Here is a 72,089-nt window from a genome sequence, read left to right as displayed (position 1 = left end):
CACAAACCAGTTGTTCATTAGAGGATCAGTAGGAACTTGAGAAATAAGACGTATTCTCGGAGGTAAAACAGATATTTGACCCAGCCGTTATTACGAACAACTTGTGAAAGGTCGACTTGCTAGTTATGGTTAAATCATGTGGACATAATATATCTACAGTGAGGGGAGTGCAACTATGGCGTTAATGGAGTAACCAATTAGTTAACGAATGGAGATTAATTTGGTCTAATGAGTTTAGCCAATTAATCTCGGATCGTTGGAGCACATGATTTGTAGGTCCGCGAGGTCCCCCTACTAGTTCGTAACGGACTAGATCTAGAATAGCATTATAAGTTAATTTAAATCGTTCAAATTAGAATTAAAAGAATTAGTAATTATATGAGATATAATTACATGTTTAATTTTAGAATTAAATGGAATAGGAGAATTTATATATTTAAATATGATTTAAATATATAAAGATGGATATGTGTTAGAATTAATTTAATATTTGATATTAAATTAATTAAGTTTTATTTTTAATATAATTAATTTATGAAATAATTAAATTTTTTTCATTTTTAAAAATCAAAATAGATTTTATAAAATCAAATTTTGAATTTTTAGATAAAATTGGAAAATTGGAAAATAAAACAACACAAAATGGAAAAGTTTTTCCATTATCCATCACCTAAGTAGCTCACTCAAATGCCATATCTATGGCCTTGTGTTCTCCAAGCATGAGCTGCAACTCATGCAACTCTTCTCTTTGCAGTTTATTTGCAATATAATGAAGAGAATGGAGTGAAAATCGGGCATGCAATCTATAGAGATTTTGAGAGAAAAATTGGTTTGAAGAAAGAAGTTCTTCAGCTGTTTTCTACAGTGAGCTTTTTTCCTTCTACCCTTGATTCAAACTTGTTTTGAATCCCACAACTCAATCTAGAGTACCAAGAGAATAGTGAAGAAGATCTTGAGGTGGTCTACAACAAGATTTGGAGAAAATAGCAGCTGGTGAAGGAGCTTTGAAGAAGTTCTATAAGAGGTATGTCTTGAAACTCATTTTTTCTACAAAAGCATGCTTTATATTTTGTCAAAATTAGTGAATTTGAGTGCTTAGATGATTCTTGTGCTTCCACTGATGTTTATACAATTCTACAATTGGTATAATAGCATCAAATAAGCATTCAATTCGGTTTAATTTTGGTTTGGTGGGTGTTTTATATGGAAATATGAAACTGGTGCACTGATATGATTTTCTGAGTTTTAGCTTTTTAATTCTCTTTAATTTCTCATTTAAATTTGTAATTGGCTCTTTTTTCATGAGCTCTAATGTGTTCCCAAGAGTTTGTAATTTATTTGGAGTCATTAGAGTTAAAACTAAGTTGTAAATCGAAGAAACAAGCGAAGAGGTCGAGTTGCAGTTCCAGAAAATCAGCCTCTAATCTTATCGTCGTTGAGCTTTAGTAGCTAAACGTTCATTGAGCTTCATGCATTAGACGATGTGAAGAAAAGCTAGACGATCGTATAACAATGGCATTGGTCATTGTGATGTTGAACGCCAAACGACCGTGTACCTATGGGAACTAAACGATGCGTTCAATTTGCTATGTGATAGCATTAAGTGATCGTTTAGCTTTGGTGTGGGAACTAAACGATACGTTGAATTTACTATAGGATGGTACTTCATTTAGCAATGATGCACGCTAAGCGATGCGATGAAGTGCTACACAATAGAGCTGAACGGTCGTTTAGAAGTGGAGTTAAGCGATCGTGTAGACGAAGAGCTAAGCGATGTGTTGAATTTTCTATGCGATGGAACTAAACAATCGCTTACTTACAATGCTGAATGACATGATGATGTTCTATATGATGGAGCTAAGCGATTGTTTAGCTACGACATATACTAAATAATGACATGAAGCGCTAGACGATGGTGTTAAGCGATTGTTTAGTTCTATACGATAGAACTAAGCGATAGCTATACGATAGTTAAGCGATGCGATGAAGAGCTACATGATAGCCTGAGCAATCGCTTACCATGATCACTTACTTTTGTGTGGCAGTTGGGCGATGCATTGAATGCTATGCGATGTTTCATGGGTGAGACGATGGAGCTAAATGATCGTGTAGTAAATTGTCCATGCTAAACGATGGACCTGCGCAATAGTGTTAGACACTAAGCGATCGTGTAGCTTCCTTCGACACTAGACGATGACACTATGCAATAGAAGGAAAATACTACACAATCGTGTAGCATTTACTAAACAATCAGGAAAAATACAAGACGATGGTCATCATTGCTAAACGATAAGACAACGAGATATTGAACATGAATGAGGGCTACCGGTTCGATCAGTTCTCTTGTGGTCTGGTCCGGTTTAGCTTTGAATGGTTCTTGGCTGGTTTGGTTCAGGCGTTTCGGGTTCGGTTCAAGCTACTTGAGTTTGTTTTGGAGTGGTTCGAGCTGTCCGGGAGCGGTTCGGAAGCTATTTTGTAATAATTAGGTTTTGTTTGCTTGTTTTTTTGCCAAAACTAAAAACCATATCAGTCTGTGTTTAACTATTTATGCATTTGATGTATGTTATAATTTAATAAATCTTGTATGTGCATATAGTATTCCATTTAGATTTATAATCCCACCCTAGGAAGCATGTAACATGCATTGAAAGTATGTTATACTTGTTATAATATATAGTATGAATGTCAGGATTTCTCGTATTTAATATAAATTTTATATTAAATGTTGAATGCCTCATGTATGTTATGGATGTTTAGCATGTCTAAAGTTTTATAAGTTGTTATAAAATTGGGCTAGACATTTAAAATCCATAAACAACAGTTGCATGCTCACGTAGGTTGACCACCTGTTTTAATTGTTAAAACTTATAAAACCTAGGTTACAAACTCAACCGGCATATAATTCTGTCTAAGGCTGGGGGTACTTAAGTTGACGATTTACGGAACACCTCCTACCTAGGGATTATGGCTGAATTATTGAGCGTTGGTAACCGGTTTTATGAGCTTACGTGAGTGATGTGAGGTAATAAAATGGTTTATCACCTAGACATCGTAGGTTAAAATCCAATTATAAGAGTTATACTTGGATAAACCACATAGACTTAGGGTTATTTTCTTAACCGAAAAGAACCTAAGTATAAATCTACCCAAAATCGTAAACTTTAGTGAGAGATTAACAATATATTTGATATATAGCTATAACCTCTCACGTCCTCAAGAGTTCACACCGTGAGATCCATGCTCGGCTTCTTGTCGATTTTACCTCGACTGCTCCATACGGAAAGTGTTTGCATGGGTCAATAAAAGGGTGAATGAGGGAAGTGGTTCATAGTAAGTGGGTGAAAGAAATGTGTCAACATTGTCCTATGGTCTCCTCCATTAGTTTAAATCGTGAGATTCCTATGTTATGTCTGCTGTCGTTTTTATGTGGCAATAGCTAGTCGTTAACCGCGACGATCCTTTCGGAGGATTGTAACATAGGATTCGGAAAAACTCAGGCTTTAGTAAAATGAATATGGTCTTATAGTTCCATCTTGGATGTTGTCTTCTATTTCAGAGGCAAATTCATATCGTCTTATAGGATCTGAAAATAGTGGGTCACACTTACAAGAATTACTAAGTTGTTAGTAAAGATCTTGACCGAAAACGATAACTAAATGATTATAGGAATAAGAATTATTCTGAGGATAGTGTTTGGTCAAAATTTTTTGTTTTAGTGAAGGAGTATCTGATTGCCTCACGGTAGCACATATTCTGACTCATTAAAATATCGTTGCAAATAAATAATGGTTATGGGTACATTATTACTTTTTGCTAAAAATTTGATTTTGGATTTAGCAATTTGCTAATTAGAATTTCTTTGAATTTTATAAGCATGTCGAATTCTAGAATATTCACTTCCGAAATTATTAACAGTAAAATCAAATCAACAAACAAATTACTAGCGGTTGATTACACCAACTGAGTTTTAATAGAGGATTGTCCTCCATCTCCCAATTCATCTAAAATTATGAATTATGTAGATGAGAATGTTGAATTCGAACAACAAGATAAATATGATTTACTTGTTTTCGAAGTATGTTTAGTGGAAAATGATAAAATCTGGATAATTAATTCAGGTTCCGCTAATCATGTATGTACTATCTCACAGGAAACAGGTTCCTGGAGACAGTTGACAGAAAGTGAAACAGTCTTGAAGGTAGGGACTGGAGAGATTATTTCAGCCAAAGCAGTGGGAGATATGAAGTTATTTATAGGAGATAAGTATATTTATTTGAAAAATGTATATTATATTCCTTCTATGAAAAGGAATCTAATATCCGTCTCCTATTTTCTAGAACAAAATTATAAAGTTTTCGAAAATGGTGAAGTGTTCATTAAAATGGGAAATAAACAGATTTACGATGCAAAATTAGAAAATAACTTGTACATATTAAAACCAACTGAGGTCAAAGTTCTTTTGAACATAGAGATGTTTAAAACTGTCGGGACTCATAAGAAGAGGAAGATTTCTCCAAATGCCTATCTTTGGCACTTGAGATTGGGTCACATAAATCTCAACAGGATTGAGAGATTGATTAAGAACCGTCATCTAAACAAGTTGGAAGACAGTTCATTACCACCATGTGAGTCCTGTCTTAAGGGTAAAATGACAAAAAGATCTTTTTCTGGAAAAGGTCTTAGAGCCAAAGAACCCCTAGAGCTGATTCACTCAAACCTTTGTGGACCTCTAAATGTTAGAGCAAGAGAATGGTATGAATATTTTATCAGTTTTATAGATGATTATTCAAGGTATGGGTATGTTTACCTAATGTGCCAAAAGTCTGAAACCTTTGAAAATTTCAAAGAGTATAAGGCTGAGGTTGAGAACCAATTAGGTAAAAAGATTAAAACACTTCGATCGGATCGAGGTAGTAAGTATATGGACATAGAATTCCAAAACTATTTAATAGAACATGGAATTTAGTCTCAACTCACAGCCCTTGGCACACCTCAGCAGAATGGTGTGGTAGAGAGGAGAAACAGAACCTTGTTGGATGATGCGTAAAATTATGATGCGATGGTGTGAGTATGCAATGATGTATGTTATGTGATGGTCGTACAAGTTTTCCTAACAAAGCCTAAGTATAAGCCTTCTTAGGTTCTTGGTAAGTCCAGGGTTAAGCACAGAGACTACTAAATAGATATGCGACAGACTCTTTGATTCTCTTGCAGTGGTGAAAAAGAAGTGGATGGTGTTTTGATTTAGATTTCCCTATGCGACGGAGTTAAGCGCAGAGTGATGACAACGTAAAGTTACAATAAGTATGCGATGAAGGGGTTGAGAAGGGGTTTAGCTAACATTTTTCAAGATTGTGCACAAGTTATGCAATCATGCTATACACAAATATCAGTACTACATTTCTCAAAGCATAATGCCATAATTCTATTTCTAGGACGCATGCGATGTATATGCAAAACAGCCGATAGAACTTATGTCTAAGTTTCTACTCTTGCTTATGCGATCTAATCCGACTCTCTCAAGCCTAGATTCTATCTTTAGACTACTCTCTCAAGTATGTCCAAATGATGAATGACGCACACATATGTCTAAGTTTCTAGGGCGCATGTGATATGTAAATAGCATATAGAACTTATGTCTAAGTTTATACTCTCGCTTATGCGATCTAATCCGACTCTCTTAAGCCTAGATTCTATCTTTAGACTACTCTCTCAAGTACGTCTAAAGGGTGACTGATGCATATATAAGACAAGATGATCGCATAAAATGTATATCTTAAGTCATGCTAGCTTAGTACTTCTCAACCCATTCAGAAATTTAGCTACTCATGCATGGTGTGGAGAGATTAAACATGGATTGAAATGAAGTTTCCATTTTCTGCAAATAAAGTACTGAATACAAAATAACAAATGGATTTGAGAGGTAACAAGCCCGGTAAGCAATGTCTTGCTTCCCGTGGCCTTTTACACTACTCTTTATCACTTTAACTCTATTCTAGAGTTGGATTTTTGCTCTTGCAAGGGTTGGCCTTCTCTCCTTTGTATTGCTTTCTAGCAGTCTCTCGATCTGTTCAGAAGCGATTTCTCTCGGCTTCACCTCATCTCCTTGCTCTCTCCATCCTCTATGTATATGTATATGTATGTGCATGGATCCCTCTCTCTCTGGTGACATTCGGTATTTATAAATTTCAAGGTGAAGCAGCTTTTCATACTAATGATTGCAATGATGGGCAACATTAATTTCCCTACTCTGTTGTGCCGTTTAAAAGTCCTCGAAAGTTCAATGTACTTGCTACAGTATGGCTTTTAGTGGCTTGTCAATTGAATTTGGAATCAACCGTAATCAGCTTTACGTCCCATCATAATTTATTGTGTTGTCACCTTGATGCGAGGTCTTTATGCGATCACTTTTTTCGAAACTTCTGACGATCGCATGACTTACGATCGCAACTTTAAGCGCGCTGTCACATTGTGCCTTTAGATCGTAATTTCATATGCGCCATCACACTGTTCCTATACAAAATAGGTAAATTAACTTCTTTTAAGCGATGAGCACTCGCGATCGCAATTCCTTTTAGTTTGGCGCTTTCAGACATGATATTGCCTATTTTACCATCGCTTTCTCTCATTGTTTTACTAATTTGAGTTGTAATAACCTTATTTCTACTAGTTATCATTGGATATGGTTCGTTCCATGATGAGTTACGCTCAGTTTTCAAATTCTTTTTGGGGACACATAGTTAAAACTGTGATGTATATTTTGAACATGGTTCTCTCGAAAAGTGTTTTTGCAACATCTTACGAGCTCTGGAGAGGATGTAGAGGAAATCTATATTACTTCAGGATTTAGGGTTGTCCAGTACATGTGTTCGTGCAAAATCCTAAAAATTTGGAACACCGTTCAAAATTGTGTCTATTTGTAGGCTACCCAAAGGAAACAAAAGGTGGTCTCTTTTATGATCCCTAGGAAGATAAAGTGTTTGTATCGACAAATGCAACCTTCCTAGAATAAGATTATATAAAGAACCATCAACCTCGCAGTAAGTTAGTAATAGAAGAAATGTAGTTCAACCTGAAGGGGTAAAAATCATCGGTTGTAAGTGGATCTACAAGAGAAAACAAGACCAAGCTGGTAAGGTACAGACCTACAAAGATAGACTTGTGGCAAAGGGGTTTACCCAAAGAAAGGGGTTAGATTTTGAAGAAACCTTATCTCCAGTTGCTATGATAAACTCTATTAGAATACTCTTATCCATAGCCACATTTTATGATTATGAAATATGGCAAATAGATGTCAAGACAACTTTTCTAAATGGCTATCATGAAGAGAGTACCTATATGTCTCAACCATAAGGGTTCATACAGCAGGGTCAAGAGCAAAAGGTTTGTAAGCTTAATCGATCCATTTATGGATTAAAACAAGCTTCTAGATCCTAGAATATGAGATTTGACGCCGTGATCAAATCTTATGGCTTTAAACAAAATATTGACGAATATTGTGTATACAAGAAAATCGTCAACAAAACTATCACTTTTCCGGTGTTGTATATTGATGATATTCTACTAATTGGGAATTATGTAGAATATCCAATTGACGTTAAGAGATGGTTGGCTTCACAATTCCAAATGAAAGATTTGGGAGAAGCACAGTATGTTCTTGGAGTCCAAATAGTTTGGAATCGCAAAAACAGAACATTGGCTTTATCTCAAGCATCTTATATAGACAAGATATTGTCTAGGTATAAAATGCAAAATTCCGAGAAAGGATCTTTACCTTTCAGACATGGAATTCACTTGTCTGATGAGTAGAGTCCTAAAACACCTCAAGAGGTTGAGGATCTTACTCAAATTCGATATGCATATGTAATTGGGAGTTTGATGTATGTAATGCTTTGTACTCGTCTCGATATATGTTATGCCATTACAATTGTCAGTAGATTTTAGTCCAATCCTGGTCATGACCATTGGACTGCTGTTAAAAACATTCTCAAATATCTGCGGAGAACAAGAGATTATATGCTTGTGTATGATCCTAAGGATCTGATCCTTACTGGATACACTGATTCTGACTTTCAGACCGATATTGATTCGAGGAAATCAACTTCGGGGTTAGTATTCTCTCTTAACGGAGGAGTAGTTATATGGAGAAGTATCAAGCAGAGTTGTATTACGAACTCGACAATGGAAACTGAGTATGTAGCTCCAAACGAATCAACAAAATTAACATAGCTAATCCATTTACGAAGGCCCTCTCGGCTAAAGTGTTTGAGGGTCACCTAGTAGGACTAGGTCTACGAGTTTTATATCATTAGGGCATGTGGGAGAATTGATGAGTATTGTGATGCCCTAGTTTATTGTATTTGTACATTTTATTCTCTACATGTAAACTAAACATTGTATATATTTATATATATTGATCCACTGGAGTTTTAGTCCAAGTTGGAGTATTGTTGGGTTTTATGTCCTAAAAACTCGCAGTTTGTAAAATGATAAACATTTTCTATAATCAATATATTTGTTATTGATTTCATAAATTGTATGAAAACCTAAATCCAATAAACGAAGACCCATGACTATTATTTGAGTACTTGAACTTTATATGGAGACATAAAAGTGGATCAGGTTCAAGTAAATAGTCAAAATGATCTATGGTACATGAATAAGGTTGGGTACCTTATTTTGGTAACACCACTGGATGTGGTCTACTCTGTAGTTGTTACAAAGATTTGTAAAGTGCTCCATAAGATGTGACCCTAATTCTTACATATTATGACATGAGGAATGGGGGCGTCCTATGCAATGAGTTTGCATAAGATCAGGACCAAGAAATAAGTCACTCTTACTTTATAACGTTGTGTACTATTTAAGACTGACTATTTTACCTGTATAATATAGGTTAACTCGTTCTTAATCCTAAGCTAGCTATGAACTCCTGTTTGTTCGGGATTATCCTTTGATCTGTAAATGGTGAGAGTAGTCCAATAACACTGCTTAATAAGCTTACCATTTTGGGGATAAGACCGGATGAATAACTGGGGACATAGCCTTGCAAGATAGAGTTCACGCCTACCCGATTTAGGGATAGAAGAAAGGTTGTTCTCTCAAGTACTGAATCTAGGTCTTGAACAAGGGGTCCCACCCTCTCACTAGGTTGAGAGAGTTTGGTTTAGTGATTGGATCACAGACCAGTTGTTCATTAGAGGATCAGTAGAGGCTTGAGGAATAAGATGCAATCTCGAGGGTAAAACGGATATTTGACCCAGTCGTTATTACAAACAACTAGTGAAGGGTCGACTTGATGATTATGGTTAAATCATGTGGATAATATATCTACAATGAGGGGAGTACAACTATGGGCGTTAATGGAGTAACCCATTAGTTAACGAATGGAGATTAATTTTTTCTAATGAGTTTAGCAATTAATCTCGGATCGTTAGAGCCCATGATCTTTAGGTCCGCGAGGTTCCCCTACTAGCTCGTAATAGACTAGCCTTAGAATAGCGTGATAAGTTAATCTAAATCGCTCAAATTATAATTAAGGGAATTAGTAATTATATGAGATATAATTACATGCTTAATTTTAGAACTAAACGAAATAGGAGAATTTATATATTTAAATATGATTTAAATATATAAAGATGGATATGTGTTAGAATTAATTTAATATTTGATATTAAATTAATTAAGTTTTATTTAAATAATTAATTTATGAAATTAATTAAATTTTCATTTTTAAAATCAAAATAGATTTTATAAAATCAAATTTTGATTTTTAGATAAAATTGGAAAATTGGAAAATAAAACGCACAAAATGGAAAAAGAAGTTTTTCCATTACCCATCACCTAAGTAGCTCACTCAAATGCCATTATCTTGGCTTTGTCTTCTCCAAGCATGAGTTACAACTCATATAACTCTTCTCTTTGCATGTTGATTTGCAATATAATGAAGAGAATGGAGTGAAAATCGGGCATGCAATCTATAGAGATTTTGAGAGAAAAATTGGTTTGAAGAAAGAAGTTCTTCAGCTGTTTTCTGTAGTGAGCTTTTCTCCTTCTACCCTTGATTCAAACTTGTTTTGAGTCCCACAACTCAATCTAGAGTACCAAGAGAATAGTGGGGAAGATCTGAAGGTGGTATACAACAAGATTTGGAGAAAATAACAACTGGTGAAAGAGCTTTGAAGAAGTTCTACAAGAGGTATGTCTTGAAACTCATTTTTCTACAAAAGCATGCTTTATATTTTGCCAAAATTAGATGATCCTTGTACTTCCACTGCTATTGATACAATCCTACATCATTGTATTGCAATCATATTCTCCTGTGTATAAATCATATTTATATATTCCTATGTATTGCAATGAAAATTTGTTTATTTGAATCATATTCTCCTGTGGATTATAGATTTCGAAGTCTCTAATCATATGACTAGTTCCTCTTGTTTATTTGAATCATATTCTCCTGTGTATTGCAATGAAAAATTTGCATTGTCGATGGTAGCTTCACCTCCATTGCAGGAAAAGAAACTATCCCTTTGACTATAAAACTTACTTTACGTTATGTCCTTCATGTTCCAAAATTAGTTTGTAATTTGTTTTTGTTAGTAAAATCTTTAAGGATGTTAACTGTCATGATATTTTTTATGAAGCTCATTTTATATTTCAAGATCAGAACTCCAGGGGATGAATAGACATGTTAGGATGATTAATGGTCTCTAAATTTTAATGACGTTTCTGAAGGAACTCTTATCAAAGAGTACCTCTGAGTGGAAGCAAGATCGTTCCAAACTCATTGTGATAGAAATACTGCATTCATAATCAAACATACTAGTTATGCATATACAACAAATTACGACATGCTTTGAACTTTAAACAACAAAGGAACGAGATACGTACCAGTTGAAGAACTCTTTTTCGCCTAAAATCTCGCTCTCATCAAAGGATTGCACCTCTCACTGTCGCTGTGCAAGCTAAACTAATCGACCACCAAATCTCGTTGTTGTCTACCCACGAATAGACTCCTCACGAAAAGGGCAACAATGGAGAACACAACCACTCGAAAACCTCGGTATTCTCGGAGTGAGAATCCAGGAAGTGTGGGCTCTGTTGGATTTGGTAGAGGGAAGGAGGAAGGAATGGTCGTTTACCACAACCAAGCAAGTGGGAGATATCAGTAGTCTATTCCATAGACGGATGCTTAATCGTTTAGGTAGAGGTACACGATCGTGTTGTAAACTGGGTTGATCGTATAGATGGTTGTTTAGTAAAATGCTCGGTCACACGATCGCTTAGAAAAAGCTAGACGATCGTTTAGGTGATTTTATGCGATCGTTTAGGAAAAACGCACGTGTACATGATCGTTTAACAAACTTTGAGCTGTCGTGTATGCTCTTGGTTTGCTAGGCGATGGGCAGTATACTCAATCGGTCAACGAATTTCTGATAACTTGCAAAATGAAAACCATTTTCATTTTATCATTCAGTTATGAAAACTGAATGCAACCTCCCACTAACTCATTTAGTTACGGAGAAAAAACCGGCAACAATTATCCCATAATTGTTTAATTAAAAATAAATATAATCATATTATATTTATAACCTATAGTTTAATATCACATCAAATGAAACATATAAACCATAGTCCTTTTCTCCTTCACTAGATATAAATCATATTTATATCTTTTTCCTCCAATTAATGTATATCATACATTATGTCAACTATATCATATATAATTGACTGGTTCAATCATATCATATATAATTGAACCCCCTCTTGTCAATTTGAACACTTTAAACTGACCCAAAAATTGATTCTCAACTTGAATCCATTGAGTTACCAAGGGGACCTTATGAATCTATGGCTCGAAGTTCCAACGGTACGTGAATAGCTGACTAAACTCTTAAGATCCACCATCCGTTAACTGTCAGGCATTCCACTAAAGACCGACAATTGCACTCTTCTCACAACAGATATATTTCTGTGTCCATCGGATATAACCAATCAATAGTGCGATAACCGTTCACAGATGCTAGTAAGTACAGCTGGGCCAATTTACCATTTTGCCCCTGTAGTTACATCTAACTTCTTAAGCACCATTGATCCCTCTAATGAAAAATACAACATAGTCCTACTATGTGTGGATATCTCTCGGGATATGAGAAGGTGTGTGGCACCACATCGTTCAAGCCTCAGAATCAGCCCTAAAGGGAGCAATTTGTCTCCTTACTCTTCATTCGGGGAAGGAGTGAATTCCATCTTGTGTAGCTAAGTTCCTAGCTCCCAAATCAGACAAATTCCCAAAGTGGTAGGTTTGAGTTGGCGATCTGGCTACTCACAACCATGCAAATCAAAGGACTGCTCTCAAAGGATAAAGTTCCTAACTCACTCAGGATTGAGGTCATGTTACCTATGGTCATCCTAGTGAAATGAAGTCTCTATTATGAACGGCATTATATAACGAGACTATAATACTTCGTGGTCCGGTCTTATACAAGCTTCTTTATATAGGATACCCCCGCTCGCATGTCTCCACATGAATGATCAGGATCAGACCATCTGTAGCAAGTCACAACATTTGTAACTATTCTACAATGCAAGTCGCATCTGTAGTGTTACTAGGATAAGGTTTCCCTCCTATATCCATATACTACAAACCATTTTGGTTATCACTAAAAGCATGATCCACCTGTATGTCTCCACATACATGCTTAAATTACAACGACAACCAGGAATCTTAGTTTATTGGTTTGTGGTAAAGCAATTAAAACATCCAATGTTCCATAGACTTGTGAAGAAAATATTATTACATCACAAGCGTTTGTTCAATATTTTGTTTACAAACTACAGGATCCAATGAGAGTTAGGGCATCATCCCCAACAGTTTCAACTATCATAAAAAAAGTTCAGGGCATGAGTAGTGTTTCTTCTCCTTATTTTAAAGAAACTATAATGCTTTGGCATCGTAGATTAGGGCATCCAAATTTCTTCTACTTAAAGTATCTATTTCCTTATTTATTTAAAGGATTTGATGTTTTCGTTTTCCAATGTGAAAGTTGCATTTTTGCCAAACATCACCGATCCACTTATTTGTCTAAACCTTACAAGGTCTCATCACATTTTTTCTTCATTCATACTGATGTTTGAGGTCCGTCTAAAATCTTGAATCATAGTGGTAAGCGTTGGTTTGTTACCTTTATAAATGATCACACTATTTTAACTTGGCTTTATTTGTTAACAAAAAATTCAGAGGTAAAATAGGTTTTTGTTCGGTTTTACAATATGATTGAGACTCATTTCATACTAAAATTCGAATTTTTCACTCTGATAATGACAATAAATATTTTGATGAAAAATTAATCAATTTTTTTGCAAGATAAGGGTATTTTTCATTAAGCTACATGTCATGACACACCAAAGCAGAATGACATTGTTGAGCGAAAAAATAAACACTTGTTTGAAGTTGCTCATGCCCTTATGTTTTCTATGAATTTTCCAAAATATATGTGGGGTGATTTCTTACAGCTGTATATCTGATCAATCAAATTTCGTTTAAGGTTTTGAATTTTAAAACCCCTCTGAATCACTTCAATGAATTTTTTCTTAATAACCGACCGTTCTCTAATTTACCGATTAAATTCTTTGGGTGTACTGCTTATGTCCATTCTCCTACCCTTTCTTAAATTAAACTTGATCCTCAAGCCACTAAATGTATTTTTGTATGTTATGTCTCTCATAAGAAGGCTTACATATGTTTTGATCCTTTGACCAATAAGTATTTTGAGAGTATGGATGTCTTTTTTGGAAAATCAACCGTTTTTAGCCCAAATTTTCTTCAAGGGGAGACATCTTAACTTGAAGATAATTTTTGGGACACTTCATCTCTCCCAAACATTAGTGGTACTGAAATTATGAGTTCTTATCCTTCGATGCCAAGTATGGAGAGTTCTTCTTCAAGGGGAGAAACACTACAAACTGACTTAATAAGTTGGAATCTTTAGCTTCAGGTTTATACTAGAAGAAACTTGACTCAAAGAGATTGAGATTAAATAGGTGACTTATCACAGGACCAATAAAATCTCTGATGAATGATCCTGAAGATCCAGGTTTTAGAAACTCTACTTCTTCTCCTAGTTCTTAATCTCCTTATAATCCTTTACCTTATGTCTCTGATCTTGATATTCCAATTGCCCATAGGAAAGGTAGTCATAAATATACCAAATATTCCATTGCAATCTATCTTTTTTTTTTAATCATAGATTTTCTGACTGTCATAAAGTCATTCGCATCCAAAATAACCAACCTATTTGTTCCAAGGAATATACATAAGGTTCTAAATGACTTGAATTGGAAATTAGCAGTGATAAAAGAGATTAATGCACTAAAACAAAATTGCACATGGGACATCGTCGAACTACCAAAAGATAAGAAAATAGTAGGATGCAAATGGGTGTTCACTGTAAAATATAAAACTAATGGTAGTATTGAAAGGTTCAGACCAGATTGGTTGCCAAGGGGTTCACTTAGACCTATGGAATTTATTATCAAGAAACATTTGCTCCAATAGCTAAAATTAATTCTATCATAATTCTATTGTCTATTGCAATTAACTTTGATTGACCTCTTCATCAACTTGATGTTAAGAATGCCTTTCTCATGAGGATCTTGAAGAATAGGGATTATGGACTTGTCATATGGTTTTGAGGTGGACCTCAGGGTTAACATAGTATGAAAGTTAAATAAATCTTTATACGGTCTTAAACAATCTCCGAGAGCATGGTTTGGATGGTTTGAAAAGCCAGTCAAGAGCTATGGATTCAGTCAAAGCCAAGATAATCATACTATGTTCTATAAACATACGAAAAGTGATAAGGTTATTGTTTTGATAATGTATGTTGATGATATCATACTTACAGGTAATTTGAGACAAGACTAAATATCTTGAAGAAAAACCTTACTAATGATTTTCAAATCAAGGACCTAGGAACCTCAAAATATTTCTTTGCTATGCAGTAGGATTAGTCAAAGATATCGATCTAATCCAAGATTTTCTCACTGGATGGTCGTTAAGACCATTCTTGAGTATCTTAAGAGAACGAGAAAATGTATGTTTGTGTATGGTGCTAAGGATTTGATCCTTAAAAGATACACTGACTCTGATTTTAAGACTGATAAGGATTCCAAGAAATCCACATCAGGACCAATGTTCACTCTCAACGGGGGAGCTATAATATGATGTAGTATCAAGCAAGGCTATATTGTTGACCCTTCTATGGAGGCAGAGTATGTAGTTGTTTGTGAAGCCGCTAAAGAAGTTGTTTGGCTTAGGAAATTTATGATAGACATGGAAATTGTCCCAAACATATCAATGCCCATCGACCTTATTGTGATAATAGTGGTGTTTTGGTAGACTCCAAAGATCCTCGAAGCCACAAATGAGGAAAACACGTCGAGCACAAGTATCATCTCAATAGAGAGATTGTGCTTCAAAGCACAATGTTGCTATTCCATTCACAAAGGCTCTCATGGCTAAAGTATTTGAGGGTCATTTGGAGAGTCTCGGTCTACAGGATATGCATCATCTTGTCTAGGGCAAGTGAATGTATTATGGGGTATATAATATACCCTAGTTTATTATATTGTATACTTTACTTTATATTGTATGTTGTACTGTACACCCCACTCGCTTTCAGAAAAAGTGGGAGATTGTTGGATCTAGTATCCTAAATCTCATGAATTCCGTAGTTTGTATTTTTAAATACAAATCATTTATTTAATAAAATAAAAAGTATTTTATTCGACATTTAGATTGCACTAACTCAATTCAATAAACTAAGATCCAAGGTTATTTTATATAGCTTGAACATTATGTGCTAGATATACAAGTGGATCATTTTCAAGTAACTTAAAAAGTCTACAGTATATGGATAAGGTTGGGTGCCTTATCCTAGTGACACTGCAGATACAGTTCACTTTGTAAATGTTATAATAGTTGTAAATGTTATAAACGATATGATTCATATCATTCATGTGGAGACATGTGAGTGGAGGTATCCTGTATAAAGAGTTTATATTAGATTGGAACGTGAAAGGATTGATTTCTTTTTATAACATTGTTACTTGAATAGACTAACATTTCACTAGGATGACCATAGGTGACTTGAGCTTAATCTTGAATGAGTTGTGAACTCCTACTTATGAGGGCAATCTTTTTATCTGTACGGGTGAGAGAGGCCACTTTTTGCCGACTCAATAAGTCTACTATTTTGGGGATTTGTCCAAGTTGGAAGTTGGGAACATAGCTATACAAGATGGAATTCACTCATTCTCATCTTTAAGGAAAGTAGATGAATTACTCCCTTAATAGCTGATTCCTGGTCTAGAACAATGAGGCCTCACCCTTTCATTGAAAGGAATGGGGTTAGTTTATAGTTGGACTTTAAATTATTAGTCCATTAGAAGAATTAGTGGTACTTAAAGAATTAGATGTAACTACAGGGGTAAAATAGTAATTTGACACATCAATGGTTATGAATAATTCGTGAATGGTCGACTTACGTTGATTGGTTATATTCTTGGACACATAAATATATTTATAGTGTAAAGAATGCAGTTGTGGATCTTTAGTGGAGTGACCCATGGTTAATGAAAGTTGATTAATTTAATTAAAGAGTTAATTAATTAAACTCTATCGTTGTAGCATCTAATCTATAGGTTCATTAGGTTTCTCCGCTATCTCATTAAGGGTAAAATGAGAATTGTTAAAGTTGTGGAAGAATTTGAATTATTCAAATTATAAAGGAAAAATTAGTGTTAATTATATATGATACAATTAATATAATGTATAAAGATACATTATATTATAAAGTTAATTTGAATATAGATTCAAAATTAAACTATATAATGAGAGAATAATATATATTTGAATAAGATTCAAATATTAATTAATATGAATGAGATTCATATTAAAATTATAGGTTATGAGAGAGGATATTCTAATGCACATTTAATTAACTATGTGACATTTAATTAATATTATTTAATATAATTAATTAATACTTATTTAATTAACTTTTTAATTAAACTTTGACTTTAATTTACCTTTTAATTAAATAAACAGAAATAAACTTAACTTAATTTGCAACCTAGAATTAGTCTTATTTTCATATATTATTTATATTAAATAATTGAGATTTGAATTTAATAATAAAATAAAATATTTTGAAAATAAAATAAACTCCCTATGGGCCTGTTTGGTCACCAACATGAGTTGAAATGGAGTTAAGTTTGGTATTATTTTACCAACTAACCCACTCATGCCCTCTAGGTCGCCTTGTTTTCAATAGGTCTCCACCCATCGCCCACTGCACAACTTCTGAGAACTAACTTCCAACTCGACAACCCCTTCAATGACAACCTTCTGACAAACTAACTTCCAGAGCTTCAACAACCATTTCTGGATGACAACTCTATACGACCAACTCTGGGCTCCGAACAACCACTTCCGATGATAATCCTGGCGGCAAAATCCAAACTCTGACAACTACCTCCGATGACAGCTCTGGCGACCAACTTCGAGCTCCGACAACCTTCGCACGATCAATTTTGGCCTCTAACAATCACCTTTGATAATCCAACTCTAACGACCACCTTCACGCTATCAACTCCAACGACCAATTGGCTCCAACTACAAACTTCAATGACCAACTCCGAAAACCACCTCTGACTACAAACTCCAATGAAAATTACCTTCGATGATCACCTTTGAGCAGGCAACTCCAATGACCAACTCAATGCTTCGAAAACCACCTTCGACAACAAACTCTAACAACCAACTCTAATACCAATTTCTTGCGACTAATTTCGGGCTCTAACAGTCACCTCAGACTACAATCTTCAGTGAAAATCATCTTCGATCATCAACTTCGACGACCACTTTCGCTCGACCAACTCCAGGGTTCGAAAACCACCTCCGATGACAAACTTCAACAACTAGCTCTAATACACCTTCTTGTGACTATCTTTCGACTCCACAACCACCTCCGACTACAAACTCCAACAAAAATCATCTTCGATAATCAACTTTGACAACCACTTCCGACTACTATAAGACTGATGACTATTAAAGTATGGTGTAAGGTTGTTTACTATATAAAAAATATTATTTTGTCTATATTAAGTACAATATTTATACGTAATAAATTCACATATCAAATGAGTGCTAAGAATATTTAGACGAGAAGTATGTATGTAGTTAAAAAGTATGTAAAATATCATAAATGAAATTTTTTTCCTAGAAAATTTTCTAGCAAGAACTAGTGAAAAATAGAGATTTGTTCTATGATGATCCTTTGAATTTAGAGGAAATGAAAGTGAAACTGTTGAAGAAATGTGGTGACATTCCATTGGATGTTACGATGATGGGGGATATTTAATTAAGAAATTCATGACGTAGTAAAAATATAGAGCAACAATAGGAAGAAGAAGAAAAAGAAGATGGTAATGAAATTCATGGAAAAAATTAGCTAGGATCAAAAGTTTTGATTTCTCTTTAGTTTCTCATTTTATTTAACCATATTGAAATCTAATGGGTTAATTGTTATTCATTGCCCAAAAAAGAAAGAAAGCAAAAAAGGAAAGAAGAAAGAAAAAAAAAGTTTTAAAAATTAAAAGAAAAAAATTGCAATCAATATTTTATTCAAACAAAGATGGGTAGAATTATTCAATAAAAAAGTTTCAAAACATAAATAGTAATCATAAAAGCATATCATTTAGAGTTCAAAAAACTGCATCAGATACCCAAACATATGAACTCAACTTTACAACCCAAATATAGATATATGAACTCAGACCAAATAACGTTGCAGGCCAAACACAGACATATGAACTCCAGACATCCTATCTCAATTCAACATCCCAAACATCCTTTATGTGTGGAGTATTGTCGGTTTAGTAGGGAAGGGAAATTACCCTTCCCCTTTGTGTTAAACATGATAGGGTTGGAGAGTTCAAAAACCAACTTTGATTCTTCTTTCTCTCATTCACGTTGACAGAAATTCTCTCTAGCTCTCTCTCAAATTTCTTCCCTTTGATCTTTCCAAAGAGTTTCCCATAAACCCCAATCTCACCAGAGAATAGTGAGGATTCTTTGTGGTGGTGTCCAGAGGCATTCTTGTGATCGTGTTGCTCTGTTCGAGAGAAGTGTTCCTGTGTTTGTGTCTTTGGAGAGGAATTTTTGCAAAGAAGAGTAATTCTACGAGGGTGAGTTTTCTCTTCTTCAAACTCTCAGTAGAAAGCATACTTAGAATTTCAATATTTATCCAATAAATTAACATGTTTGCTTCTCCACTTTTTTATAGTTTTTTAAATTGTATTTCAATTGCATGACGTTCATGTGCTTCCATAAGGAATTCAATTCTTTTAATAAAAAATAGCAAACAGTTAATTATATGTTTTTAAAGCATGGGCACATTGCTGAAAAGGTAAAATAAGAATGTTCAGAAATAAGTAAGGAAATTTTGAAGAATAAGTTTGTCACATTTAAATTTAGGAAATATTTCTGTAGGGAGTGAAAAAGACTTTGAGGCGAACCGTTGGTCTAATGAATCTCAAAAGTTGGAGCATGTTGAGAGGTCAAGTTAATGCATTAATTTGAGTTGAGATATATGCTAAGACTTTAAATACATGCTTTAGGACAAGCATTGTTCTAAATTTGTAGAAATACAAGTTATTGTAGTTCTTTATTTAGAACAATCAGAAAAATTCAAGAGATATGCATTAACTTAAGAAAGAAATCGCGATAAAAGATTAGCTTTCCGTTCAACACTTGTGAATCTTGTTAATCCTGAAATATTATTAACTTAAGAAAGAAATCGCATACGATTCCCTAGCCTTGTTTCACCTCACAATTGGGTATAGATAATTATTTAGTATAAATGTTTAGGTAACTAGTTATGTGAATGTTGTGAAAGTCAATCAACACGTTTTAATTAAGTTATATCTGTTAGGATTGGTGTCCTAAATCTCTTTGTTCTCATAGTTTACAAACTTGTATAAACAAATTGTTATTAATAAAATAATAAGTAATTGGCAATAACTCAATCCAATGAACTAAAATTTAAGGTTATTTTATGTAACTTAAACATGTATGTGGTTGACATATAGGTGGATTGTGTTTAAGTAATAACTTAAGACACTAAGGATACAACCCACTTTGTAATTGTTACAGTTGTTGTAAAGTGATACAAATGATTTGATCTTAATCGTTCATGTAGAGACATGTGAGTGGGAATATCCTATAAAAAGAGTTTGTATAAGAACAAATCGCGAAATAATTAATCTCTCTTTATAACACCGTTACTTGAAGAGATTATCATTTTAATAGGATAACCATATGTGACACAACTTTAATTCTGAGTGAATTGTGAATTCATGTCTATGAAGGCAATCCATTGATCTGTATGGGTGAAGATGACTAGATTTTACGACTCAATATGCCTACCATTTTAGGGATTTGTTCGAGTAGGAAGTTGGGAACATAGCTACACAAAATGGAATTCACTTCTTTCCGGTTCTAGAGTAAGTAGATGAATTTCTCCCTTAAGGGCTGATTTCGGATCTTGAACAATGAGAGCCTCATATAATGCCCCAAGTCCAGGATTCAAACAAGGATTCGAAATCTGGATTCGACACTTGATGGCCCTGGCATTCCTCTGCATCTTCTGCGGCCTAGCTATGTCGTCCTTACGTGTTTTCAATGCTTCTTTCAAAACGAGTAACGAGTAATTTCAACATGCTTTGTCCTCAGTCACGTGCAACCTAGGAAAATTCCCAAGAGGTCACCCAACTCCAACTTAAGCACACTTAACTTTGGAGTTCCTATGATTAAGCTACCAAAAAAGAAGGTGCCCCTTTTTAATCTTAATTTACATTTTAATTCTATCATCATCATCATCATCATCATATTATTATTATTATTATTATTACTATCATCTAAATAACATTTAAATGGGTTCTTACACATCACCCTCTCACTGGCCAAAGAGGGATCTAGTTTATATTGGACTATAACTAATTGTTCATTAGAGGAATCAGTGAGACTTAAGGAGTTAGATGTAACTACAAGGGTAAAATGGTAATTTGATCCAGCTGTAGTTACAAGCAATTTGTAAAGAGTCGACTTACTGTTGATTGATCATATCCGTGGGCACATACATATATCTACAATGCGAGGAGTACAGATGTTGGTCACTAGTAGAATGACTGGCGGTTAATGAGTGTTGGTTAATTAATTAAAGAGTTTAATTAATTAATCTAGTATCATTGGAGCTTCTAATCGATAGGTCATTAAGTCTCATTGCTAACTCACTAAGGATAAATCAAGGAATAAATGGTTTTGGTATAATTCAAAATGTTTAAATTATTTAAGAGAAACTTTATATTAATATGATTAATATAAAACATAATGTATATTGATACATTATAGTTAATTATGAATGTGATTAATAGTTAATACTATAAGGGGATTAATACAATGTATATTGATACATTATAGTTAATTATGAATATGATTCATAATTGAAAAAAGAGATAAATATTTGAATAAAATTCAATTATGTAAATTGATACATTATAATATATAGTTAATTATAAATATGATTTATAATACTATATGATATATAAATATAAATATTATAGGTTAAAATTAATATAAATAAGATTCATATTAAAACTATAGGTTATGTGAGAGGATATCATTTGAATATGATTTAAATGAAATTAAATATATGATATTTAATTGTTAATTAATTAATATTATTAATTTATATATATATAATAGCTCTCAAAAAGAGCTAAATTTATATTCTTAACTCTATTGTATTTAAGTAATTCTTATGCATAAAATGTCCATTTTATAGGTAAAATCATCCCAAGAGAGCAACGAAGTCATTTAGAAGAAAAACGATAAAAAAAAAAAAAAAAAAGGAGTTACTTAAGGAGTTAGATGTAACTACAAGGGTAAAATGGTAATTTGATCCAGCTGTAGTTACAAGCAATTTGTAAAGAGTCGACTTACTGTTGATTTATCATATCCGTGGGCACATACATATATCTACAATGCGAGGAGTACAGATGTTGGTCACTAGTAAGAATGACTGGCGGTTAATGAGTGTTGGTTAATTAATTAAAGAGTTTAATTAATTAATCTAGTATCATTGGAGCTTCTAATCGATAGGTCATTAAGTCTCATTGCTAACTCACTAAGGATAAATCAAGGAATAAATGGTTTTGGTATAATTCAAAATGTTTAAATATATTTAAGAGAAACTTTATATTAATATGATTAATATAAAACATAATGTATATTGATACATTATAGTTAATTATGAATGTGATTAATAGTTAATACTATAAGGGGATTAATACAATGTATATTGATACATTATAGTTAATTATGAATATGATTCATAATTGAAAAAAGAGATAAATATTTGAATAAAATTCAATTATGTAAATTGATACATTATAATATATAGTTAATTATAAATATGATTTATAATACTATATGATATATAAATATAAATATTATAGGTTAAAATTAATATAAATAAGATTCATATTAAAACTATAGGTTATGTGAGAGGATATCATTTGAATATGATTTAAATGAAATTAAATATATGATATTTAATGTAATTAATTATTATTAATTTATATATATAAAATATAATAATATAATATAATATATATAATTATATATATAATAATAGCTCTCAAAAAGAGCTAAATTTATATTCTTAACTCTATTGTATTTAAGTAATTCTATGCATAAAATGTCCATTTTATAGGTAAAATCACCCAAGAGAGCAACGAAGTCATTTAGAAGAAAAAACGATAAAAAAAAAAAAAAAAAGGAGTAAAATTAGAGCTTGGAGCATCAAATATCAAAAAGTCAGAAAATTACGAAATTGTCACTGTTCAGCATGGGTTAATTACGCTAGCTTTATGCTTCAGCATTACGCTTGAAGGTAGAAGCTAGCAAAATAGGGCAGCGTAATTATGCTACCCACAGCATAGTTACGCTACAAAAAATTGACAAAAAACTAAAAAATTTCAGCGGCACGCCTCTCATTTCACCCAACATTGCTACCCTGTCGTTACCCTCACTTTACGCTCGAGGGTAGGCTACAACAAGAGCGTAATTAAGCTCGTTATAGCATAATTACATTGAACCTTTAGTATAAAAGGAAATTTTAGCTATTTTATGCAAGAGAATAGATTTTCAATTGATTTTCTTTCAATTTTCTCAGCTTTCTACAGTTTTTCTTTCTTTTCTTACCTTTGATGCATTCATGCTACATTAAGGTAAGTAAATCTAGTTTAATTAGTTTAGGTTATATTCTTAATTTTCTTAATTGAATCTTTTATAATTTCTCACGTAATTTCTTGATTTATGTAATAAACCTTTCTGAAATTTGTTTTTGAATGTTGTGATAACTTCTATGCATAGGATTTTAGAATCTTTGGCCAATTTTCTTTAATTCAATTAATGCTGGAATTTAAGCATGTCTATATGCTTGATTCCATAAGGCAAACAAAACAAAAAAATGCAAATCTGTGAATTTAGGTTATTGGAATTAATCTAGTTCACAATTATGCATGATTAGTAAATTCAAGAATAATTAAATTAGTAATGTAGGCTTTCTGAACTACTAATTCGATCTTAGTCAAGATTGCCTCTTCTTAATGCAAATGCACAATTAATATGGATGCTATCAAACCCAATTATTTGTGTTATTTAGGATTGATTAATTATTTAATCATGAAATTGAGGTTATGCAATTCTAGGCTTTAAGGTTGCATAGACTAAGTGAATAATTAGCAAGAATCTTGATCATGTTAAATGTCAATGAATACCAAGAAGATTAAGAGAACATCTAACTAAACTATATCATTGTAAATATCGAGTTACTATCTTTACATCAATCTCCTCCCCCCTCCCCCTCTCCATCTGAAGAATGGGTTTAATGTATATATATTAAAGTAATAAAAACTCCATTTTGGGAGTTATTAGGCATTGGAAGGAGGGGGTAATAACTCCTTTTCTCCATATCTCTCATGCTAGAGAAAAAAAAAACCTGTAAAAGAAATATCATTTTTTTGGTTTTGTAAGAGTTACAAAGAACAAAGATAAAAGCTTTCAATCTCTCTTAAAACGAAAATCTCTCTCTCCCAAAATTAAAAAGCCCACAATTATGTATTTCTTTCCGGAGAATAGCAAGAAAGTCTAAGTGGTGGTATTCTGTTCGTTGTAGAAGAATTGTTGCACGTTGAGATCTTGTAGAGGACTAGGAGATTGTTCGAGGTTAGGAGAGGAAACAGAGAAGAGTGTCTTAAGGGTAAGTTTCCTCGTGATCTTTATCTTTTCACAATTTCCTCATGATCTTTATCTCTTCACCATTTCTCAGCAGTATGCTTGTTTGGATATTTATCTCTGTTGTTTCTTCTCTGTATTTTGTGTTACTTCAAATTGATTGTCAAATGCACGACGTTCACACGTTTCCACGAGGAATTAGATTCCTTCAACTGGTATCAGAGCCATTTTGTGCATTTTGTTTTTCAATTTGAAATGAAAATCAAAGAACTTGTGGGATTTATTCTGCAATATGAATGTTTGGTTTGCAAAAATGGAGGTTTTTTAATTTGACACTTAGTTTACTGCATTAATTTTAATTAAAACTGTAAGGGCTCATTATTTTAGCTATTTATTTTATGTAATCAAGTTTACAAGTCTGTGTCGATCAAGGAGCAAGAGTTGTTGTGAAGATTGGTAGAAAATGGAGTGGAAACAAGACAAGAACGAAGCAGATATTTGTATTCTATACTGGAGCGTCAAGCAGAGCATTACAATGCTAAGCTTTACACTGCGGCACAGAAGCCCATCACTGTCGCAGTGTTGCCAAGTGTTGTAACGCTAGGGCCAGTATAGTGTTACTCTACAGCATAAGCACCACGAGGCTCTCCAACAGCGTTGCAATGCCCGAGGCCTGGACGCGCGCATTCCAGGTAGTTGAAAGTCATGGATTTGAGCCTCAGATTGGTTTTTTTTTTTTTTTTTTTTTTTTTGCTCCAATTTTAAGAGAAATTGCCTACAAGAAAGAAGAATCCCTTTAGAAAAGACTTCAAGAAGTCAAAGGAACGTGGAAGGGGAGATGTCTCAATTGGAGAGGATGGACTTGAATTCATAGAAGTCCTTGTTACCACTAAGGAAAAGGCACCATGAAATTAACGAAGATTAGGTATTAGAATCAGGGTGCACCTACCATATGACATCATCAAAGACATGGTTTGTTTCCTACTAATCGTGGGATGGTGGTTTCGTTTTCCATGGGAAACAATCACGGTTGCAAAGTGATTGGAATAGGCTCAATAGTGCTTAAGCTCAAACGCAATAAAGATGTACTTCTCAAGAAGGTGAGACATGTTCCACAACTAAGAAGGAATTTGATTTCAATGGGAATGTTTGATGATCAGGACTGTTCTTTTGTTGGGAAGAATGGAAGCCTAGAGATCACAAAATAAGGGAGGACTATCTTTACTGGAATAAAGTCTAATAGATTATATTTCGTAAGAAATGTTACTCTTCCAACTAAGTCTTTTGTTACACAAAAGGATAAAGGGGATGAGATTGACTTATGGCATAGGAGACTCTCACATTTAAGTGAGAAAGGTATACAAGAGCTACAGAAACAAAGGATGATCAAGTCCAGAGACACCAAAAGGCTGAATTTTTGTGAGCATTGTGTATATGAAAAGTCAAAGAGATAGGAATTTGTGAAGGGGACTCCTTCAACCACTGAAATACTTGGTTACACACATGTTACAGACCCCCTCTTTGAGTTGCTTGAGGTATTTTCTCTCCTTAATAGATGATTTCTTAAGAAAAGTTTGGGTATTCATGTTAAATTCTAAAGATCAAACTTTTGACAAATTTAAAAGCTGAAGATCTATTATTGAGAATCAATCTAATAAGAGAGTAAAATATTTTAGGACAGACAATGGACTAGAGTTCTTAGGCAATGATTTTAATAGTTCTGTGCAAGGAATGAGATAACTAGATACAAAACAGTAGCCTACACCCCACAGCAGAATAGAATAGCTGAGAGAATGAATATAACTATCCTAGAAAGGGTTAGGTGTATGATTTCAGAAGCTAAAGTGGTAGAATCCTTTTGGACAGAGGCAATAGCTACAACTTGCTTTACTATCAATAGGAGTCCTTGCACACCTATTGATTTTAAAACACCTAAGGAAGTATGGTCAGGGCATCCTCCTAACATATCCTTCCTTAAACCTTCTGGTTGTATGGGATATATATATGTCAAACAAAGAAAAGTTCAACCTAGGACAGTGAAATGCATATTCATTGGCTATCCTAAAGGAATTAAGGGGTTAAAGCTATGGAATTTCAAAACTAACCGAAGTGTAGTGAGTAGAGATGTTGTTTTTAGAGAAGAAGTGCTTTATATGGATTCTAAAAATCCTAAAAGAACTTGAATTGCATGTTTAAAATCTTTCATCTTCTTTATCGATTTCCTCAAAAGCTCCAAGAACAATTAGAGAGAAAATAGAAAGAGAATAGAGAGTTAGAGAGAGAACGAAATCTGTCGAAATGATAAATCAGATATGAACGAAAAAATTTATCCACTCATCAGGACTTCGGCTACGTGACTTAATCAGTATCACATTTGACAACTACCACCGATCTTCTTTAGGCCAAGCTTAAACCTGTTTTTTTTTTTTGGGCCTTTCCTTTGTGTTGAAGATCTAGGTTTAAAAGGCCAATTCTCTACAAAATTCATTTAGAAAGTGACGTATAAGGTAAATTTTGTATTTTGAGAAATCCTTTAGACTAGAAGAAATGTGGGTATTAAATATTATATAGTTTTAGATGTTAATTGAATATAAGTTGTCACACCAAGTTAAGAGCTTGCAGCAATAAACTTCACTGTCAAATCAACACACAGCGTAGCATTCATTTTCTTTTTTGGAAAAAGGAAAAAACAAGCATTCATGTTATAGCTATACTAGAAAATTTCAGTAGAAATCTCAAAATTTTGATTTCTCCTAATTTTTCAAAATTTCAGTATTTCTTCCAATTTCTCGAAATTTTATAATTTTTATCAAAATTATGAGATTTTTTTATAGATATGCTAGTCCACTGGAAGTTCTTTCTCTTTTCTTATAAAAAAAAAATTATATTTACAAATAAACCATATATTTATTTTTAATTTCAATCCAACTTTTTTCATTAAATTTTTATATCATTTCAATTTAAACCAGACTTGAAGTGAGTTCCCTAAATTTCTCTCACTTTCTCTCTAACTCTATCTGCTTGTAGTGTTTTCTTTTTCTCCTTTCATTATGTTGTGATGTTTAATGTTATGTCTTTTGTATCTCTCTTATATTTAATGTTATAATTTTTATATCCTAATTATATTATATTAGATAAGTTTATTGCTATGATTATTTATTTTTGTATCAACTTCATTTTATAATAACAATTTACAATTATTTTGTAGGCAAATATTTCATATCTTTTAATTTCGTAAGTAATTACCAATAATTAATATTATTTTATAATTAATTTTTTCTTTATCTTTTAAATTTTTAGTCTCACATTGACATTTGTACATATATTTTATAATATTGATCTAAACATTGTCTTACTTTATATAAACAATGATTAAAAATGATCTATTATAATCTAATTCAGCCACAACAAAAGTTCATTAACTAATTATAACCATTTTCATCCATTTCCATAAGGTTTTCTAAAATTTTATTGATATTTTCATAAAAGCGGAACCTCGATATTTCCATCTACACCGATATTTCGAACCTGCCTGTCATTACACATCTTTAATTTTATGCATAAATTCAGTGCACATTTCTATCCTCTAATTCTAATTTAAACTATAACCCTATAAGCCCTCTCTAAGTTTATCGTTCATGTAACGATGAACTTGTCAACTTAAAGTCGGCAACATTATTGCAGCTGAATTTTTTTTAAAAGAATTGTCAGATGATTACTCTTGCAGCAAAGCAGAGAAATATGTTTGGGTTTGGACCAGCCAATTATGAAGACATGTTGGGGGAAAATACTACAAACCCCATTCAATTCCTGTAAATCCAATTTTAATGTGAAAAAGGTAACATTTTATTCAGAGAAAACTTGCAATTCAAGCAAAGTCTTGTTAAATATGGAGTGGCCATCTAAATTATTACTGACCCATCATTTATTTCATAGATATTTGATCTTATGGAACCTCCCCAACTACACTTAATTATGCAAGTTTCCTTTTTATAATTACTCCTTGCTTCATATGCATCCCCCCATCATTGGAAAATTTCCAACCCCATACCAAAATAGTTTTGATCAACATTCTCCTTAATTATGTTTTACCATTTTTTTTTTCTTTTCTGAGAGGGTGGGGGGATAATAATAATAAAAATGGCCGCCTAGATTTAAGTTTGCTCATAAATGACATTTAATTTATTAAAAAACTGAGGCAAACTTTTATGACATGTTATATGTGAATTTAAGATGTGGTGAGTAGAAAAGTCAAAGCTGTGAGAGATGCATTCAATAAGTATTAATTATCTTTTAAACTATTTAATGTTATCTGATATTCAAAATCGAGATTTTATTAATTACAATGTTCGAATTTGAAATTTTGATTACCATTATTACAATAATATTTAACTATTTGATCACATGAAACTAAGTAAACTTATGTAAAATTATATATATTAACTTGGTTAAGATATATAGGTCTCCCTAAACTATAGAAATGTATGATTTATTTAGATCGTTTGGGAACTATTTTTTTTTATTTTTTATTTTTTATTATAAATACTACTTTCAGATTTTTTCATTTATTATCTATTTTTCACAAATAATTTAACAAACCAAGTTAAATTTGGATAACAAAAAAAAGTAAATTTCAAAAAGAATAATTACAATCGATAGTATTTTTAGGAATAATAACCAAGTGTATAATATCATTTAAAACAAATTGCAAATATAGACAAATCTATTAATGATAGACTTCTATCGTTGATAGATTTTTACCAGTGATATGGTCTATCACTGATAGACTCTTACCAATAATATGGTTTATCACTGATAGACTATTTAATTTTGGCCATATTTACAATTTTTTTTTAATATTATGTTATATAAGCTAATACTTTCAATCTAATGTCTATATTTGCAACTATTTTTTTAAAAAAGTTATTTTTGTTTTTAGAATTTGGCTAAGAATTCAACCATTATATTTAAAAAAGATGCAAATCATTGTAAAAAAATATGAATGAAATATGTTTAGTTTTTTAAAAAAAAACAAAAAACCAAATGATTATCGAACGAAATTTTAGTTTTTATAGAATTTTTAATGATTGAATTTGGCGCATAACGAATTTATTTCCCTAGCTCAAAATTAGTTTAATGGTTAAAAAAAAGACTCGAAATTGTTTCATTTAAACTAAAATACTTTTGATATAGAAAGTCAAGAGAAATTTTTTAATTGAACAGAAATTACAATATATAAGTGGGCTCTATATTATTACAAATATTTTTACTGATCATAATTGATGATATTGATCACATCTGAAAATAATTTCAAATAAACATCATAATTGATGGCAAAATTAATTAAACAGGTACAATACCATAATTGATTAAACTCAATTATATACAACGCATTCAAAAGGCTCAGAGGTTTTTTTTTTTTTTTTTTTTTCCTTTTTCTGGTCAATTATTTCAAATGCAAATTATGAAGCTGGTTTGGGGCATATGATTAAAATCTCCACACGTGACCAAGATCTAACCCAAACGTAAACATAAGGCACATGAATATGTATGATTTGAATTTTCCCGCTCAATTCTATGTTAGTTTGATTTATACGATGGGGTTATAATGTAGGGACATTTAATGTTTTATTTATTATCATGTCCAAAATGATTCAAGCCATGCCAATTTTTTTGTGTATTTGGACAGCATCCAAAATCATATCATGCCACCACGTGACTTTGTACTCCATCCATTAATTTCACCTCCCTAATTTTAAAACATTTCTCACCATCTCTAGCTATATACTGATGTATACGTGTGTATATATATACATTATTATTGTTATTGTTATTATTATATCTTACGACAATTTTTATATTGACTATTTTTAATTTGACCTGACTTTAATATGCGTTTGAAAGAGGAGATTCAAAATTTATAGTATTAATGATGGTTTGTGTGTGACATTAAATAAAATTATTCTCACTTATACTTTATCTGGACACTTATAATTATATATAAAGTGGCCCTTCTGAATTTCACTGATTTTCAGCAAGTTCCATTATTTTTTTTTCTTTTCAAATTAAAGAATTGTATTTATGAAATTGATGTTATTTTAATTTTAATCTCATAATTGGATTTCAAAGTGCTGGGAAACATTTTGTTTTGGAGTTCAGACCCTTGCATTTTTCTTTATTTCCAGGTTATACCCAGTGTGCTACGGTCACACTTTTGTCTTGCAACCTTTTTAATTATTCCATTGTTTTGCCTGTTTAATTAATTATTTATCGTGGCCACATGTCGGCCATATCTTATCCACATTGGACATTAAACCTTAAATTATCTCTCTCTGCATGCACGATACCACAGACCTTTTCTTATTATCCCCATTATTTTAATCTTTTGAATATATATTATATCACCCCAAGACTTTTTTTTTTTTTTTTTTTAGGAAAAGAAAAAAAGAAACCTAAACGACATAAGTGAAGGTGGAAAAGTTTAAATTTGCCACGGGAATTTTAAATTTAATGAAAAGTTTGCCCATAAACTATCATCAGAAGGTTATCTTTTTTTAAATTTAAATAAACTATTAAGCTACTGAACTTTATAATGTATAATATGTAGTATAAAAATATCTAAAATTACACAATAGAGTGTTGAACTAAATTTCAAAAACAAAACAATATTTTATTTTTCAAGACATTTTATTGGAGATTTTCAATGTTGTATCCATTGATTCAATTCTTTGTGTCTATTTTATGGTAGCGATGATTTGAAAGAAACAACTGTCTACCTCATTCCTCTTTGAGAAGATATCATTATGATCATCTTTAATTCAATTGGTAAAACAAATAGCTTTTATTAAAAAAAAAAGGGTTATATATTTACATATATAACCTTACATAAACCAAAAGTATGAACATTTTGAAATTCGTTGCTCATATTGCAAAGGTAACCCTCACAAGAAAACAATCTATACAAAGGTGGTCCAAGAATCTCTCTCTCTCTCTCTCGCACACAGAGTCTGAAGTTGTCAGCATTTGTATTTAGGATATGTATAAATTTACAGTGTTTTACGACTTTCGGTTGGCTTGAAAAGGCACAATAATAATTTAATTATGTGAGGATGATCTCATCTTTTAATGATTGTCTCTTTCCTATTACTTTTTTTCCCTCACATCCTCCCAACAAAATCTATTGAACTTCGTTGCCTTTCTTATTTTCTTATTTTCTTTTTAATTTTCTTATTATTATAATAATCTCCTCGCACTACCCACCACACACAACACACAGTTACCCATTTTTATTTCAAATATATCATTTATATTATCAACATTTCAATTATCGTATGAACAAAATAAAAACGAATTGGATCAATAAAACAGTACTTTAAAATATTAATTTACACTAAATTTTATGTTATAGGATATAAATATTTTCCTCTCCATTGCTACTCTACTACATAAATAGCATCTCTTCTTTTTTCTTTTTTTTTTTTTTCTTTTGTAATTTTTGGGAATTTCACAGAGGAAATAAAAAAAATTTGTACATAGAAGGAGAAATGGGATTCCTCTGCCAAAAAAAAAATACTGCCTTTTCAGAAGCGAAAAATCGGAGTGTTTGTCTGGTGGGTCAACATTCCACGTGTAATTCCAACGCTGCATCTTTACCCCAGCTATGTGGGTCCCAAGCTTCCAAGTGGCATCTCCCACGTGATTATCCTGCCATCTCTGTCTCAACAAAACGCACCGTTTCTTTCAAAAGTTCCTCAACGATCCACTCCTCAATCTCTTTCACCATCCCCTCACTTTCGTCCTCAAATCCAATTCCCAAAATGTCCAAATCTTTTTCAATTATTCCATCTATGTCCTCCAATACCTCACACTTGGTACGTGGCAACTTTCTTACTTTCTCACACAATTTCTCCACCATATCCGGCCACCGCTCCGCCGACTCCGGGCACCGGTATGGTTTAACTTCGAGGTATGGCTTCAACAACTCTTCCACCAAGTGGCAGAGTAATTTTCTATGGGAAATTGAAACATTATAATTATGGGCATTGTTGTAATTTAAATTTTCAAGGAAGACGGAGGAGTACACTGTAGGGGAAGTAGTAGTACTACGGCGGAGGAGTATTTGTCTGACGTAATCCAGCTCTGCCGTGATCTCACGGTTGTCACTACAATTTGCGGCAGCGGCCGTGGCGGCGATGGTGGTTGTGATGTGATGTTTGGGGTTGTTGCCGTCTTTATTGGTTGGCAATTGGATGAGGTGTTGGTGGTTATTTGATTGCAAGTATCGTTTTGATTCTTTATCGCCTGTCTCATCCGTACATTGATTTCGTTTGCACGGTGGCTGTAGACCCAACAGAAAAAAGAACAAGATAACAAATTAAAAATTAAATTACTTTGTTATCATCTCTAACAAAATAATATCTAAGGAATATGAAGTTTCATATCATTTTTTAATGATGTAGATATTAAGTGATAATTTTCTTTTTTTGGTGATAAAATCAAAATAGAAATGGGAGGATTCAAATATAAACTTCTTTAAACATTAAAAAGCTAAAGTTAGAATTTAACTAATTTGAAAAAGAAATGATAGAGTGGAACATGTCACCACACATGCATAAGGATATGAAAAAAGGGGGAAAAAAGTGTTGTAAAGCTACTCTACACCTGTGTGGTCCAAATAATTGTCCAATAATAAAAATTTATCATGTAACATATTTTAGAAAATATATATTTGTAACTTTTTTAATTAAGATACATGAAAAGTCTTATTACTGTTTTTTTTTTTTTTTTAATAGAAAATTGAGATGAAGCAAATAAATAGAAAAAGAAAAATAAAATAAAATAAAATGTACCTGCATAGAAGATGGTTTGATGGGAGAGGAAAATGGAGGGTGTTTGTTGATGAGGATAGTAGTGGGAACAGAACCGAAGTTGAAAAGCTGATTAGACAATGGAGTTTTCTTAAGAGGAGCATCAATGGCGGCTTTTGTGATTCGGGAAGGAACTACAAATGGCTCCTCTCGCTTATTACCCTTTTTCAACGCCGCCACCCTTGTTGCACTCTTCACGCCCTTCTGCTTCTTCGGCTTCGTCGTGCCTAAACTCACTTCTTTAATGCCTTCAACTTTTTGAGTGTGTAATTTGTTGAAATTATTCTTCGGCTCCAATACTCTCTGTCTGGGAGATACTGAAGAAGATGATAATGACGAGAGCTTTTTGGGTTTGGTATGTTTAATGATATCTTGATCTCTTCTTGTATTGTAATTATAATTGGTAATATCGTTGAGACCAGCTTTTCTACTAACACTTTCTTTGATTTGCTTCACAATCTCTTTAGCATAATGGGTTGGACTTGGACTTGGACTTGGATTTGTATTTGCGTTATTCTCTTTATTATCGTAATTGGGGATTTGAAGTGAGAGACGGTGGTGATAATTATCCACATTTGATTTCCTTTCACAAGATGTTCTTGGAGTTTCTGGCAAAGAACGAGACCCGCCTCTTTTTTTGGCTTTTGAATAACCATTTCTGGGTGTGGTTGAGGGAGAGTTGGATTCAGGAAGAATATCCAAACCCATTAATCTCGCTACTAAAGTTGGCGTTTTGGTGCTCGGAGAGTCGTTCCCCGCCGACAAATTATTGGCTATTCCGTTACTTTTGGTTTTGATCTGAACAATACCCTTCTGCAACAACCACATAGAATTATTTATTGTATAAGCTATAGCAATGTATAAATTTTCTTGGAAACAATCAAATAATTAATACTTACTGGGAAACGTAGGGTGTCTTCTTTTTGTTTTGGAGTCGTCTTCGTACATGGTAATGGAGAAATATCTAATTCTTCTTCCTCTGATTCCAAACTGTTTCGTGGTGCTTCAGTGCCTGAAATTTTTGGCAAACACCCATTACACAAAATTTGATTTTCAAGCAAACCCATAATTCAAAATTCGATCTTTTGATAAGGGGAATTAAAAAAAACAAACAGAAAAAAGAAAGAACCTTTAGAAATATGGTCGTCAGGCGGTGGGTTGATAGAGACAGAGGATTGAGAAGGGAGGTGATTCAAAGGATGAAAATCAAAGAGCTGAAAAACAGCACACATACAGCCAGCAGAGGTAGAAGAAGAAGAAGCTTCATTATCCAAATCATTTTTAACTACTCTTTTAGTAGAAACTGAGGGTGTTTTTTTAGTTGCTTGTCCGCCCCAATACCTTTGCTTCCCCATAATCGGCAAACTCCACTCTCTGCTCTTTCAATTTTTGAGTAAACAGAAAGAAAGAAAGATTGTTTGTTATATAGAAAAAAAAAAAAGAAAAAAAGAAAAAGGAAAAATGTCAGAAAGAGAGATTCTGTGCAGGGGAAGCGAAAAAAGCGGATCAAATGAAGCATATTTATATAAGGCAGTAACATTAGAATTCAGGAATTTAAGTACACCCAGAAGTATGATCTGTTGTTGTTCTCAGTACTCTCTAAATTTATCTCCCCTTTTCCGTGTTACTTTTTTTACACTCACTCCCAAGTTTTACCGCACCCAAACCCCAAAAAAAACCATAAACCTTTTTCTTTTTCTTTTTTTCTGAATTTAATTCTTCTTTTTTTTAAAAAAAATAATGTCTAGGGAATTGAAATGGCCGAAGGGAATAAGTAAAATAGGATGGTGAACATACACTTGGTTGGCTTTGCAGTCTGCAGAGGTGGGCCGGGAAGCTAAAGCTTTATATAATAATGTTATGGTTTTTGTTTTTGGATCATAAATATTTTATTCAATTTCAGGCCTCCAACGTCTCTTATTTTCATGTGACATTAACATCTTCAATTCCTTAACTAACTAAAAAATTGATCGTATATAATATCCTATCTAAAATTTCAAAACATCTTCAATACCAATCTCATCCGTTTTTTATTTTCCTAACTCTTGGAGATGCATCCTCTCATTTATTTTAATGATATAATTTAAACTTTAAAGACAAATTTTAATTAAATTGTTTGTTGATGAATCAAATTAATTAAGTACAAAGTTGATAATATATTATCGTTTTTTTTCTTTAGGTAAAGATTTGAATATGAATGCAAACCTTCCATTTTCAAAGATACGATAGAAGATGGTTAAATGATATAGGAATTAACCTATTAATTAGCTGATTTGTTGTTATCTTAGTGTAATAATGCCAAGTATTTAATTATGTCGTGATGGAAGTGGCCAAGCAGGTAAAGGAAAAATTAGTTGGTCCTGGTTGGGCGTTTAAATTAATTATTATTGTATTTTAGCTTGAAGTTGCAATTGAATTTGAATCTTTGTAAAGAAAATATCCATCTCTAGGATCTACATTTTGAGGATAAATTGATATGCCAAGGATTTGGAATCTCATCCAACCTCCAATAACTTTGAATTCCAAGGATGAGACTATGAGATTTTTTTTTTTTTTTTTTTTTTAAAAAATTATTTGTTTCCTTAGTTTGTTGTTTTTCATTGTTAGGTACATAGATCGGACCTACCATAATTAATTCAAGTACATCTATATATTCGGTATATAATCATTATTATGCTTTTAGAAAAATAATCACGCACTCAAATTCTAATTACTCAAGTTGTCTAAATGATTTCAGTTTTATATATATTACTCTATAATCATACGCAATATTTGGTTATTTATTGATCAGAACATAAAAGAAATTCAACCAAAAAAATGATGTTAGAATTGAATTGTAATTAATTTGCAAAAAAAAAAATCAAATTTACCAATTCTAATTACAAGTGATTACATAAAATAATGAAAAATGGACCCTTTTATATGGTGGTAACAACCCAAAAAGTTGTTATAGAACTTTTGAGACTCTAAAGTTTTTTTTTTTTAATATTTTAAATCGTTTCATAAGTAACAGCAAAACTTTTTAAATCTTTTTCTTACATTTTGTTCACTCATTAGCAATTATGGTTGCATTTAAAATTTTATTCCTTTTTAGTTAAATTTTTTTTAGTACAAATTTATTTTATACTAATCAAACTTTTCGGTTAAGGTTACTATTTCCAAGAAAAAAAAATAGAAAAATCTAAAATATTGTTTCAAATAGTTAGCTATTTCAAATTTCTACCATGTTTATGAATAATAACTTATACAAATGTGGCATATCTTAGCAAACAAGAGGTCTTTCAAATATGGCACTACTATTGTACTATTAAATATGTCTTAATCCTGTTTTCGAAAAGATAAAGTGGCAAAATTATATATTATTTCCATTACTTTTATCGCTCTCCGATGATAAATTTATTTCTTAATCTTTATTTGTTCATAATAAGTTTAAAATAATTTTGATAAATTGTTTTTTAAAAAATAATCTCCATACATTTTTTAATAATAAATTTCAAACTATTTTTATTTATCTAAAATAAATTATTCTTATTAATAGCACTTGAATAGCTCACTTATTATTGATAATTAATTTTTTTAATGACATTCTTTGTAAATAAATTTTAGAAAAACATAATAGACTTATATAAAAAAAAAAAAAAAAAACATTCCTTTTTATTAGTGGGTATGATAGATATAGTAATAAGTGTTCCAATCATGTATAGTTTAGAAAGGAATGGAATCAATTTGACAGTAAAGTTAGAGAAAGGGAAAAAGCAAAAGCTTTTTGTGTTGCATCCATACAAGATTTTATGAGAAAAGGTATGAAAAGATTAAATGAAAGTATATGATAAAGATAGTAAAAAGTATATGATTTAAAAGGGGGAAAGGAATAATATATAAAAATATATATGTTATAGTGTGGGAAAGGAAATGCATGTGAAGAGTAGGGTAGGAAGGGAATTGTTTGGATATGAGACATGAGTAAGCAGAAAGAGGGATATTAAGGACAGTGTAAACCTGTAAAGTGCTCAGTTTTGGATCCCACTTTCAAACACATATACATATCTCATTGCATTGGACCACACACAAACTGATGAGTGAAGCTAAGAATTAGCATCGTTCAGGAGTTGGTTTTTTTTATCAAACCATCGTTGATTCGACTATGGTTAGTTTAGTAAATATTCAAATCGACCTTAACTGTTGATGAGTAAAAGTCAATTGGTCGGTCGGTTTTATTCTTTAAAATTTTTTGAAAATTTTTTATTTGGAATTTTTCCAAACCGACACCGACCGACTGACTTTGGTTCAATCGGTAGATTCGATTTTTTGGTCTTTCATGCTCATCCCTAAGTGAAGGTAAAGTTAATATTATATCATCTAACATATTTATAGGATCCATGTCCAACTCTCCTAACCATCATTTTTAGACTTTAGAGTATAGAGAGATATTTAGTTTTATGTAATAATATATTGTTGAGAAAAACTTACTCAAATGAAGACATTTAGTGAATAAAAAAATAACAAAGATTAATTAGCTAGCAACTAAGAAAAAAAAAACATGTTCAAAGACTCGGAGGGGAATATATATTTGTAGTAAGAAAATTGTATGTAAATATAATTTATAAGTGATTAAGAATAAATATTAATCTATCAAAACTTCTTTTTTAACTTTAAGAAGTGTTTTAAAATTATTTAAGCTTTCATTTCATACATATAGGGAAAAGAATTGATTTTTTTTTTTTTAAAAAAAACACTTTAATGTTACTTTCACCAGAAAAAAGATTTTTTTTTTTTTTTTTTTTTTAATTTGTGTTTGTATAAGAAAATATTATAAAGAAATTCAAAAGTTCTTTACAAAATCGCTTTAATATGTCTTTTTCAGAAGGACTTATAAAGAAAGTATCTCATTCACAGATACTCCCAAAGGGAGTCTAAATTACCATATTTCGTTATTATTATATCAATTCAATGATCTATATATATTATACGGTGCATAAAATATTCCCTTTTTTTTTTTTATTATTATTGGAAACTTTCTCTAGAAATAATTTTCAATTCCTCCCAACTATTTTAGATTCCAATTTGTCGAATTGTTATTATAATTATTTTTAATTAGAGCCCTTAGTCCGCATGTTATTTGCATACTCGTCCAATAATATGAACAAAGTGAAATGCTAAAAAGACAACAAAGAAGGTATTTTTGATAAATCTTAGGTTAAAAAAAAATAAAGAAAATTGTTGTGCACATTATTCTAGGACAATGTGATGTTTCAGATTCAGTTTTTGGGGAAAACTTTGCAGATTCCCTGCTTACAAATTAATAATATTCCCTGCCTCATAAAAAATTAATAATAATACTACTGCAATATTAACGGAGAGAGAGAGATAGACAGATAGAGAGATAAGAAATTTGAAATTCAAAAGTTTGTAAAGTTAAGAGGAAAGGGTGTGGAGACATTATTTGAGTGGTGGACATATGATTATGGTGAATTGCAGTGATGCCATTGTTTTTATGCATATCCTGCTTCCTGCCTCTAAATAGCATTCAGACAAACACTAACTAAACCCACACACATCCTCATGTCCCCTAAAATCATACTTTCCCTTTTCTTTTTTCACTTCATATCTCGTCAGCAATCGTTCTTATTGCAAGCTCCTTATCAGTTTGACCTTTGATCCATTTTTTCTAATCCTCACACTAATGTGGTGTCGAGCCTACCACATTTTGATGTCTAAATTATTATAGAAAGTGTATAATTCAACCTAAGTATAAGATCTTTTTTAGAGATTATTTTCTCTCTCCTCCCCCTTTGGAGTCTTTGAAATTGAGCTTTTTATAAATCCTTTCTCTGTCCTCTCCTCTTATCACACATAACGTCGATGGTGTCAAGGTGATTGCAGGACTCGAGGTTGTCCTCCATCTGACACTTGCCTATGGTTACATGTAACGTGCTAATGATGTTAGAGAGATTGTGGATCTTGAGGTTGCAGGATGCCAACATTGAGCTCGTCTAGTCAACTCAGAGTATTAAGCTTGGCTCAATTATTCTTTGAGCCAATTTGGTAGCCCAGAACACGAGACTCTAATTTTTCTCTCTTAGAATGTCCGTTAATCCATGTTGCCTCTTGGTTTCACTTGTACTTTCGCCCACCCATGGACTTTGGACTTTGTTTGGACCACAACATCTTCTAATATAATTTTCTCAAACTACATTGATCTCTGATTTACATAAATGTGAAGAAATATAGGTACGTTTATTATATTGAAGTAGTAATGAAATTTAAAAATTTCACTCTCCAACATGATGCACAAGGCCACAAAATTGCTACTATTGGAGAAGTGATATACATGAGAGAAATGGTAGGGGAGGCCCCTCCTTGTTCCATAACCTTATTCAATCATACCAATTTAGCATTATTAAGAGAGAGAGATGGGTTTTCCCTTTCTCCATTATTAATATTCTTCTTCTATTGTCAGCAACCCTTTGGATATATAGAATAGAGGAGAATGCCAAGTTTGATCTTGAATTCTTAAATAAAACACAATGATTGATGTTTGAATGCAATATTTTCTTTTTCTAACTTTAAAAGAAGTTTCATTTTGTTTTGCTCTCTCTCTCTCTCTTCCAAACACATTGATTATTCAACCCTTGTTGGCCGCACAAACCGGTGCCAGTCTATTCTATACGGTAAAATTTTCCAAGCCCTATAAAGGCCCAAATACATCATTTTTTTTTTAAAAGTTCTCTAATACAACTAATCTTAAATGCTAAATCCATTAATTTAAAAACAAAAGACATAGCTCCTTACAGACTATATACCAAGTAATTGACATCAGATTGCATTTCTAAAGAAACAGCTGCATAAATCACAAATATTATTGCAATTTCTAAATTTCAGTTTTCAACAACCTAATCAAGAAAAAAGAAAGAACTACCATCCTTGGACATTCTTATGTCTTATTAATCTTTGGTCTATTTGATATTTTTTAAAACTTATGGACTCATCAAACATGAAATTGATAGTTTTTTTCTTTTTTAAGTACAATGGACCAACGAGGATATCTTAACAAAAAAAATTTTAGTTGGTAACACATAATAAATATTAGTTGAACTATGCTTGCTTTAGGTGAAAACTTAATGTTCTAATACAAATAAAATTCAATTTATATTTGATAGATTTGTTAATTGAAGAATATATATACTAAAGTCACCAGAATACATTTAAAATTTTCTAGAAACTATTAAACATGAAATTAAAATTTCAAAAACTTGTTTCAAATATGAAAGTTTTAATAATAATCATAATAATAATAATAAAAGTTGGAACAGAATATTACATCAATTTGGCAGATGTTTATTAGTTTCATGAACTATTAAAAATCGAATTACAAGGGAAATATATAATGAATTATAATATATATATATATATATATATATATATATATAATAAAGCTTTTTTGTGTTTGGGTAACGTTGAATATATATATATGTCATCCACGTACGATCAAATTGACAATTGGGTGTTGACTACCGAAGTTGGGCTCCTCCGGCAGCCGTGCATAGCGGCGGCACCGTGAGCTGTAACCTGCGAGTACATAGTGAAAATTAAAGTTATTGGTTTGAAGTAAAATAACGACACAGTTACAAATATAGACATTAGACTCAAAATATTAACAAATATACATAATATAAAAAAAATTACAAATATGATCAAATTTAAATAGTCTATCAATGATAAACCATATTATTGATAGGAATCTATCGATGATAAACCATATCACTAGTAAAAGTCTATCAATGATATAAGTCATCACTGATAGACTTGAGAGTTTATCAAAAATAGAAGTCTATCGTCGATAGACTAGTTTATGTTTACAATTTCTTTTAAATTATATTATACACTAAATTATTATTCTTAAAAATGCTACCAATCTAATTGTTAATAATGAGTTTAAACGTAAAGAGAAGGTAGCATGCAAGAAACTCTTTTGACTCCTTTAACTGCAGCTAACGACCAAATTAACAACAAAAAGAAAAGAAAACCGACAATTTTTTATTTTGTTTCTTTCTTTCAATGATTTTGTTCACTGGTTATTACATGCATATTTCATTTTTATCGAGTAAAAATTTATTATTTTTCTGTGATAAGTAGAACCTTATTTTGAACTTTGAATGACCAATAAGAATACAATTAAGTATAATAAAGAATTTTCTAAAAACTTCTTTTCTTCATCTAAACTCTCTAGGTTATGTTTCTTCTCACTAAAATTTCTTTTGACGAAGAGATTTCATGGACAGAAATTTCTTGTGATTGGATACTATAACTTAATATTTGGGAAAAAAATTAAAGAAAAATAAATAAATAATTGAATGAGATCCCATTCTTAAATATTAAATTTATAGACTAAAATATTAAAATAAAAAATTTCATGTGTATAAATGTATCTCGAAGATCTTAGCTGAGAGATTGCGGTTGTGGTTGCCTGATTTCATCAGTGATAATCAGTCTGCGTTTGTTCCGGATAGGTCGATTTTCGATAATATTTTATTGTGCCAGGAACTCGTAGGGAGCTATAAGGAGGGCAAAGGGAAGTCGCATTGTGTGTTAAAGGTAGACCTTCAGAAGGCATACGATTCGGTGAATTGAGATTTTTTGTTTGGTATGTTGTTGTTTATAGGTACGCCCCTTTAGTTTGTTAGTTAGGTGAGGGCTTGTGTTACTTCACCTAAGTTCTCTGTGATGATTAATGGTTCGCTTGAAGGGTTTTTTCCTGGTAGGAAAAGGTTGAGGCAGGGGGATCCATTGTCTCCTTTTTTGTTTGTGATGGTGATGGAGGTCTTGTCTAGGTTGAACCTCCTGTATGGTTTAGGTTCCATGACTGGTGTGAGCGTTTAGGTCTAACTCATTTGGTTTTTACAGACGATTTGATAATTTTCTGTGCAGCTGAGAGAGATTCTTTGGAATTTGTGAGGTAGGTATTGTAAGAGTTTGCAGAACTGTTTGGGTTAGTTGCAAATGTTGGGAAGAGTTCCATGTTTGTTGCAAGTATGGAGTCTGGGGAGACGGAGGAACTAGCTGCATATATGGGTGTCTCTCTTGGTTCGTTGCCTGTTAGATATCTGTGTTTACCTTTATCGGTGAATCAGTTGAGGGCTGTGGATTGTGCGCCTTTGATACAGAGGATTACAACTTGTATTAGAAGCTGGATAGCGAGGTCCCTCTCATTTGTTGGGAGATTGTAGCTTGTTAGGTATGTTTTACAGTCCTTTCAGGTTTTTTGGTGCAGCATCTTCGTGTTACCTGCGTGTGTAACTCATGAGGTTGATCGTCTGTTACGAAGTTATTTATGGAAGGATAATGTGGTGAGTCGGGGTGGTGCACGGGTGGCGTGGGATGAGGAGGGGGGAGGGTTGGGTGTGAAGCATATGGTCTCTTGGCACCAGGTTGCTATTATGAAGCTGCTCTCGCTTCTCTTAATTAAATCGGGGTCACTATGAGTGGCATGGGTGGAGGTGTATGTTTTGTGCAGGCGATCGTTGTGGGCTGTTCGGAATGAGGTTGGGAAATCTTTGTGCTTGAGGGCTATCTTGCAAAGTAGAGATAGATTCAAACATTTTATTCGTTTGATGATCGGCGATAGACGATCTTGTTTTATTTGGTGGGATCCTTGGCTGCCGGAGGGAGTAATTTTGGATCCATACAGGTCTAAGGTGGTTCATGATGCAAGGAGTAGTTTGGAAACGCGGTTGTCGGAGTTCATGAGTGGCGAGGGAGGTTGGAAGTGGCCTACAGTGTCTTAAGAGCTACTTGAGATCTGGGGTCTTATCTAGGTAATGGGGCCTAGGGTGAGGGGAGAGGATTATTGGGTGTGGGTGTCGGATGCTAGTGGTCGATTTTCTATCGCTAGTGCTTGGGAGATATACGTCCTCGTCGTCCTAGGTGTCTTAGGCTGGTACTTTGTGGGCGAGAGGTGGTATCTCGCACGACTCCTTCTGTGTGTGGTTAACAGTGAGGGATAGGTTGGATATGCGAGATTGGTTGAGGAGTTGGGGTGTGTTGTTGGGGGGTCGAGGAGGGGGGTGTCTTTTGTGTGGGAGAGGTGTGGAGTCGCGAGATCATTTATTTTTTGAGTGTGGGTTTGGGAAAGAGGTGTGGTCTAGTATGTTGCATTAACTGGGTTCGACGCATCGGGTGGCTGGTTGGGATGTAGAGTTGAGTTAGTTGTGTCGAGTGGGGTCGGGTAAGGGGGTGCATAGTAAGTTGTTACGTGTTTTGTTGTGTGTTCATATACTACATCTAGTAGAAGCGTAATCAACGACTGCATGGAAGTCGACCAAGGTCAGTGTTTGCTCTAGTTCACCTTATGGTTTTATAGTTCGTGCTCGTGCTACTTCCTGGTGAGTTAACATTCTTGATCTTATCTAGTATGTATATGGATATTTTTTCTTTTGAACTTCACGTTGTTCTCTATTTTGTTGTAGCCCCTTCTTTGTGGGGTTTTGGGCTCTTCTCTGCCTTTCTTCCTGGTGGTTGGCGGGTTTTCGTTTTTGTGTTGGTTTTGTTCTGGTTTTATCTTGTTGTCTTTGTTTTGGTTTTCTTGCTCTGTCTTTGATTGTGCTTTGTTGCTTTGATGCCTTGATCCCGAGTTGTGAGATCCCCTTATTGTTGTATAATAATATCACATATTCTAAAAAAAAAAATTATAGACTAAAACTCAATGGTTTTGAATATTAATTAAAGCTCTGTTTAAAAAATTAAAAATGTGACCGTTGAGGGACAAGCGCTGGACAAGTTCTGGATGCATATAAGAGTTAAATACTTTCATTCAGATTATCTCATTTTTTTTAATGCAGAAACAGAGAATATATGTAGATTCTTCAAGATGAGTTTAAATTATAGTTCCACTTCCAACCCAACTCCAATCTTTTTTCCAATTATTTGCAAATGTATGATTTTTTTTGTTTAAAAAATGAAAAATAAATGTTTAATCCTTTTTAACAGATCTATACAAGTTAACTTAATTATTAAATGTTCAAGGGAAACATTTGATCGTCTCTTGTTTCAAAATTTTTATTTCATTTTTCAATTGAAACTATTGGATAAGAGTTTTACGGTTTCTTTTTATTCTTTTTTATTTCAATTATTTCAAATCACAAAATTATTAAAAATATTTACAAAATATAACAAAATTTCATAATAATGATAGATACACTTCTACCAACATCTATTATTATCAATATTTATCATTGATAGATTATGAAATTTTACTATATTTTGTATATATTTTAATTCATTTTTCTATATTTGAAAACAATCCTCTCTTATTTGACGTTCTCTACAATTTAAAAAATATATACTTTAGGGTGAAAATAAGTTCATAAAATTAAATAATAAAAACTATATTTAATTTATTTTTAGATATTTATTATACTTTTGAATACTAAAATAAATTATAAAATAATATTTTTAATTTTTAATTAGGATTAAGAAGAAATTAGATTAAAAAACAGGAGACTTTGTTTTTTTATTTATATTTTTTCCTGAAAATTCCAGTACAATTGTAAATTCGTTTAGAAAAATGAAAAACATTAAACATTCAGACCAAACATTGTAAACTTTGTTTGGAAACCATTTTCTTTTTTACTTTTAGTTATTGAAAATTAAATTTATTTCCTCTCTATTACTTAATGATTTGCATCTTTTTTATTTAAATTCTTAACCAAATTTTAAAAACAAAAATAAATTTTTAAAAATTATTTTTTATAGTTTTCAAAATCTTGCTGATTTTCTAAATCATTATAAAAAATAAATAACAAATAAATAAATTTGAAGATGGAAATGACAATCAAATAGTTATTGAACGAGACCGTAAACTCAGGAACACGGAAGCAAACAGGCTATCAAATACTAGCTTTCTTTGAGCTTTAAATCTTTAAACACGGTCTATTAAAAAATTATTAGAGTGTTGATTAATCAATTACTAATGAAAAAAATAAAACAGGAGGTGGAGGCAGAAATATTAAATTTGTTAAGGACGGATAATAACTTACATTTATTTTCTATACTTTTCAATGTACCTTTGTTTTATAGCTGCATCTAAATGAAACGAATGAATAAACAAGAAAGTATTTTGCTTAAAAATCCTTCCAAATTAAAGGTGAGGGATGGGCTTCTATACACCTATATTTTCACCTCTATGATCTCTGCCAAAATTTAAAAACTATGTTTATGATTTCTTTCTAAATTCCACCTTAACTTTTATAGCTTACAAATTTTTTCCACCATGTAATAAATGATTAGGAAAATGCAGCATAACTCAACTTAACGTACAGAAATTATAACAGAGCACACAAAATTTTATATATATATATATAAAGAAAAAAAGAAAAAAAAAAAAAAAAAGAACAAGCTCGAAAGAGTTATTCACCTTTAAAGACAATTTCTTCTTTTCTTCGGAAAGTAGTCTTTCCTGAATTGGACATAAAATAAGTGTTGGATCTTAAAATAATAATGAAATTAGCAAAATGATTAGGTTTTAAGACATTTCGAACTGAATTAATTACCTTTTCTTGTAGTTGTTGAAGCTGCTCCTTGTATAGCTGAGCCTAGAACACAACATTTTCAAGTTTATGAGTTTTTTTTTTTTTTTTTTTTTTTTTTTTTTTGGTTTTTTATTTTTAAAAATTAAGTTTATAAACATTACTTTTGTCTCTAAATTTCTTTTTTTATTATCTACTTTTTACCAACGATTTAAAACTAAGCTAAATTTTGAAAAATAAAAAAATAGCTTTTAAAAACTTATTTTTATTTTTGGAATTTGACTAAGAATTCAATTATCATACTTAAGAAATATGAAAATAGTTGTAAGAAATGAGGAAGAAATAAATTGAATTTTGAAGAATAAAAAAAAAAAACGAAATGGTTACTAAACTGGACCAATGTTTTTCAACCATGTTTGATTAATAATGAAGGAAAAAAAATTGTAATCTAGGGGCAATAGTAGTTTGAGAAATTACTAGCTGTTTAGTGCTAAATCAAATATTTATCTATTTAATACTAAATCTTAGTGTCTAATACGTATCCACCTTTCAATTCTGTATTTTGTGCATCCAAGTGAAATTTAAAATAAAAAAGTTTAAGAACTAAATTTATAATTTTGAAAAAATGAGAGACCAACGAGACAAACCTCAATTCACAGGGTTTATATTTATAATGAATTAAAAACGTATATTTATACCTTTCTGGCCCTAATTTGGAAGAGGCTTCGTTGAAGCTGAGCATCAAGTACTTGAAGTTCATCAAGGGAACAAGAATCCAGTCCATATCCCAATAGCTTCCTATATACATATATAGAAACATTATTCCATATTTGAAAAGAGATTAATTTAAATTATATGAAATGAATAAAAATTTACCTGTGAGAAAGTTGCAGTAACTCCATCTTCTTATTAATGCTTTCAGCTTCAACCCTTGACTGCTAAACGAAAATGGAGCATGAATGATGAATTCAAGCAACCAAAACCTTAGTCTTAACTAAGAACTGAGAAGCAAAAGTCTATGAAATAATAAGTTCAATCCAATACAAAGAATGATATGATTGGCTCAAGGTTATTCATTTATTTTATATCACTTTGCTTTCGATTGTTTTGTGATACTTATTTACTTATTTATTTCTATCATAAAGTGAATGAGCAACTTTGAAAATATATTTTTTGTCTTTTAGTTTTTAGTTTGTTTTCCATTTTTTGCCTCAAGATTCTAAACATTGCTCTTTTAACTTCAAATTCTGAGTTTAGTTTCATTTGGTCAGTGTTATATATTATTACCCTTGACTTTTGAGTATAATTTTTCACCTTATTATTTAGGTTGATTTTCTATTTATTAATTTTAAAAGTTAAACTAAAACCTCAAGAATAGAATGGTAAGATTTAAAAATATTGAGATGTTGGTTTTATGACATGATGAGAATGTTATGAATGTATCAACCTAGTCGAGATATCCAAATGTACCTCTCGATCTCTTATTCTTTAGTCTATTATTAAAAAAACATAGAGATTAAATCGAAACTAAACTAAAAAATAAAAGAAGAGAAAATGTAATATTTTAAAATCCAAAAACTAAATCAAAGTTATGAAAGAAGAAAATATGATGGGAGTAAGGTGAATGATTTGTGAGGAAGAAGATGTTCATAGTTTGGTTTTGTTTTGATGGGGAAGAAACCTGTAATTGAAGTTGTCTATCAAATTTGGTATTGTTTTTGGCATCTCTTGCACATTTGCGATAGCGCTCCACAATCCTTGGCATCCTGAAACAATAGTATAAACCAAAACCACAACACATTCATTTGCAGCTTATATGTTCATATACAATTCAAAATATGTACTTCCGAATAAGTTTTAACATTGTATTTGAAACAACTTATTTTTAAGAGCTATATATATATATATATTAGTATTTTTCATCCTTATCCTTATTGCACAACACTATTCACTCTGTCCATTCATTTTCAACATCACTCGTACTTGAAAAAGGGGGGGAAAAAAAGAGGTTAAGTATTCATCCCCTTGCACCAATTCATTTCATCTCCTACAGTGTATAGTACTACCCACTTCACTATTCACTCCTCATTTTTATTTCTTCGTCTCTATCCCTATACAGTTTTACTTACCTACAAACTCTATTATGCTTATATTTACTCTACAATTCAATATATATATATACACACACACATTTTAAGCTAATGGATGAATACAAATTTCATATTATATCATCCAACAATTATAGCAACATAAAATTTAATTTATATGCAGAATACATGATTTTTTACTTCAAGAACTCTATACAAGTTAGGAAGCACTCGTTCGGTAATATTCTAATTTCTTATTTGGAGTTTACTCTTTTGAAAAAATAGATAGAACCACATTTGGAAACTGTTTATTGTTTAATTTTTTGCTCTTACTTTCTTTTATTTATGTGTATGTATGAGCATACTGCATACATAAACTGATTGATATCTTTTTTTCCTCCTCTTTTTCCCTTGAGAAACTGTTTGATATCTTTCTAATTTCTTGTTCTCCAACCTTCTATGTTCAGAAAGAAAATAGATGTTTTATTTGAAAATTATTTTTGTAAGTTTAATATTCGAAGTTTATATAATACTTTGTTTAAAAAAAATCTTAATAAATTTTTGTAAGTCAACTGTTATTAGATAATGCTTTTATTTATGTTATGTGAAAAATTTGAGCCGAGAACAACTAAACAAACCACTTCCATTTGTTATTTTAAAATGTTATTATTCACAATGTAAAAAAATAAGAAACAATAAAGATGAAGATTTTAAAAAAATATATGGTTAATAAAATTAAAATAGAAAAAGTGAACAATATAGATTCCAAGCATAGCTCATCCGTGGGGAATAAATCATCTAAAAATTTGATTCAATCTCTCAATTGTTTTACCAATTATGAATTTAAAAAACTTATGTTTTTCAAATTAACAATAATATTTAAAGTAATAAAAATAAACTGTATTTTATTTTAAATTTATTAAAATAAAATTAATTTTAAACTATCTAGAGTAAATATGATATTTAATTCTCAAGAATAGTATAGACATGCTAATTTATTTTTATTTTTTTGAAGCAAGCAAGACAATCAAGAACGAGAGTGATGACCAACACTAGAAAGACATTTATCCTCACTAAATAATATTTAGAAGAAGTGTCAAGGCTGTTAATTTATAGGCAACTATATTTTCTCTCTAGAAACTTTACAAAATAATAATAATAATAATAATAAACAGAAATATTCATAGAGCAAAAAGAAAACAATACATATAATATTCATTTTGAACTCATTTATATATTAGATAACATATTAACATGAGTTACATCTGAAAACCAATTGACAACGAAAGGAATAATCCATCTATCTTATCAAATTTGTAAGGTATCTAGACTTTTTCAATGTAAAATCTCCAAGATGGTGTCTCGTTTGGGTTCACCATGGATCCAAGAATCAATTAATTTTGAGGTAAAATCTCATATTATCTAATAATATAATATTTCAATAGTTTTAAAATAACCTATAAATGAAATTTAATTACAATTTATTCAAATAGAAATTATACAAACTATGTAAATTGGCTCTTTATGCAATTCTATGTTCTAATTCTTTTCCCAGTACTATATAATTAAGAGAACTTTTTACAAATAGAACAAATGTTAAATTATTTAAAAAATAGTAAAAAAAATAGTGATAGACTTTTATGAACTTTCTCTGGTTTAATTAAAATTTTGTTATTTTATATAAATAATTTTTCTTATTTTTCTATTTTTAAAAATCCTCTTATAAATTAACTTATTTTCTCATTGACTACTTAACCCAGTTCATACCAACAGAGAACGATTGTTTAGAATACAAAGTGGATCAATAAGTTCTTTTTATAAAGGTCTGAACCGTTCACATACCAAAAACAAACCAAAAAAAAAAAAAAAAAGAGAGAATTGCAAAAAATCAGAGCCAAAACTCAGATTACACAAACACAGGCTACATAACTCTCTCAAATCTACTTGCCTAAAAATAAAATAAAATAAAATCGACCTCCAAGCTTTTTTGTTTTTTTAATCAAGAAATTAAATGATAGAAAAGGATAAAGGGATCAGTTGCCACATACTTACCCAACTTAGCACCAATTACTACCTAAAAAGTTACCAAATAAGTCTCTTCATCAGAGATGGGGAAAATGATTAAAATTTCCGGAAAATCTTCAAAAAATCACAAAAAAAAAAAAAAAAAAAAAAGTACAACAACTTGAATAAAGTATAGCACAGGAAGTAGGTTTGATTCAGAGAGTGGAAAAAAGGGTGGATATATAATAGTTGCAGACCAAACCATTTATTCAAACTTAAAAAGGAAAAGAAATTGAAAACATACTCAGAGCTTGCAAATTCATAGAGACGGCCTTTTTGTGAGAAAATGATGACAGCAACTTCAGCATCACACAGCACAGATAGTTCATACGCCTTCTTCAATAGTCCATTTCGTCTCTTTGAGAACGTTACCTGCCGACTTGTCGCATTTTCTATCCGTTTCATTTCTACTTTTCCTCTCACCATTTTTTTCTATTCTTACTCACTTTCTTTTTTTTTTCTTTTTTCTTTTTTTTTTTTTCTTTTAAAGGGTTGTTCAGATCAGAGCCAAAATTTTAAAAAATGGGTGCTTCAATAATGGATTTATGTATATATCTTACAAAACAAACAAGGGAAGAAAGAGTTTTGAAAAAGTTTGAGAGAAAGAAAATAGCTTAAAAACCAAAAATAGCATAAAAAACTCAAAACCCAGAAACCCCAGAAAAAGAGAGTTTTTGTTTTTGGTTCAAAAATGGAAAAATAAAATAAAATAAAAAGGCCCCCCAAACACAAAAAGAAGTGATTTAGAGCCAAAAACAGAAGTGGGGAAAATGGTGAAAAACAGGTAGAAGAGATTTTAGAAGAAAAAGGAAATGGAAGAAATTTTAGAAACCCTATAAAGGGTTTTTAACACACACGGGAGGGATTGGTTGATTATTGAAATGTTGCATTCATCACTTCTTCTCCAGGACTCAATGCCCTTTTCATTATATTTCCTCTTTCATTTATACACTAATTTTTATTCCCTTTGTCCTCTAACATTTCCTCTAAACCACACATAAAAGGAACCAAACACATACCCTAAAAAAGAAATATAGATTATTAAATCAATAAATAAATAATATATTCTATGCTGATAAAAGAAAATGGTCATGGATTGTCAATCTAGAAATTCTATCCTTGCTTCACAATCTGTTTTTATATTTTCAAATTTAACGAGTTCGGTTAATATATGTTTGACAGACAATCTAAATTCTGTTTCAGAAAACTGTTTTTAGATTCTATGATCTAAACCATATAAATTCTGAAAACAACATTTTTATGTTTTCTTTGTATTCATAATTTGATTTTTACAATTTAAAATGCAGAATTATATTAAATAGAGATTAAAAAAATTAGAAATATAGTATGTCATGTCATAAACTCAATTCAGTTTTTTTAAAAAAATTAAAACATGTATTATATAATGTATTATAAATTAAATTAGGTTAAATTTCAAGTTTGGTTCCTATGGTTTGTATAAAGTTAAAAGTTAGTCTATGTGATTCTAAAATTTAGAATTTAGTTTTTATGGTTTGATAGTCTACATATGGTTTGTTAAATCCTCTCAAATAGTTACTATCATAGGGATTATTTATTATGAAGCTTTTATTAAACTACAGATGGTAAATTTTAAGTATAAACCATACTTAAATTTTAACTTACTTCAAACCACAGGGACCAAAATTTCATTTTTTTCCTATAAATTATATGATTTATAAAACATAATTATACAATTTTTTTTAATCTAAAACATATTCATAAATAATTAGTGGGTAACTACAACTAGTTTATAGTTGTTTAGATTAGAATTCAATTTTTTAATGTTGCTACCAAACCTATATTTGAAAACATAAAATACAACTTTGTTTTTGTTTGGTTCAAATCTTATTTTAGTCCCTAAACATTAAACAAGGTTCTATTTTAGTCTCTAAACCTTTAAAAATGTCTGTTATAGTCCCTAAATTTTGAATAATATTTTATTTTAATCTCTAGACTTTTAAAATTGTTAGTTTTAGTCTTTGAACTTCTAAAAAAATGTTTATTTTGGTTCATACTATATTAAGATTTTATTAACTCTTTAACAAAATGACGTGGTGATTTGAATTTTTGGATGCTAAAAAAATCTAAAGTTTTAATTTTGAATAAGGTGACAAAGCGAGTGAATTTAAAAGACAATTTTAGTTCAAATTTTTGGTTCTTCAGCCGGTTGATTGTCGACATTTTACTTCACCTTTATTTTGATCAATGCATCTAAAACATAGTCATCAAAAAATATAAGTCCCCTCAATTTTTATTGAAGAGTTAACATAATTTTAGTAGTAGGGACTAAAATAAACATTTTTTAAAAGTTTAGGGACCCAAACGAACATATTTTTTAAGTTTAAGAACTAATATAGAATAAGATTCAAAATTGAGGAACTAAAATAGGATTTAAATCTTTTTATTTAATTTCTTATTTTCAAATTTAAAAAATCATGTCTAATAACTCGTTGTCAAATTAGCAACATTTTTTGGGGTCAAAATTCTGTTTTAATTTATATGGTTAAAACATTACCCTTGACTAAGAAACCATATATTTTAATTCTTCACACACATACTATTTATGAAACAAAAGTTAATATTAAACTCTTTTTAGAGCTTTTATTCTTTTATTTGACTAACGTGACAAATTAGTAAAGTTTTCTTTTTTCTTTCTTACAAATTTGTCTAATCATTTATTATTAATTAAGAGATCAAATGTTCGAATCGTGATTCACCAACATGCAAGTTATATCTTACTAAATATATTGTTAACTTTTATTTCACTAACATGACTAATGTATAAATATAACGTAATACCCAAAAAAATTACAAAAAAAGGTATAACGTAATAAATTAACACTCTTTCTTCATTGCAAATGTTTTTGTTAAGGATGGTGGGCTTTTAGATATTTCAACAATAGTATGATATTGTTCACTTTGGACATATATCCTCATAGTTTTGCATTTGATTTCACTAAAAATGCCTCACATATCATTGGAGAATACTTGAGCGTAGTGCTAACTCAACCACAGAGTAATCTTAATTACATTTGAACGTGCTGCCCATTTGAAGGCTCAACCAACGAACAGATACTCAAAAGAATTTATAACGTAATAGATTAATACTCTTTCTTCATTGCAAATATTTTTGTTTGGAGACAATGGGCTTTCAAATATTTCTACAATAGACTACATCTTCTGAGGCTCCCACTTCTTTATTTGACATTCGAGTATGTTATTGTCTATTTTGGGTATACACACTTATGGCTTTGCATCTGATTTCACTCAAAAAAAGTTTCATATCATTGGAGATAGTTATTCTCTTTTATAAATTCATAATCATTCCCTTATTTAACCAATATAGGACTTTGATCTCTTTCCCATCTTTTTTTAAAGACAAATTTTGTATTGGAATTAATTGTTGGTTTATATCTGCAATATTACTCTTCTCCTCCAGACCTTCATGCATGTACTTTGAGCAATGAAGAAGTTGGCATAAACCCTAGCGAAGAAAAGAGTCTTTATTCCATTGTTACTTTTGTGTGGTCCAGCTGTTTTCCCCACTGACATTTCTTTATATCTAGCCTACGTGGCACCATTATCTATGCATATTTTTTTTAAAGAAAAATACGAGATTAAGTCATCAGAGAATCTCAACTAAGTTAACATCTTTTTAATATTCATCTATACAAATTCTTCTTAATTTTCCAAAACAATAAAAACAACAAGCTATTTAAAAAATTACTGTCATAATGTATAAAAATTTTGTTTGAGACATATATTGCAAACACTAGGTTTGACTATTTTCTTTTTTACATCTTATTTACAATCCAATACTTTATAAAAAATTATAAAATCTTGGTAAATGGCATTCCATATATGGTGTTAAGCCAACAAGTTTTTTTTTTTCGTTTATTATTAAAATTTAATAAATGACATTGATATGATTCATGAACTGATATGCTAACATTGTTTTTTGAAATAATAACTGAATTTTGTTTAGTTTATTAATGTATATTTGATAAATTTTATATTGCAAAATATTTTTTTTTTGAATAAATTATATTGCAATTTTAGTTTATAAACTTCAACGGCTTATTTATTTAGTCTTTGAATATTTGTCTCTCTCTCTCTCTCTCTGTTTTTTTTTCAACATTTTGCATATTTGTCTTTAGTGTTAAAATTTTATAAATATAATATTTCTATGATATCTTTTGGATAATTTTTCTCACCTAAACATATCTAAAAATACAATATTGGTAAAACGTTGACCATTTAAAGAAAAAAAGAATAAACTTGCATAAGACACCTATAATATTATTTCTGATTTAAGATTAATATAATATTATTTACTAAGTTATATAACATTGCATATCAATACGAAAAAGATTAAATATGAAACCTTAACGCATTAAATTTGTATAAATTTGAACCATAAAATTTGAATTTCAATAAGTATTAAAATTTTGACTTTAAAATTTAAAAAGTAAGGCAATTTTAACTGTTTAATAAATTTTTGCACTAAATATGGTAAAAATAGGAAGGCAAGTTTGTTTGAACGAAATACACCAAAAAAAACAAAAGAAGAAAGAAGAAAGAAGAAAGAAGAAAGAAAAAAAGAAAGAAAAAAGAGCTTTCAACGAAAAGTATGTGGGCCGGGCCTGCGTGCGTACGACGGAATTGAAGATGCAGTAAAGTTGGATAGCCGTACGAATGACGTGGACTGGAAACTAATCATATATCGACACGTCACATACGCTGTCAATTTATATATCGCTGTCTCGGTGAATGAGAAAACGACCACTTCACATGCCTCTCCTTTCCTCTACGGACTTAATTTCTTCTTGTTTTTTCTTTTTTGCTTTTCCTTTCTTTTTTCTTTCAACTTTTACTTTTTCTTTACTTTTATTTATTATTCCTAACAAAATAAATAATTATTTATCATCTCTTACATTGCACAACAGATAAATATTATATTCCGGTTTTGGCTATCACCGAGGCCAGGCTGCAACGTCTTGAAACTTTCAAAGTGCTATAACTGTAGAGTATGAAAATCTAATGCTCATTTATTTTGAATTCTTTTAACTTTTTTTTGTTCCTCACTTGGAAGTGCATTAATTAAGTTCATAACCTATATATTTATTATTTACAAAACTAGCAAAAATAGCAAAATTAGAATTCGACCCACATATAAAACATGTAACTGCAAATAGTCTCACTAGGTTGATATATATTTGATACACTACTGATTTAAGATGATATCAATCTAGGTGATCTAAGAAGATCCTATGTTTAAGCCACTGCAATATTGCAAACTTGATAATGATGTACTCTTTTGATAAAACCCCCTCAAAATAGGCCCTAAATCATTGAATAATGATTATATTGTTATCATTTTTTTTAAGAAGACCACTCACATTTATGTTGACACTTTATATAAGGTAGCATTAATATTTAAATGTGGATGTTGATGAAAATAATGTCAAAGTTCTAATTTTATGGACATGTCAATAAAAATATTAATAAAATGTCGATGTGGATAATATTTCTAACTAAATTATATAAACGAAAAATATTGGAATGCAAACGATAATTTCATACCGTAGGTAGCATTAGATTTTTTGAAGGAAAAATGGACGGAGAGAGCGTGAAAAAGAAGAAAGAAAAAAGAAAAAAAGAAAAAAAGGACTAACATATTTATAGCATTAAGCTCTTGTGTTAAATGAAAATCAATCCTAGTGGAAGTGTTACAGGTTTAGTACGACTTGTATAAAATCAGAAGTTGAAACCATTAATTTTAGGTTAAATTTACAAAAAAAGGATAAATCCATGAACTATATGGTTTCAATTAATTATACACTGAATTTGAAAAAGTTTCATTTTAATCCTTCCATTTTAAAAATTTTCACAAGACAAACACTTCAGGCTTTTGCTGTTAAAATTACGGACGGAAAATTTTAATTTTGCTTGTCTTGCTTAAAATTAACAAATTTAAATACGTATGGAAATTTGGGAATGACTTAACAAATAAATCATAAATGTGATGACAAAAAATTGGAGATGTCGTGCAAGTTTAGAGAGGCATCATTTCTTTATGAACTTCCCACATATGATTTTAGCTTTCTTTACAACAATTACAAACTTTTTCATCTGTGAATTATACAGAGTGAGAAAATTAAGTTTGCAAGGATTGGTTTGAGACAATTCATTTCGAACTAAAATGCAAATTTTTAAAGTTCGAAAGTACAATTGAAACTTACTTCATGATTTGTAATCTAACCTTATTTTTTGAAGGAAAGATATTTGTATATCATTGTCGTTATTGTTAATATGAAAAGCATTCAAATCATCTCATTACGGTCGTCATCATCTTCTTCATCTTCTTTTTTGGAAAGAAAACGAGTATATTATTTTTTAACTAAATTTAGTTGGGAACTCCACATTAGAAAGACGAGGAGACCATACAATCCTTAAAAGATACACGAGCTATTTTTAATGCCAATTAATTTTGAGATAGAAATGTTAGCATAATTATTTTATATTTATGTTGAATAGATAAACCTTAAGACTATTCATGCCAAATTGTCAAGAATATATACGTACCGGATTCTATTGACGAATTGATGATGGCTCTAAAGTGGCTATTATCTTCCTTGACCAAAACTCCGAATGTCCTTAGTGGGATCTCTCTCTAGATGGGATTCAAGAAAGACTGGGGGCTTATTATTTTGGTATATTGGAGATCATAGCCCTAAGGTCTCTTTATGTACTAGTTTAATTAGGTTTCTATTAAACCCTAATTAACTAAGAATGAGATTATACCCATTAAGTCCATACTCAATTAGAAATCTTGAGTCTTAATTAATTAAATCACATAATAGGATCCAATCTAATAAAATAATCCAATGTGATAAATTATAATCCACATACATAGCTCATACTTTAATTAAACGTATTATTATTTAAATATGTTTAACAATCTCCTACTTGGGCTATGTCTGTATACCTGATATAATTAAATCGCATAAACATTATGCATGCATAAACATGTTATTTTAATAATAGAATTTCTCTTTAGTTCAATCTGATCCATCTCCTGTATTAGCACGGAATCAAGGCAACTTTTGCCACTACCCTTGTAACTAAACCTTCTTTGATCACCAATTCCAATATATTCAATGACATAGATCAAGTATGGATGGATAGCATGGAAACTACATGCAAAGTGATCTAGTTCATGCCTGTTTCCAACTGGTCCAAATTCCTTAGTGAGATCATTCTTAAAGACATTATGCTAAACCACATTTTTTTAAACCACATGCATGATAAACAGGTTCAGATAATAAAACATAAACCATCAATTTTATTCTATATAGAAAATAAACAAAATAAGGTCAAAGAATATCATCAATAACAAACAACTACTAAAACCATGGAATTAGAACAGTGACTAACATCCATGTGAGCAACATGCTCATGAAAAACTTTAGGTGGTAAATGAAGGATCTCATTGAAGAGAACCTTGAGCGGAAGCAAGATCGTGCCAATTTCTATTTCTCATAGAATATAATTTTTACAAAAAAGAAAGAACAAATTTATGCATTTACATGAATTATAGCATGCTTAATTAAAAAGGAAACTTAGAGGTTTCAGAAACCTTTACCTTTGAAGACCATCTTCAAGAATCCCTCGATCAAGAAACGAACACTATCACGATGGCGATCTTGGTATTCTCAAGCAAAGAACCTAGGAGTGGTGGGCTCTAGCTATTTTAAAATAGTGAGGGAAAGATTGAGAGTAAAAGGAGGATTAGAAATTATGATTGATCTCTAAGAACAAAAACTCTCACAGAACTTTTTTTGTCTTACACCCTAAAGAAGGAGACCGTCTCCCTTTCAAATATATCATCAATCATCTACTTTAAAAAATAACCTATAGTTTAAATATTGTATCATGTACAATATAATCTATAGTTTCTTTTCTCTCTCATATGACATTTAATATAAATCACATTTATATTAAATTTAACAATTATTAATCCAATTCATATAATTAATATTTGAATCTTATTCAAAATATTTATTTCCTCTTTCAAATGCTATAATGTATCAAATACATCATAATAATTATATCATATATAATTAAAATAATTTATAGCATATATAATTAAATTCCTCAATTAATTTGAACAATTCAAATTAATCCAAAAATCGATTCTCATTCAATCCTATTGAGCTACTAAGGGGACCTCATGGACCTGTAGCTTGAAACTCCAACGGTACATGAATAATTAATCAAACTCTTTAATTAAATTATTCACCATCTGTTAACTGTCGAGCACTCCACTAAAGACCGACAACTACACTCTTCGTATTATAGATATATTTCTGTGTCCATTGAAAATAACCAATTAACAGTACGATGAGCCTTCACAAATTGTTCATAAATACAGTTGGGCCAAAATTACCCTTTTGCCCTTTTAGTTACATCTAACTCCTTAAGTATCATTGATCCCTTTAATGATCAATAGACCATAGTCCAACTATGACTAAACCCCTCTCGAGCCAGGAAAGGGTATGGCGCCACATTGTTCAAGCCCCAGAATCAGCCTTTAAGGGAACAATTTATCTACTTACCCCGATCTCGAGGAAGGAGTGAATTCCTTTTTATGTTCTCAGTTCCGCAATAAGACGAATCCCCAAAATGGTAGGATTATTGAGTCGGCGATCTGGCCACTCTCACCTATACAAATCAAAGGATCGCCCTCATAGGCAGGAGTTCAAAACTCACTCAGAATTTAGGTCATGTTACCTATGGTCATCCTAGTGAAATGTAAGTCTTTATTATGAATGACGTTATATAATGAGACTAAACATTTCGTGGTACGGTCTTATATAAACTCCATTGTATAGAATATCCTAGCTCACATGTCTATAAATGAATGATCAGGATCAGATCATTTGTAGCACTTTACAACAATTGTAACATCTACAAAATGGGCTATACTAGGATAAGGCACCCAGCCTTATCCATATACTATAGACCATTTAGGTTATCACTTAAACATAATCCACTCGTATGTCTCTACATACATGTTTAAGCTACAAGATAACCTTGGATGTTAATTTATTGGTTTGTGGTTAATGCAACTAAAATGTGGAATAAAATATCAAGTTTAAGGTAGTGGAGTGTACAATATCATGTTATACATGTAAGATAACCTTGGATGTTAATTTATTGGTTTGTGGTTAATGCAACTAAAATATGGAATAAATATCATATATTTTATTAATAAACAATGAGTTTGTTCAAAACATTTATAAACTATAGGGCCTTACAAGATTTAGAGCATCAACCCCAAGAATTTCTCACTTGACCTAAAACTAGTGGAGTGTACAATATAGTCAAAATACAAAGTACACAAATAATAAACTAGGGTGTAACAAATGCCCAATATAAATCTCCCACTTGCCTTAGTCTAGACGTGGCCTATCCCATAGACTCATACTCTATAGATGACCCTCAAACACCTTAGCCATGGGGGCCTTTGTAAACGAATCAATAATGTTGTGCTCTGAAGCTATATGCGTGACAATCACGTCCCCTCGATGCACAATCTCTATGATGAGATGATACTTTCGCTCTATATGCTTCCCGCGTTTATGACTTCTAAGCTCTCGAGAATTAGCCACAACACAAATATTATCACAATAAAGTGTGATGGGCTTTGACATATCTGGAACGAATTCCAGATCAATCAAGAATTTCCTGAGCCAAAGAACTTCTTTAGAAGCTTTACAAGTTGTTACATACTCAACTCCATGGTAGAGTCAGCAATGCACAAGCAAGGTGCTTCTCCAGACTACTGCCTCTTCATTAAGAGACTGATCCTGATGTAGATTTCCCATAATCCTTATTAGTCTGAAAAATCCGAGTTCGTGTATCCCATAAGGATCAAATCCTTAGAACCATACACAAGCATGTAGTCCCTCGTTCTCCGTATATAATTGAGGATGTTTTTAACGACGGTCTAGTGATTTAATCCTGGATTAGATTGATATCTATTGACTATCCCTACTGCATAGCAGATGTCAGGTCTAGTACATAACATCACATACATTATGCTACCCACAATCAAAGCATAGGGGATCTGTCTCATTTCCTCAACCTCTTGAGGTGTCTTAGGACACTATTCCTTACACAATTTAACTCCATACCTGAAAGGCAATAAACCCCTCTTGGAGTTCTGCATTGAATATTTGAAAAGCATCTTGTCAATATACGATGTTTGAGATAGAGCTAGCATTTTGTTCTTTCGATCTCTAAAGATCTAAATACCCAGAACAAACTGAGCCTCTCCCTAATCTTTCATTTGGAATTAGGTCGCTAGCCAGTTTTTAACCTCAGTCAATAAACCTACATCATTACATATAATACTAGAAAAACTACTGAACTGTTGATGATCTTCTTGTATACACAAGGCTCATCAACGTTTTGATGAAAGTCATATGATTTGATTGTTGTATCAAACCTTATGTTCCAAGATCGAGAAGCTTGCTTCAATTCATAAATGGACCAATTAAGCTTGCAAACTTTTTGCTCTTGACTTTGGGTTATGAATCCCTCGGGCTACTCCATGTAAATGGTCTCTTCAAGATTGCCATTTAGAAAGGCATTCTTGATGTCCATCTGCCAAATCTTATAGTCATAATATGAGGTAATGGATAGGAGTATTCTGATAGATTTAAGCATGACAATAGGTGAGAAAGTCTCTTCATAGTCAACTCCCTCAACCTAAGTATAACATTTTACCACTAATCTAGCCTTGAAGGTTTGCACCTTCTCATCAACACCCTGTTTCCTCTTGTAGGTCCATTTACAACCTATAGGTTTAACCCCATCAGGTTGATCTACAAGATCCCATACGAAATTGAAGTAGATAGACTTAATTTCGAGATCCATCGCTTTGATCCATTCATCTTCGTCAATATCATCCACTGTCTTCTTCTAAGATAGTGGATCCTCAACTTCATCATCAGCTACCATAACCAGGATTTCTGTTAAACCCATATAGCGAACATGTGGATTCGCAACCCTCTCACTACGTCGAGGTTCTCTCAACACTTGAGGTGGATTTACCTACTGGATTATCCTACTTCAACAACTCTTATTGAGGTACTAAGTTCTTCAACAACCCTTGTTGAAGATTCAGTAGTTTCTTTGAAAATTTCATTCAACACAATCTTACTTCAAGGCTTGTGCTCCCTTATGTGGTTTTCTTCAACAAAAGTAGCATTTGTCGATACAAATACTTTATTTTCTTTAGGATCAAAGAAATAACCACCTCTCGTTCCTTTGGGGTTGCCTACCAATAGGCACAATTTTGAACATGGTTTCAATTTCTTAAGATTAGTCTCAAGCACGTGTGATGGGCAACCCTAGATGCTGAAATGGCGTAAACTAGCTGTACGACCATTCCATTATTCCAAAAGTGTTCTAGCAACACTCTTTGATGGATCGTAGTTCAGGATGTACGCTGCATTATCTACTGCATAACCCCAAAACGTCTCAAGTAAGGAAGCTTAACTCATCATTGACTGAATCATGTCCAACAGGGTTCAATTTCTCGTTTCTGATACACCATTCTGCTGAGGTGTACCAGGTGCTGAGAGTTGGGATACTATTCTATGTTCTATCAAATAGTTCTAGAATGTTAAATCCATGAACTCTCTACCTCGATCAAATCGAAATGTTTTAATCGTTTTGTTTAATGAATTTTCAACTTCAACCTTGAATTCTTTGAACTTTTCAAAAGATTTAGACTTATGCTGCATTAGCTCTAGAGGTTGTTTGGCCCTATGACCCTTTCCAGTAAAAGGTCTTTTAGTCATTTTTCCTTCAAGGAAAGACTCACACACAGGTAAAGAATTTTCTTCTAACACACTTAGAAGTCCATTCTTTACCAAACTCCTAATCCTATTGAGATTGATGTGTCCTAGTCCTAGGTGCCAAAGTTTGACATTTTCTTTAGGAGAAATTTTAAGCCTTTTATGTTGAGTGACTACAGTCTTAAACATTTTTGTGTTATGAGTGGCGTTAGTTGCTAACGGTCTTAGCACATAAAGATTATTTTGTAATTTTTCAGAACAAATATCAATACCATTATTAGAAATAAACACTTTATTTAAAAGAAAGTTCATTGTATAAGGATGTTCGAGCAAACACTTTATAGAAACAAGGTTCCTTTTTAAATCAGGAACTACATAAACATTTTCTAAAATAAGAAATTTGTTATGTAAAGTCAACCGAAGACCTCCCACTGCCACAGTCAAGACAACGTGCCCAGTTCTAACCCACATCGTCATCTCACTAGCATTTAGTTGCCGCCAGAAACAAATTCCTTGAAATGTAGAGCAAACATGGTTAGTGGTCCTATAATGTCTAATCCAGCTAGAATCATCATTCTCCACTAAGCAGGTTTCCAATACAAGTAAATCATATTTGCCTTGCTTGGCCTTCTTCTTTTCTCCAAAGTATTTCGGGCAATTCCACTTCCAATGCCCATCTTGTTTGCAATGGAAATAGATTCCCTTTGCAGCCTTGATCGGTCTTCTACCCCTTTTCCCACTTCTTCTTCTTCCACTTTTTGGTGCCAGAGGAAGAAGGTACAAACTTAGTCCCAGAGGTTGAACCTCCATGAAAATTCTTAGAAGATGAAGCAACATTTGCTTCATTCTTCTATTCCTTGCTTTTCATCAAGGATTAAAAGGTCTATAGCTCATTGAGTAGAGTGGTCAGGTTATAGTCAATGCTGTTCAAAATAGCATTACTACGGAAATGTAGGAAACTTTCTGCAAAGATTCCAAAATGAAACTAACCCCACTGACTTCATCGATGCTTGACCCATTCATCTCCACCACGTTGAAGTGGACCATCATGTTGAGAACATGTTCTCGAACAGATGCCCCTTCTTGCATACAAGTATTGAAGACGTGTTTGAGAGTGTCATGCCTAGGCTGTGTGGACGGTTGTCCGAACATTCCCCTCAGGGACTCCATGATCGCACGAGCTGTGAGCATGGGCTCATGCTTCTTGGCCAAGACTTCGATAAGACTTGCCAAGATATATGTTCGGGCCTTATCGTTTGCCCATGTCCAATGCTCGTAAGCTTCTTGAACGTTTCGAGAAGCATTAGGAACTGGAATGGGAGGACAATTCTCCATTTGGACAAAATGAAGATCATCGATGATCAGTATTATGTTGATAGTGTTTTTCCAACTAGTATAATTTTCTCCCTTAAATTTATTCGAGGCGAGTAAGTTTGATGTAGCGGTTGCCATATAATAATTGCTGAAAACGAACATACTATTTTGTATAAGTTTACTTGCTTTAACCACTCATACAACCAGTCAGTTTTAGCAAAATTTTAATGTACCTTATATGATATCTAATTTTCTAATGATGTTTCAGTAAGGTAGGACAAAATTCACCGTCAGGTGATCAAATGTCCCTTCACTGAAATGAGACATTCTCAACCATTAAACAGAAACAACACCTTATTACTGTGACTAATAGTCACCATTGTTCGTTCCAGAATTTGTTAACTCGCTTAACCTTTCTTATAAGTGTAACCCCTCATTTTAGGTTCTAGAGTTCCGTCCCCAATGAGCCAACCGTAGGAAAAAACCAATTGGGACATAAAACTAAAGCAACCCTATCCATTTCTGGAGATTGAATAAAACGTCATGCAATACTACCATCCTTTAGGGGGACACCCACGGATGCCACGAGGCGATGTTTGAAACTTTATTTAACCTAATGAGAGAGACCGAGAGATGTGCTATCACACGTCCCACTCCCACTTACTATAAACACTCTCTCCATTCATCTTGTTATTGACCTACCCAAATGGCACCCGTAGTGGGACACCATGGTGCCTTGAGGCCGAGTGTAGATCTCACAGTGTGAATTTATAGGGAGAAAGGTGTAAAGGATAAAATGAAGTATCATATACCTCATTTTCCTCCCACTGAGTGTTTTACCTAGGGTCAATTAACTTAGGAAAAATCCAGCTATTGATTTTAACTAAGTGAACATTTAATTTTCTAAAAAAAACACTTGTCTTTGATGATTAAACAATTTTGGTTGAAATCTCATTAAACTCGTTAATAGACTTTAATCAAATTGCATACATGTAACAAATCTATCTAATTCACCTTTCCAAGTAGGTTTCCAGGTAGGGGTACGACGTTTCCGTCAACTTAAGTACCCCAGCCTAGACAAAACCCACCTTAGACAAAAGGTCCCTTATAGATACATTTGTCACATATTTAATCTTTTATTAAGAATAAATTTAATCCTATTAAACCGATTAAAAGATTAAACTAAGATTTCTAATCTCATTAGAATTTGATCTTAGGTCTATCTTCATCATGTTTTAAAACAATTCTAAAAAATGATTATAACCTAAGGTTTGCATGCAACTCTTAATTATCAATTTTAATTCTAATTTCAATTAATTATAACGATTATAAATAAATGAAACAATTAAAACACTCTTCGCATGCTTGACATACTTCAGTTAATTATAACATTTATAAATTAACCTAAGTTAGTGTCATGCTTCATGCAATCTCAATTCACTACTAACATATACAACAATTATATAACTAGATAATTAATCAGACTATAGCATACTTTTCATACATTCATTTAACCATATATTATAACAATTATAATATAAATTATGCATGAATATGTTATAAATGCATGCAAACATATACTATAACATTTATATTATATGATGCATATGCATGCTATATAATTTAAATCATGCATATACATATATTATAACACTTATAATATATAAAATGATGCATGAATATAAATTCATAACCTATGGTGGGGTTTAAAACTATATGATTTACAATATGACATATAATAAAAAAACATACATCAAATGTGTTGGGGTTGATGCTCTAAATCTCGTAAGGTCCTATAGTTTGTAAACATTGTATGAACAAACTCTTTATGTGATTAATAAAATATATGATATTTTGTTCACTTTGTCTATAAAATATGAGATATTTTGGTTGCATTAACCACAAACTAATAAACTAACATCCAAGATTATCATTGTAATTTAAACATGTATGTGGTGACATACGGGTGGATCATGTTTAAGTGATATCCTAAATAAATGGTCTGTAGCAGACGGATAAGGCTGAGTACCTTATCCTTATGACACTACGAGTCTAAACCGCTTTGTAGGTGTTACAATTGTTATAAAGTGCTACAAATGATCTGATCCTGATCATTCATGCATTAGACATGCGAGCAAGGATATTCTATACAAAGGAGTTTGTATAAGACCAGATCATGAAATGTTTAGTCTCATTATATAACACCGTCCATAATAGACACTTACATATCACCAGGATGACCATAGATAACATGACTTGAATCCTGAGTGAGTTGTGAACTCCTACCTATGAGGGCAGACTTTTGATTGTATAGGTGAGAGTGGCCAGATCGCTAACTCAACAAGCCTACCATTTTGAGGATTCGTCTAATTGAGGAGCTGGGAACACAACTACACAAGATGAAATTCACTATGTCCCCGAAGCAGGGGTAAGTAAATAAATTGCTCCCTTACGGGCTGATTCTGAGTCTTGAACAATGTGGCGCCACACCCTCTCCTAGCCCGAGAGGGATTTAGTCACAGTGGCACTATGATCTATTGTTCATTAGAGGGATCGATGGTACTTAAGGAGTTAGATATAACTACAGGGGAAAAACAGTAATTTGGCCTAGCTGTACTTACGAGAAATTTGTGAATGGTCATTGTACTATTTACTGGTTATATCCAATGGACACAGAAATATATCTGTAGTGCGAAGAGTGTAACTGTCGATTTTTAGTGGAGTGCCCGACAATTAACGGATGGTGAATAATGTAATTAAAGAGTTTAATTAATTATTTATGTACCGTTGAAGCTTCAAGCTACAGGTCCATGACATCCCCTTGATAGCTTAAAAGAATTTAGTTAAGAATAAGTTTTTGGGTTAATTTGAATTTTTCAAATTAATAGACGAATGTAATTATATATGATATAATTAAATTGTTTCAATTATATGTGATATAATTGTCATGATGTATTTGATACATTATAACTTAATGAGAGGAACTAAATATTCGAATGAGATTCAAATATTTTTTCTATGAATAGGATTCATAGTTGTTAAATTTAATATAAATGAGATTTATATTAAATGCCATAAAATAGAGAAAAGAAACTATAGTTTATATTGTGTGTGATACAGTATTAAAACTTTAGGTTATATGTTATATTTGATATAACATATAATTTAATATAAATATAATATGATAAGTTAGTTATCATATTTATTTATATTATATTATTATTATTTGTGTATGGGAGGTACCACTCCCTTCCCCGTATTTTCTCTCCATCTACATTAGTAGGTGGTGGTTAATGTTGGGCAAAGTAGAAAAAGAAAAAGGGTTTCTTCTTCTTGTTACTAAGGTTATTGGACGATTTACGATTGAACGATGTAGAGAAAATAACAGAAAAGTTTTGTACCTTTGAGTGTTCTTGGTGAAAGCTTTCAATCTTTTTCCTCTACCTGAAGACTTTTCCCTCCTAACCAAAATAGTCAGAGCCTACCACTCCTCGGTTCTCACCCTGAGAATACCGAGGACTCCATTTTGGTTGTGTCAGGGTTTTGGTTCGTGACTTTTCGAGGGAAATGTGAAGAAAGGTTCATCAAAGGTGATATTTCTTGAACTCTTATCTTGAAAAGCATGTTGTAATTTAACTTTAAATGCATATTTGTTGTATGTTTACTGTAAACTTTGTATTCGATAATTAATGGAATTTGGTCGATCCGCTTCCGCTCAAGGTTCTCCTCACCTGAGTTCCTTCAAAATGTATATTTAAAACTAACAGTTAATGGACCGAGATAGAACACCTAAAAGGAATTTAAAGGCTAATTATTACAAGAATAAGAGCCATATGGTTCGAAACAAGTGAACCAGGCCTTGAACCGTTCGGACCGAACTGCCCACCACGGAACTTTTTGCAGTGATCGTGTAGCAAACTTGTTGTAAATGTTGTACTAACTTGCTACACGATCTTGCAGAAAAGCAAAAGCTACACGATCGTGTAGCAAAAAACACACGATCTTGTAGCATAAGCTACACGATCGTTTGATAAATGGTATACATGGTTTAGCAAAAGCTACATGATCTTACAGAAATGCAATCTTCCTTATCAAAGCAGTGCTTTGAATTTCCTCTTTGAAGCTCACCAGAATGACATGAGCTACTCAAAACATTAAATACAGACTCTATCGCATAAATATGCCCAAAATAGGAGCTTTACAAACCAAATTTGTAAAAGAATAAAGCCTTAAAGCTAAGTATCCTATCCCAAAACATCCATCAACAAAATCACATTCATCACTAAACTATTCATCGCATGAATCATGAACAGAATGTAGATTATTAAAAACCACCATTATTATAAAAATTGATTCAATAAGAAATGGAATTTTGGATCGGTAAACCAACAAACTTGGCTCTGGTACCAATTGAAGGATCTCATTGAAGAGAATCTTGAGCGGAAGGAGGATCGTCCCAATTTCTGTTTTTCATATAATTTAATTATATCACGTATAATTAAATCCCTCAATTAATTTGAACAATTCAAATTAATCTAAATACTAATTCTAATTTAATCCTATTGAGCTACCAAGGGGACTTTATGAACCTATAGCTTAAAACTCCAACGGTATATGAATAATTAATCAAACTCTTTAATTAAATTATTCACCATCGATTAACTGTCGGGCACTCCACTAAAGATTGACAACTGTACTCTTCACACTATAAATATATTTCTGTGTCCATTGAATATAACCAATCAACAGTACAATGACCCTTAACAAATTGCTCGTAAGTATAGTTGGACCAAAATTACCGTTTTTCCCCTGTAGTTACATCTAACTTCTTAAGTATCACTGATCCCTCTAATGAACAATAAATCATAGTCTAACTATGACTAAACCCCTCTCGAGCCAGGAGAGGGTATGGCACCACATTGTTCAAGCCCTGGAATCTCCCTTAAGGGAGCAATTTATCTACTTACTGCGATCTATGGGAAGGAGTGAATTCCATCTTGTGTAGATGTGTTCTCAGCTCCTCAATCAGACGAATTCCCAAAATGGTAGGCTTATTGAGTCGGCGATCTGGCCACTCTCACCCATACAAATCAAAGGACCGCTCTCATAGATAAGAGTTCACAACTCACTCAGGATTCAGGTCATGTTACCTATGGTCATTCTAGTGAAATGTAAGTCTCTATTATGAATGGCGTTATATAGAATATCCCTACTCACATGTCTATACATGAACGATCAGGATCAGATCATTTGTAGTACTTTACAACAATTGTAACACCTACAAAGCGGACCATACTATTGGGTTTTATGTCCTAAAAGTCGTGGCTTGTAAACAATAAATCTTATTCTGAAAATTTAATAAGTTGTTATTGAATATATGTATTGCTTATTAGAAATCCAATAAACTAAAAGACCCATGACTATTATATGAGTACTTGAGCTTTATGTGGAGACATAAAAGTTGATCAGGTTCGAGTAAATAGTCAAAATGATTTATAGTATATGAATAAGATTGGGTGCCTTATTATGGTAATACTATTGGATACGGCTCATTCTGTAGTTGTTATAAAGAGTTGTAAAGTGCTACAAACGAAGTGATCCTAATTCATTCACGTTATGACATGAGGAGTGAGGGCGTCTTGTGCAAATGAGTTTGTACAAAATCGGACCAAGAAATCAGTCACTCTTACTTTATAACGCTATTTACTATTTAAGACTGACTATTTCAAAGCGATGACCTAGGTAACTTGACCTTAATCAACAGTTCGACTCAATAAACCTCCATTTCAGGGGTAAGACCGGGTAGATAACTGGGGACATAGGATGCAAGATGGAATTCACTCCTACCCACTTTTAGGGATAGTAGAGAGGTTGTTCCGTTAAGTGCTGACTCCGGGTTTTGAACAAGGGGCCCCACTCTCTATTTGGCCCAAGAAAGACTCAATTTGTTGATCGGATCATAAATCAATTGTTCATTAGAGGTTTAATGGGACTTAAGGAACAAGAAGTAATCTCGGGGGTAAAAAAGACATTTGTTCCAACCATTATTACGAACAACCTGTGAAGGGTTAACTTATTAATCATGATTATATCGAGTGGACATAATATATCTACAGTGAGGGGAGTTTTGTTGGGGATGATGCTCTAAAGTCTCGTGTCCTATAGTTTGTAAACAGTTTGTACGAATGCTTGTGATGTATAATACATGATATTTACTTCATTTATTGACTTTGCATATTGAATGTCTTATTTGCTTTACCACAAACCAATAAACTAAAATCTCTGGTCGTCTCTATGTAACTTAAGCATGTATGTGGTGACATATAAGTGGATCATGTCTTAAGTGATAACCAAAATGATCTGTAGTATATGGATATAGGAGGGAAACCTTATCCTGGTAACGCTACGGATGCGACCCACTTTGTGGAATAGTTACAAGTATTGTGACTTGCTACAGATGGTCTGATCCTGATCATTCATGTGGGGACATGCAAGGGAAGGGGAGATGGGTGTCCTATACAAAGAGTTTGTATAAGACCTGACCGCGGAGTGTTAATATCTCGTTATATAACGCCGTTCATGACAGGGATTTCACTTTACTAGAATGACCATAGGTAACATGACCTCAATCCTGAATGAGTTGGAACTCCTGCCTTTGAGGGTAGTCCTTTGATTTGCATGGGTGTGAGTGGCCAGGTCGCCGAATCAAACCTACCATTTTGGGGATTCGTCTGATTTGGGAGTTGGGAACTCAGCTACACAAGATGGAATTCACTCCTTCTCTGAAGCAAGGGTAAATAGATAGATTTCTCCCTTAAGGGCTAATCTCGTGGCTTGTACGATGTGGCGCCATACACTTTCTCATGGACCGAGAGGTGTTCACACATAGTGGGACTATGTTGTATTGTTCATTAGAGGGATCAGTGGTATTTAAGGAGTGAGATGTAATTACAGGGGAAAAACAGTAAATTGGCCCAGCTGTACTTACGAGTATCTGTGAAGGGTTATCGTACTGATGATTGGTCATATCCGATGGACACAAAAATATATCTATGGTAAGAAGAGTTCAGCTGTCGGTCTTCAGTAGAATGGCTGACAATTATTGGATGGTGGATCTCGTGGCTAAAGAGTTTAGTCAGCTATTCACGTACCGTTGGAGCTTCAAGCCATAGGTCCATAAGGTCCCCTTGGTAGTTTGGATATAAGTTGAGAATAAGTTTTTAGGTCAGTTTGAAATGTTCAAATTGACAAGTAGGAGTTTGATTATATATGATATAATTAATCTGGTTAATTATATATGATATGATTGACTAAATGTATGAGATACATTATTTTGGAGGAAATTGGATATAAATATGATTTATATCTAGTGGGGGAGAAAACGCTATGGTTGATATATGATATCAAACTATAATGTGATTCTATTTATTATTTTTTTATTAATTGGACAATTATGGGATAATTGCCCAGCGTTTTCTCCATAGCTATACGATAGTGGGAAGTTCAATTCGGTTTTCGTAACTGAAGAATAAAATGAAATTTGGTTTCATTTCGCAAAAAACACGCATATCGGCTCACGGTGTGTATTGCAATCAATCGCTTAGTAAATCAGAGCCTATACGATAGCGCATCATTTTTACCTAAACGATCGCTTAGCGCCCGAGCTTCACTAAACGATCGCCTAGCTTTTCTTACACGATCATGTACCTCGCCTAAAGAATCAAGCATCTTGACTATACGATAGTCATTGCCTTCTCCCACTTGCTTGATCGTTGTACACGATCTCTTTTTCTCCTTACCTCTACCACATCCGAACCGAGCCCACTCTTTGGATTCTCACTTTGAGAATACTAAGGGCTCCGAGTGGTGGTGTCGTCCCCTTTTCCTACTGTTCGTGTGAAGCTGTTCGTGGTAGACAACCGGGGTGGTGTTGAACGATAGCCTGCATTCCAGAGAGAGCGAAAGGTCGTTCGTGGAGAGAGCGAGATTTCAAGTGAAGAGAGTCTTCAACTAGTAAGTTACTCGTTCTCTTGTTTATTTATTTGAAAGCATGCCAGTAATTTAGTTGTTTAATGCATATCTGTATGTTTGAATGTATATGTGGAAATTCTGTCATAATGAATTGGAAAGATCCGCTTCCACTCATAGGTACTTTTGTATTGGGCTTTAGTGGAGTGGCCTATTAGTTTACGAATGAGGGTTAATTCGGTATAATGAGTTTAGCCAATTAATCTCGGATTGTTGGAGCCCATGATCTGTAGGTCCGTGAGGTCCCCTTACTAGCTCGTAAATGAATTAGTTTTAGAGTAGTGTGATAAGTTAATTTGAAACGTTCAAATTATAATTAAGTGAATTAGTAATTATTTGAGATATAATTATCCGTTTAATTTTAAGAATTAAACGGAATTGGAGAATTAATTAATATTTAAATATGATTTAAATATTAAATTCATGAAGGTGGAATTTGTGTAAAATTAATTTAATATTTGATATTAAATTAATTAGAATTAATTAACTTGTTTAATTAATTAATTATTAATTTTATTTAGAAAATTAAATTGTGAAATTAATTTTATAAAATTAATAATGTTTTCAATTTTGAAAAACAAATAGATTTTTGAAATCATTTTGATATTGGAAAATTTGGAAATAACACAAATTTGAGAAATGATTTTTCTCCACTATCATGAACTAACTCTCTCATAACCCACTTGACTCAAGCTTCAATGATTCAATTATGAGCAGCATCTCATGCAACCATCTTCTTTGCATGAGAGTCCTGCAATAAATAGAGAAGATTGGAGTGGAAATAAGACATACAACAATAGAGATTTTGCTAAAGTTATTCTTCAAGTGGGTAGTTGTAGTGAGTTCTTCTCCAAGTTCCTTTAATTCAAACTTATTTTGAGTCCTACAACTCAATCTAAAGCTTTAAGAGAATAGTGGGGATGATCTTGAGGTGGTCCACAGCGATA

The 72,089-nt window shown here is 32.1% G+C and overlaps 2 protein-coding genes across 3 annotated transcripts; both read right to left on the bottom strand.

Moving 5' to 3' along the window:
- Nucleotides 1–31,739: 31,739 nt before the first annotated feature.
- LOC120073400 lies at nt 31,740–34,855 on the bottom strand. The gene is made up of 4 exons (XM_039026243.1): nt 34,364–34,855; nt 34,134–34,246; nt 33,217–34,047; nt 31,740–32,705 (listed from the first exon to the last, which is right to left on the bottom strand). The coding sequence occupies exons 1-4, from the start codon at nt 34,587–34,589 to the stop codon at nt 32,067–32,069; spliced, it is 1,809 nt and encodes a 602-aa protein (XP_038882171.1). The 5' UTR covers nt 34,590–34,855; the 3' UTR covers nt 31,740–32,066.
- Nucleotides 34,856–40,669: 5,814 nt separating this feature from the next.
- On the bottom strand, nt 40,670–50,888 carry LOC120074113 (MADS-box protein AGL42-like). 2 transcript variants are annotated; one of them, XM_039027135.1, is made up of 7 exons: nt 50,154–50,888; nt 47,440–47,524; nt 46,635–46,696; nt 46,457–46,556; nt 45,783–45,824; nt 45,647–45,688; nt 40,670–40,803 (listed from the first exon to the last, which is right to left on the bottom strand). In XM_039027135.1, the coding sequence occupies exons 1-7, from the start codon at nt 50,333–50,335 to the stop codon at nt 40,723–40,725; spliced, it is 594 nt and encodes a 197-aa protein (XP_038883063.1). In that variant the 5' UTR covers nt 50,336–50,888; the 3' UTR covers nt 40,670–40,722. The 2 variants fall into 2 exon arrangements, with proteins under 2 accessions (XP_038883063.1, XP_038883070.1); XM_039027142.1 differs by having other exon boundaries at nt 46,635–46,693.
- Nucleotides 50,889–72,089: the final 21,201 nt, after the last annotated feature.

The sequence above is a fragment of the Benincasa hispida genome, chromosome 1, assembly GCF_009727055.1.
Source record: "Benincasa hispida cultivar B227 chromosome 1, ASM972705v1, whole genome shotgun sequence".
In the NCBI taxonomy this organism is placed as follows: domain Eukaryota; kingdom Viridiplantae; phylum Streptophyta; class Magnoliopsida; order Cucurbitales; family Cucurbitaceae; genus Benincasa; species Benincasa hispida.
The sequence above is the reverse complement of the archived record's forward strand: the minus strand, read 5'-3'. Positions and strand labels throughout refer to the sequence as shown.

Coding starts and splice junctions, on each gene's coding strand:
- LOC120073400 (XM_039026243.1), bottom strand. CDS start 34,589: ATGGGGAAGCAAAGGTATTGGGGCGGACAAGCAACTAAAAAAACACCC. Junction 34,247..34,363: donor TGACGACCATATTTCTAAAG/GTTCTTTCTTTT, acceptor CAAAAATTTCAG/GCACTGAAGCACCACGAAAC. Junction 34,048..34,133: donor AAGACACCCTACGTTTCCCA/GTAAGTATTAAT, acceptor TGGTTGTTGCAG/AAGGGTATTGTTCAGATCAA.
- LOC120074113 (XM_039027135.1), bottom strand. CDS start 50,335: ATGGTGAGAGGAAAAGTAGAAATGAAACGGATAGAAAATGCGACAAGT. Junction 47,525..50,153: donor TATGAATTTGCAAGCTCTGA/GTATGTTTTCAA, acceptor CTATTGTTTCAG/GATGCCAAGGATTGTGGAGC. Junction 45,825..46,456: donor TCCAAATTAGGGCCAGAAAG/GTATAAATATAC, acceptor GTTGTGTTCTAG/GCTCAGCTATACAAGGAGCA.